Source organism: Sander vitreus, chromosome 2 (genome assembly GCF_031162955.1).
Source record: "Sander vitreus isolate 19-12246 chromosome 2, sanVit1, whole genome shotgun sequence".
In the NCBI taxonomy this organism is placed as follows: Eukaryota; Metazoa; Chordata; class Actinopteri; order Perciformes; family Percidae; genus Sander; species Sander vitreus.
In genome coordinates, this window is record NC_135856.1 from 31,456,264 (window position 1) to 31,517,211 (window position 60,948).

The window sequence follows — 60,948 nt, forward strand, 5'->3', positions numbered from 1 at the left end:
ACATGGAAGACGGCGCTGTTTATGTGTGTTTATTATGGCTTGGGTTCGCAATGGGAACCTTAAGGAAGACGCCCTGAGAGAATCAAAGTGCTGGTGTGTGTTTGATGCTGGACCCAAGTTGTCTCAAAGACTGGGATCAGCTGGTTACTCTGGGTTCATTAAATCTGCTGACATTTAGGTATGACGTAGCATGACCTCCACATCTCTTCGGTAGCATATGCTCCGTCTCCTCTTCTCAGCAGATTTGGAAACTAACAAAGGCTAAAGGCAAGGTGGCACACTGAGTTCTCTAAACCTGAAAGTGACAACACTTCTGCCATCGTTGCACAAAGTACCTCCTCACTCACTCTGAAAACTCAGCCATATCTCATGTGTAGTCCTGTGAGGAATGGCAAAGCCTCACGTCTGCAGCCGATTAGGGAGATAGATTAAGGCCTGCCAGTAGAGAACGTCCATGGTGGAGGTGTGGGCCCTGGTGGAGATGGAATGAATAAAAGACGAGTTCAAACCAAATCAGGCCTGCTGGGCTTATCCACCATCAACTGCAGAGTGGTTGGAGCTTCCTGATAAAGATGCAAGGAATCACATTGAGAAGTAGAAGGAGAAAAAAAACCCGTTGAACCAAGAAGTTTACATAGGTTTCAACCCCCACTGCCAACTGCTCGCATGCTATCCAAAATCTGCTCACCTTTTTCTTCTTTTACCTTCATCTCATCTCTCACCCCATGTGATGGTCGCTTTGATTCTAGAGTCATGCTGGTGCTTTAAGCTCTTAACCAGCCAAAAGAGATTTTTCTGTCCTCATTGTAATTTACAGTAAGATATGTCTCTGCATATATTCATTCCCTGATGAGAGAAAACGGTCTAATCCATTTATTCATTAGACACACTACTGACAGTTTCTTTTGGTTTCAATAACATCTTCATCTGGAACCCTTTTCATCTTGGTTTATGAAGAATATTCTACTAATGTTGGATAGCACCACCAATGGGCACAATGAGCATGTAGGGTGGGGTACCTTTCTACTAACTTCACTCATTATCTTCTCCTTTCTGGTTGAAGCTGTGCCAATCAGTGAAACCTCCTGCTGTAAGTTCAGTTGGGATGGACACCTGCACATTCTTAGCATCTTCAAGCAACATGCTTACCTCGCCTAACATTATTAGTGTCCTGCAACGAACCAATAAAATCCATGACAACATTTTCAAATGTTCTGTGGCAGCCAGTTGAGATGTTCCAAATCAAACAACCATTCATCAGTGTTTAGCTGTGCCCGTTCAAGTCATTTCAGGTTTGTAACAGGGACCTATAGCAGGCCTGTTAAAGTAATGTTTACTGTACTGCTGAATTGGATGGTTCTGTCTTTGTCCTCTTTCTTTGTTTCACTCTGAAAAATACCTGAGCTTTTACCGAAGGGCACTGACAATAAGGTGACAGATCAATATGTAATATGTCGAAGTATTAAAAGATTTCAGAGGGTGTGCATAGCTTGGAAAATGTTTTTAATACTGGAATGAAACAGATCTGTTTTAAGCTGTGATTATGTGGTTGAAAATATCCCCAAATCTCTCATATCTTCCAGTAATTCTAACTCTCCTCTCTCAACTTCCAGTCAGTCTCGTTTTCAATCATGAGCAGCTCCACCATCTAGTGGTTACATCTGAAACATACTAGCTTTCTTCAAAACGCACCCACCTCAATGCAATGCAATAGTCTCCAACACAGAACATAACATAGTTCTCATGTTGCTTTTATGGTAACACAAATAACTCCAAGCCAATTATTTGAAGTTTATCCATAGGCTAATGACAAAGAGGATCCTCTGTTCTTCTTTCATGTCAGCCACGAAACAAGAACAACATCTCCCTTCCTTAGGACAGTATTGAATAGGTTTTGGCTTCAGAGGGTAGCTCAATTCGCTTTGAAAATCTATGGGTTTTTTTTTATCATGAGAGAGGAGGCGACTGGAGCAAGTGGGAGAAAGCGGGATAAGGATTGTTTGGAGTGAGAAACACATTTCAAAGGCTTTCCCAAAAACAGCCTGCGAAATCTGAGATGAAACCAGCTAATAAAGCGCCACACGGCAATAAATAATGCAACAAGAGGAAACAACATGAAAGATCTTTTTTATCTCCATATAGAGAGGAAAAGGGAAAGGAAGCAATGAGAACGTGTATACGCTCAGTTCTGTACAGTAGTCAATACAATAGACTTTGCTTTGAAACTTTGGAACATTCGGTCAAGAGGAAAGAAGTATTTCTGGTTTACGATGGTGTGGTCTTGATGGTGTGTTCAATTAATGTTGCAAGAAATGAGAAAGGAAAACAACATGCTTTCATAAAGCCGGGGACAAGAGGAACATCAACCTTTGACACTTGCCTTCTGTGTTTTCTTCTGTATGTATTGCAGCGCAAACTAGTCTTCACACAACATCTCTTGTGGTCTAAGTTTCACTTAACATCTGTTGAATTTGTTTAGTTTTTATTTCCCCTTTCTTTCTTCTATACATGTGGATAGAATACTATCGTTTCCCTCATTAAGTACTAGAATATGCTTCTACCCCCGCTGCCCCTCCTTTAGTTGAAAAGTAGAACCAATTCTTATGACTCAGTACAATCAACAGGCCCAAAAATCCCCCTTGCGCCCACCCTGAAATAGTTCTGTTCACCAGCAGACGGCCAAGGACAGGGATCAAACCGACCACAAGTAGGAGCGTCAAAACAAGAGCAACAAAAGGGTTTCCTCTCCTAATCCTGATAAATTGGAGTAGGCGTGCGTGGTGGCGTGGGCTTCCTGGACAGGATAAAAGGGCTTGAGTAGTGACTGGAAGTGTACTGTGTGGTTATGATATTATTAATAAAGGCAGCATTAAGGGCGGAGATGTGCTAAAGCTGCATGTGACACTGGTGTGTGTGTGTGTGTGTGTGTGTGTGTGTGTGTGTGTGTGTGTGTGTGTGTGTGTGTGTGTGTGTGTGTGCGTGCGTGTGTGTGCGTGTGTGTGCATGTGTGTGTGAATGAAGGTGAGACAGAGAAGAAGCAACCATAGAGTTGGGTGACACTGACATCTTGTGGCCAGATGTGTAAACTGAGCTATTAATCTCAAATTGGACCATAAATAGAAGGCAATTGACTCCTTCTACATTTTCATTTTCCTGAGAGGACTGCTGAGACAACTAATGAACACCACAATCAACACAAGTCACCGCACAACCATAAATACTAACTAAAATATTATGTTATTATAGTCTGTTCTGTAAATTATAATTATTATGCACAATCTTGACAATCTTGACACAATCTTTTTACTGCCGCTGCAGATTGTCATCTAATTATCACAGGCATGTGCATAAAGTCCTCTATTATGGTATTTATATTTTTACACTGTATTATGATAACAAAATAGTAGCTAAATTGTGAAAATCTGAAAAATCAATCATGTGTGTGAGACAGTAATGTGTTATTGGCTAATCCGGCAAATTATATACTTAACAAATTACAACACTTTATAACAGTGATGCCAAAATTATACATATGCACAGGTACAGGCGATTGTTGCCCGGGCAACAGCCTGTTTTTCCTAATTGGCTGAGCTGTCCCTCTGGAGGAAAAAAACTAAATAATCTTTTCTTTCTTGCTGTTGTGGCTGCATCAATATCATAAGCCCATCATTAGTAAAGTCAAATCAAATTAAATTGCCATAGTCAAATATGTCAAATATGGGAATAAGCTAGATTTAGATTTAGAAGCTTAGATTTTTAAAATCTGATAACACCAATGTGTTCACCATCCCAAAAAAAAACCCAGGCGGTAAAAAGTCTACACTGCCAATTTCTAGTTATAAGAAATATACCAATGTATTTTAAAACTACAACTCCCACTAGAGACGCACCACAGAAGATGTTACAAAGCCGGTATACTTGTAGTTCTTCCGGGTGGGTGGACCAGGGTGGACTCGTTCGACTCTGCGGTGTCTGCCGTGGATTGGCTTCATATATTATATATTATATATTATTATATATATTCATATATTCAGTATATTTTTTATTATTGCTATTTTCAATCTATAAATCCTCACATAAAACATCTGACAAATACATCCATATTACGTATGTATTTTTTCTTTCGGACTTGCTGAGCTGTGATTGTACTACGTCACCTCCTGAGAGCCTCCCGGCCGGTTTGAGACATGTTACCACGGGAAATTGACAACTGCATCGGTCTTAAACTAGCAAGACACTTGCGTCGGGCACATCACTCTATTAGGGGTGGGAATCATCAGAGGCCTTACGATACGATATTATCACAATACTTATATCACGATACCATATTATTGCGATTTTAAACATATTACTAGCCTGGTTGACACCATAGACTGTTAATATTAACGGACAGAGCATGTGTGACGTCACCCATTGGTTTGTGGAGATCTGCTATGAGTCGTTGAGTTTGCCGTTACGGGCGCAGCCATCCTGGTTGCGGATGTGACGATTTTGGACGAGAGGGAGGAGCCATAGACTGTTCAAACTCATTATGAAAATGTTTACTGAGGTAAGATAAATCAAGTGAGAAGCGGGTCACTTTCTCATAGACTTCTACAGAAGCCGACCTCCTTTTGTGTCGCCCCCTGCTGGAATTCAGATAGAATGCAGGTTTAAAGCACTTCCGCATTTGCAGCACTTCGCCGAACCAGATGCGTTGTCCATTAATATTATACAGTCTATGGTTGACACCAGACCCTTCTCAGTTGTAACTGAGAAGGGTCTGGGGAGGGTTCATTTACAGTCCATTTCCAAAGGGGCGTCACCAACGGACGCCTCTCAAATGCCTCTGGGCGCAATTGGATAGTCCTTCAACCAATCAGACCAACGATCTGGGTGACGTAGCAGCGGCAGCGGCATCATCGGTGGCCGCCATGTTGAATGTAAACAAAAAGCTGCTTGCCGTCGTTGCACTATCGTCATCGTGTAAAGACCGCCTCAACGGTTGTGATTGGTGCCTCAATTTGGAAAAATTGGAAATGGGCTTGCAGAGCAAATCTCAAATTTGCCGTAAGTTCGTCAGGGTTTTCCCAGGCTAACATATTGCATTGCAACATATTTTCCCAATTTCAAATGATGTCCCCAAAAGGAAACTTTGTCAACATCTGTTTTATCTAAAACGATAAATTTCTCTGTCTGTTCATCTCACTTTAATTTTATTGCTGCAAAATGGGATTGTCAAGCAGACACACTGACCAACACATATATAATAATAGATCGATACTTGTTGTCTGTGTATCGATACAGTATTGCCACGGGAAATATTGTAATACTATGCTGTATCGATTTTATATAAATCCATCAATGAATAAATCTTTGTCATCAAAATAAAAGGTTCCTTTATCATTGCTTGGACCAGGATGATTGTCAAATGACAGTCTACTCTGAAAGGGTGATAGTTACCCTCTGTAATATTGTCACATTGTATATGTAGGCAGCTGAATAGTATTGATGTCAGCCATGGCAAACACTATTCTTTCAACAAAACATTCATTTCTCATTGTATGTACACACCAGCCAACCCGCAAAGACATAGAAACATGACAACACAACGTACAAGAAAGCTTGTACAGAAAAAAGATATACAACAGCAAAATGATCAGGAAATACTGTGCAATATGTGCAAGATACCATTGTTGATTACATGATCTATAATTGTTGCCCGTATCTCATTTGATATTTCTCTGTGCCTTTGCCTTTCTCCGGCTCTTCCTTGTCCTCTGTGCCCCCCCCTCTTCCTCTCCCTCTCCCCCTCACCATACCGCCCCCTATCTAATGCCCCTTCCTCTTGCACTGGCAGGACCTTGCCCCTGTCTGTCTCCTGCATGCTCTATATTCCACAGCTGTAAAATGTAGTCTTATACCCTTGCAGTATACAGTAAATAGTAAATAGTTAATGTGTCATCAACCTTTGGAAACATAAACCTACCATGTTAACTTTTAAGTAAAACTTTAACATTGCTGGTAATCATCAGTGTAAGTTTTCTGGCTCATCTTCATCATCTTCATCATCATCACATGTAGTCTGAGATGAATTTGCGAACCCCTATCCTGCAGTTGCTACATGCAACAGAGCCCTCAATATCATGCCTCTTGCATGTGCACCTTAGGCCAGAGATCTTCAACAGGGGGTCCGGGACCCCTAGGGGGGGGCCACCAAATTATTGTTCATTTTTGAAGGGTTGAACACATATCCAACATATTATTAGCAAATATAAATCTCCACTGATGATAGGCTTACTGGCCTATAGGTAAGGTAAGATAGCTATCCACAGATACAGTATATCCTAAGGATTCACTGTGCCACATGTACATATGTGCAACATTTAAAGATGATTTATAAAATCATGCCCACAATTATTCTTTTAATAGCTTAGTATTCTATGCACTAAAAAAGTATAAAGGCTGTATGCCGCCCTACACTTTATTGTAGGCCCAGTTTAATATGCAACTTCATTTTATACAATATATGTAGTAGGGGCTCCCTGATCTCTTTTTCTGTTAAGGGGTCCTTGGTTTAAAAAATGTTGAAGACCCCTGCCTTAGGCTGCTGCAGTCTGTCTTGCAGGTGCATCTAATGACATGTTCACATGTCAGTTTGTTAACCCTTAGATGCATGAGTGACTGGAACCTACACTCTTCCATAAGTGGAAAAAAACCCTATTATAACCAATGTGTTTTATAGAATAAAGGTATGCCATTTTCATAATTTTGGTTCAGAATAATGGTTTGTATTATTTTGACAAACAATGATTTCACATTTCAAATATGTTTATTTGTCACTTTTTTTTAAACAGATTTTGAACATCAATAGGATACTAGGCTACCTAACATGTTAGATGTCATTAGAGGCAAGCTAGAATCATAGTAAGAGTCTGTCTCTCCATGTTTATGCGCATCAAGCTACTCAATTATGTCAACAACAACCAATACACATATCCGCTTGTTAAGATGTGACGTTTCAACGTTCTGATAATGCTGTTTCTGGGTCCAAGGTCCGAAACTACTGCGTTGAGACTTGTCTTTGTCATTGCTGTGTCCCTTGTTGTTTAAATAGATCGGAGTCCAGCTAACGTTAAACTACAGAAACTAGGAATCCTGAAAATCTAATCATTTATTTATTTAATAATAAATACTGAATTAAATCCTGTTCAATTCAATTACAATTCCATAACTACATCCATTACATCAATGTAGTTCAATTCAATACTACATCTATAACATGAATTCAATAACTACATTTATTACATCAATTCAATTCAATAACTACCATCTATTACATCAATTCAATAACAACAGCACATCTGGTGCATCAGTGCAATTCATTCTGAGTTGACACTACACATTCTGGTCATCGCTGTCTTGGACTGACAGATATTCTGGTGGGGTGCACAGGATCTGGAGACCAATGTCCTCGCTCTGGGACGCATCACTGTGGAAAATGTCCTCATCAGAGGCCTGGCTGCTGACGTTGACCTGAATATTTTCAAGATTCGTAGCATCCCTCCTAGCCAAAAAAAAAAGCACAACACGGCCATCAATGGTGTGAGAAGATCAACATAATATAATTGATTTAGGGAGCAGATTTCTGATCCTCCACTCTGCTACTAGCCTCATATTAATCATTTGTATCAGATTAAAAAATTTACTGACATTTTTCTGCAAATGTACTGGGTTAAAAAACAACACCAAAAACACTAAGACCATGTAGACCTGTACCTTGTCATGTGTTCCAGTTCTTGTGTCGACACTCTGTAAATGAGTGCTGCGCCATAGCAGTTTCCCATGACATTGACAGCAGTGTTGCAGCGGTCTCTGAAAGGCAAAAACAGCATCAGACTATGAAAGCAGAGGATATATGCTGCTTTACATGGATTCTGTTTCTTTCTTTCTCTCTTTGGACTTCTAAAACGTTGCGTAGCTGACTGAACAAACAGAAAAATCATGTTAGCTTGCTAATATATGACCCATTTAGCATGAAGAATAAAGGAGGTGATAAGAACTGATCGACAAATCTGACACATGATCAAAATGCTGTTTAATAGTGATTTCAACTGTGAAGATTTAAAATTACATTTCAAAAACAATTATTGAAATGCTGACGGTATCCCGGTATCTTCCGTCCGGTAGATACCGGGCACCGGTGCCATATTAGCACCGGATTTTAACATGCAGCGTTAACGTGAACAGAAAATTGCGTTGCATGTATCTATTCACAGCAAATGCGCGTGGATGGAAAGCGGTCGCACAATAGCTGAGCAAATGTAGTAATGGATCTAGGAATAGTGTGGTGCAAACCAATCCAGGAGCAGAAAAGGCAGCTGTAGTAATCAATTCTTTACATTTTGTATCAATTTCTTAACTGCTGATTAAACTTACAGGAGCCATTCTACAACCACTAGAGTGGAGGCTTCCTTTGCAGGTAAACCAGCCGCTGCCAACACAAAAAGAGTGGTCACTGCTCCTGTAGCTGGAAGCCCTGCTGCTCCTATGCTGGCCACTGCTGCCGTCACACTGCAGATCAAACACAGATACTGTACTCATTAAACTGTACCATGCATTTTTAGTAAGTCATGCAAGTCACTCCCTTTCTTCAAGTCCTCTCGTATACTTTTAACCAATATTAATAATAACACTTGCTATGAAGATGATGCTATGATTTCCTTAAGAAAAGAAAGAGTGGCTTACGCAACGGTAAGTAAGTGGGCGAAGTCCAGTTGAATTTTGTTGAGTTGGGCAATGAAAACTGCTGCGACCACTTCATAAATGGCAGATCCGTTCAAGTTGAGGCTGGTCCCAATGGGCAGTATGAAGCGAGTAATTCTTTGGTCGATCTTCAGTCGGTCCTCACAACATTCGAAAGTGACTGGCAGTGCAGCAGAGCTTGGAGAAACACAATGCATCCTCTGTTAGTGCACTATTATTACGAATGTCAATCTCTCAAAAATGTTACTGATTAATTAACTAATAACAGAGAGGATGAAGTCACAGCTCTCTGTGATACTACCAGTGCTGTAGTCAAGACCCCCTTGGTCAAGTCCAAGACAAGTCCAAGACCAGGACTGGTCGAGACCGAGACCAAAGAAGTTTGAGTCAAGTCAAGTCCGAGTCCAAATGAGAGACAGTCAAGACAAGACAGAACAAGACAAGACCACTTACTTACCTGTTTATAATTCATGTGATGCAAGAGACAGTATATCTTCTATTTTAAGATGATCATTTTGCATTATTATTTGTAATGATCAAAAGTGGATCAAAGTAGGCCATATTATTTACTTTAAGTGGACCAATTTCACTTAAGTCACATAAAGCTGAAGTACAACTTCACATTTTAGATCATTTTAGATGAGTCTTTTTGTTATGGTGTCAAAATAACATTCTGGACTGCCAATGGAAAAAACAAATTGCAAGCACTAGCAACACAGGTGTCACTAAAAATTGACATGTTCCCATTCTTGAACGTATTACTTGTCCTGAAGAATCCCAGGGTTTCCCCCAGGGTATTGAAAGCCTGGTGGCCCACCGGACCTAAGTTGCCCCCCACCGGGCCTAAGCCATTGGGAATTATTGTTTAATGTATTTTTTAAGACGTTTTTTAAACCACAGTTACAGTGGGGTGGCTTGATTGGAAACTTAGACATTAAGTTAGCTTTTAGCACTGACTTAATGTAGGGCCCAATGTAATGTATTTAATGTTTATTTGTATAGGGACAAATATGTAGCATAGACCTATGCCACACACCACAGCATTTATAGCATAAGCTAATTTGCAATGCACGTCCCTAGATGGTCCCTTTTTTAAATACAATAACTCAACACTTACATATGAGACAGTAAAGAACACAAACTCATCATACCTTTAACATACCTTAAAATTCCTTAAATAATCAGTTTTATAGCTTTTATAAATTCTTAATTTCACGATTTCGTCCATGATTCTGTTATCACAGAAACTACGTATGTGGCTCTACATTAATGCTGCCATCAGTCTGTGACTGGCCCCACCCGGGCCCTCGTCCAAAGAAACGACACTTGCCACCGGGCTAAACAACCTTTCTGGGGGAAACACTGAATCCATAGTGTAGAAAGTGCTCGCCGTCTGTGGCCAAAATGAAAATGATTAATGCCTCCGCGTGTGCGCCCTGCGGCATATACCAGGCAAGTCCAAGACAGTCCGAGACAATAGAAAAACATTGAGTCTCGGACTCGAGTACTACAGCACTGGATACTATTGTGTTACATCATCTTACCTGGACGAGATGACCAGTGCAGTCATTAAGGCAGGAAAAAAAAACCTGATAACAGCAAAGGGGCTACGTCTCGTAAAGACGAAATAGATCAGTGGTAAAACTATTGCTCCTTGGATTACAAGCCTGAAACACAAAATGAGTGCACAATCAGTACTGATCCGTTAAATACAATTACTACAACAGCAAGAGTTTGCATTCACAATGCGGCTGCTAGAAGGAGACATAAAACAAGAAAGAAAGAAATGACACAAAACAGAAAGTTGAATTCATAAGCAGCGAAATGCGCCCTCCCTTCATTACACCCAGGGGTTTCACTGTTACAGTCTTATTTGGTCATATGACCAGTAGCTCTTTGTTGCTAATGTTATCAAACTTTAGCTAGATATTGCTTTGTAACTGACTGACTGACTTTCAGTCACTTTGCTGACTTATAGGCTCTTTTACGCTTTAAGTGAGTTAAAGTAACATACCTGTTTCATTTATTATTTATTGCAAGACTATTACAACTTTTATTGAACAGCTGCTGATGTGGCCCCAAGTAACAATTTTGGGGTAATGCTAATGCTATGACACAGTGTAAAAGTAGCACAAGTAGGGGAAACTGATAAAGTCAAAGTAAACTTTGACTCAGCAAAAACAGTCAGGCAGAATGCATTTACTAGAAAGTCAGTAAAACAAGTGGCAAAAGAGATCAGCAGTTGATTCCCCAGCTCTGAAAAGATTCAGGATGAAGCGTAACTGTCCTGTCTGCATCATGTGTCTCATGTATGTAGATACACACAATCAAAGAAATTAATGTTGCAATAATAAACCATTTACCGTGGGTTATTATTGTGGCCACTCTAAACTAAAACTGTAATGATTTAAATTGTCCACTAGATGAAGCTGTTTAACCTGCTGAGACCAGAGTAGTCTGTAGCTTATAACGTTAACCGGCTGCCTATGTCCAAACATTCTGAGAGCTTCTCTGTATCTACCAGGAATTTAATTTCTTAATACTTTGCAGGCACAATTTTTGGCAACAGTTGCTATTAAACTCAAGTATGCCAATGTAGTTATCACTTACCCAGGATAACAGCCGCTTGATTTGAAAACAGAAACGTAAGGCCAGCAGATATTGATGAAATCCCTCCAGCTTCTGGTGCCAGAAGTGATTTCCTCCTCAGTAACGTCGTTCTCCATGGTCATGCATCCGAGTTAGCAAAAAATAGGCAAAAACTCACATCAGCTAGCTAATATTGAGGACTAAACGGTCAAGGACCATGCTGGAAATAAGTATTTTACTTTAGCATGTCATCCTTTAGATTACTGTTTTATCGTCTTGATCCAGAAATAAATCAAATCATATCAAAGTTAAACATATTATTCTAGCTCAGTACTCTGTCTGTTTTGCTCTTTTGTTTTGATTCAAAACCGATTTTGAAGATAGAACTGACAAATGTCATGACAATCACAAACTACAAAAGAAAACAGGTCAGACTCCCTGATTACTCTGACCATGACACCTACCTATCTACCTACCTACCTACCTAGGCCTACCTACCTTCCTACCTAGGCCTACCTACCTAACCTACTACCTAGGCCTACCTACCTACCTACCTACCTAGGCCTACCTACCTAACCTACTACCTAGGCCTACCTACCTAGGCCTACCTACCTACCTACCTACTACCCTGGGCCTCCCTACCCTACCTACCCTAGGGCCTACCTGCCTGCCTACCCTGCCTGCCTGGGCCTGCCTGCCCAACCTACTACCTGGGCCTGCCTGCCTGCCTGCCTGGGCCTGCCTGCCTAACCCGCCTGCCTGGGCCCTGCCTGCCTGCCTGGGGCCCTGCCTGCCTGACCTGCTACCCGGGCCTGCCTGCCTGCCTACCCGGGCCTGCCTGCCTAACCCTGCTACCCGGGCCTGCCTGCCTGCCTACCCCGGGGCCCTGCCTGCCTAACCTACCTGCCTGGGCCTACCTGCCTAGGGCCTAGCCTGCCTGGCCTACCTGCCTAACCCTACCTACCCTAGGGCCTACCTACCTACCCTAGGCCCTGCCTACCCTACCTACCTACCTACCTACCTACCTATCCTACCTACTTATCTACCTATTATAATAATAATAATAATAATAATAATAATAATAATAATAGTAGTAGTAGTTCCGTGTCTGTGCTAGCCTACTTCATTTAAGATGTTTGTGGGCTGACCATATATGGTATGGTATGGTATTACAGTTCCTAGTAAAATAAGATACTATAGTAAAGTTTTCTGTATTTGTGTTTCTCCCTTATGCAATTTCTGAAGCGAGGCAATATGCTACTGTATGTCAGCATTAGGTCTATATTCGTGCGGTAGCACTGACACGACTCTTGCGGTCGTCACACACAAGCAAGCACGCGCATTACAATTCCAGGGAGACACAGGCAGATCGCGAGAGATGCTTGCAGGTGTGTCAACAACAGTGAACTATCGGTGTGTCTGTGTCTCCACTGTTTGTTTTCTCACTTTATGAAGCGAGAGCCCCGTCACAGTAACACTGTGTGTGTGTGTGTGTGTGTGTGTGTGTGTGTGTGTGTGTGTGTGTGTGTGTGTGTGTGTGTGTGTGTGAGAGAGAGAGAGAGAGAGAGAGAGAGAGAGAGAGAGAGAGAGAGAGAGAGAGAGACAGAGACAGAGAGAGGATTACCCTCGCTTAAGCCGCGTCCGCATCTCGCGCGCTCACCTGCCCTGGTAGGCTACGTTATGAAACGCACCTTCCTAACAGGCATCTCGAGCTGTGCTCCTCGTGCGCCCTAAACGCCAGGTAATATGGATTAACTGACTTCTCACTGTCTGAGGAAGGTGCAGCTTTTTTTGCGGCGCTTTTCGAAGTTGTTCCACATCCAGGACTGTCGGGACGGCTCGCCCAGCGCTCAGGAGGGTATTAGAGAGGAGATACACGGTAAGGTTCATCACCTAATTAGTATAGCCTACAGCCAACTACACTGAATAACAACCAGACGTAAAGTGCCCAGAGTAGATTTCTGGCAATAGAAATTGTATGTTTACCTTCAGTGCCTCGCTGCAAGCTAGCAAAGCAAACGACGGTGCTTTGGCTCGACAAACGCCAGACATGTGTTGTCAAAAACAAGAAAAAGCCAAGTAAGAATGCTCAAAAGTCCGGTTTATAGTTTAACGAACTGAAAATGAAAACAAGCTTGGCAGGTTTAGCTTCCCAAATGTATGCCCTTAATGAGAAAAGTAATCTCAACATACATCATTAAAACCTTGGCAATAGGCTACACAACCTATACCGTTGGTGGACAAATCTATAGTCTAATACTCACTCTGAAAGTTACCACCCATTCATAACTTTACCTGTTTAAATCCACCTAAGTCATAATTATGATGAAGGAGGGGTGCACATGAGGGGAGAAGGCAGGTTGATAAAATAAGGGATTAAGCTGGAAACTGGATTGTGTAGGAAGGACTTGAAGGTAATAGGGATGTGGTCCTAATGCTCTAGATGTGTCACTTCAGTCAGTTTAGATCCAAACAGACTGAGGCATTCCCTGGCTCCTTTCAAAGCAAACGACTCGGTCATTTTCTATATTCAACTACTGCTAAAGAATTGATGAATACAATAACAGTACATAGTCTGTGTCAAATCGAAATGTGTTTTACTAATTCATCACTGCATCCAGGAGCATGTACAAACACACACACGTACACACACACACACACACACACACACACACACACACACACACACACACACACACACACACACAAACACTCAATATGTGCAAACAGACACACCCAAATACATGACTACTACATACATTTTACAGTGTGATGTTGCTCCAGATATTTTGCTGCATCATGCTTCAGCCTCCTGAAACACAGCACACTGTGTTGATGCTATCGTGACATGCTAATGAGTGGCACAGTCTGCTTCTGTGTGTGTGGCCTGACTCCATCTGCATGTCAAGTGTATGTGGCCATATCCGTCGGGGTGTACAGTGTATACAGCTGTTTTTCAGGTAGAGACATGAATACAAAGCGAGCCCTGACACTTAGTGCAGAATTGAAACAGAAAAAGAAGAATATGAGGCCGGCTGCGTTCTGAAGGCCCTCCCAGGCTTTACTAATTTATGATGTTATTTTTAGGCTCGGCTACATTTTTGATGCTTCGTATTTGTCAAGTTTAATACTGAGCGAAAACTCTGGGTGTGTCTGTCAACCTCTTTGTACGGAACCACACACGCGCACACACACGCGCGCGCGCACACACACACACACACACACACACACACACACACACACACACACACACACACAACACACACACACAAATGATTTGTGGAGATACTTCTTGTAAGACCCTTTGCATTATTAATAATGACAGTAAAGTTAATTGGAATAGCGCTTTTTGAAACCAACGTTTGAAAAGTGCTCGACATGAAACTGCGCACTGTTGAACTTTAGCTTACTGATGTAACCATGGACCTCTCATCACCGTGCCCCGAAGCTAAAACACACAATGGTGAAATAAGAAGCATAGTCAAGTTTTGTTAGCTCCCCAAACTGTAACCAAAATTACAGATTGAACTTTCAACCCCACAACTCTACGTCACACTTCAAATTGTGCTATACTCATGCTACTTTTGAAAAACTGAACATTGTTAAGTGTGGTCAATTCCTTTCAAAAGGCTTCTCAAAACATGTGAAAATGTTAGAGACAAAAGAGTCTTTAAAAAAAACTGGTACTGCCACAAAGAAAATCAGCTTTCCATGACTTATTACGGCATAATGGTGAATTAGAAACTAAAGCGGTTAGGAGGAACTGCTCTAATGAGGTCTAAAAAGGTTTTAGGTCATCCCTAATCTTCTCTGCCATATAGACAGCACTTTCAGCCAGTTTGGCTTCAAACTCCTGATTAAAGGGTTTTCCGACAACAGCAGAAATAGTTCTTTAAGCGCTTTTAGTGCAGTAGGCCCATCAGAGCCTATCCATCAATTCTTATTGGACAGAGACAGACGATAAACTGATACCTGGCTGCTGATTCAGTAACCCTTCTTTTACTTCACATTTTACCTCCATAAATTCCGATACATGTTCCGGGGTGTTCCGGGCTACCTACAACATGAAGAACTGAAGAAAACCAGGTTTTCATTCTAGTGAGTTGCTGGCTTACAGTCAGACATCAATACACAGAAGGGGAAAGTCGAACCCTCATAACTCAGATGCTATGGTTTTTTTTTTTTAAATTAATCACTAAAGATCAGTGTTTTGGCTTGCTCAGGTTCTTGAAGAACTTGAAATAAAAGTTTAAAGCGTCCACCTTTCCTCCCCTCCTTTTCTTAATTGTGGGTACCCCCACACTGAACCACATCATTTTGTCTGTCTGTGGGATCCCTTCTTGTCCAGGGCCATGTTAAAACTGGTTCCCTTTCCCCCTAATGGCTCTGCCCCTGGATATGTGTAAAGACAGGTGGGACCAGTTACATGCAGACCTTTCCCTGGCTCAGAATGGGCCTTTGGAGGTGATTACGCACGACAGTAAGCATGATCGGTCCACGTACATTAAAAGGAAATGAGCCTGTGTTGCCTAATTGAACAGAAAGCTATTCATTTTCCTGTTATTTCTGACAATTTGATAAACAAACTGTTAATTATGCTTGTGCAAATGAAACCCCAATTAACAAAACTGGTTACAAAAATAATATTAATATTTAAATACCGCTAAAATCACCGAGAGAGTCCGGTACAGCCTGACTGTGGACGATAAAAAATTCCTCTATGCAGGAAAAATCCTGACGTACTGTAAAGTGTATTTGTTTGCATCCAGTTGTCTTTCTGTACGCCTCATATGCTCAGAGCATCAAAAGTATACACATCCACCGGATGTCTAAATCAATTGGCTCACTTGCAGCTCACACATTTCTCTGCTCCACTTCCTTTTATATGCTGGGTCTGTTTTTGCTGAACCAGATCACTTCTCTGAAGGGTGAAATTCACACAATGCAATTTTTATAAACACTCATATTAGTAGGCAATTGGCATCAAATTATTGTTTGTTTATGTCACTTCTCTGATCTAGTGTGAGGCAAGAGAAGGAATGCTACTATTTCCCTTTCTGCGAATACGCCCTAGGAAATACAGATACAAAATGGCAAGGTGACATGATGTAGTTCAGTTATTCAAATAAATGAAGTACAGCCTCCAAGTATCTGTTACCACATCAAACGTGACTGAACTTTAATCGTTAATTCAATATGCACTGAAACCCTTTCAGTGGACATTTGAACAGTGGAATCTGAATGCCACTCAGCTACATCCAGTGGACATGAGCGCTAACCAGTGCTAGCAAACTCATCTCTGTTCTTCACTTGGCAAAGCACCCAAATGACTCATGGGAACTATATTTCAAATTGCCAGCTAGGGCTCTGTATTTGGCAGACGACAAATGGCTGTAACTAAGCCAATGTAAAATAACATTGCCCTCATTAATGGTCTTGAGTTAGCAGACCCAATCGTGCCAATGTGAGTGGATTAATTACTCAACTAAACAGTAAAGCCAGTGGCTGTGTATCTGTGTCTCATTGAGACAAACACTTGATGATGATCTCTCTTCCGTCTCGCTCAGTATTAGTCGGCGGATATCTCACTAACAAGATGGAACTAACTGGAGATTCATGATCTAAAACTGCTGTCTGTAATCAGTTCACAAAAGCATTTGTGAATTAATTAAATAGCAACTGGAATTGCAGCATTGGCAAAACATTGATAAATATAATAGCACCAGTTAGCTTGTATACTTTTTTCATATTTGCCCCAAAAAACACCCATTTGCTTTATTGACTGAGTGGAGATGGAAGATAAATGTGTTCTCTGAATCAAAGCCAAACATCTGCTCCCCGAGATTAAAAGCCACACATTATAAACTGCAAAGAACGACTCAACTAATGAGAGAAGTGAAACATGTCCTCTAAACCTTCACTCTGTCTGGCAATGCAAATAGAACCACAATTCTTGAGAAATCAAATCTCTTCAAACTTTTTTTGTGAAATAACTTGTAACTAGATATCATGTACTAGTAATTGACCTGTTGGCATTTATGACTTAAGAGACACACAAACAGTGTCGGCCAAACACTGTCTGTGTCAATTAGTTATATGACAGGCATTTACCTGATAAGGTCATTAGGTCACAAAGTGTGTGTGTGTGTGTGTGTGTGTGTGTGTGTGTGTGTGTGTGTGTGTGTGCGTGTGCGTGCGTGCGTGCGTGTGTGTGATTGCGACGTGAGCCTCTAAGTGGATTGTGTCGTCTTTCTGCTGTCCTTGGTGAACATATAATTCTTTTGGGTCAAGAGGAGAACCGACGTGAGCAAAAACTATTTATGCGAGATCATAACAGATTTGTGAACCAAAGATAAAACATTGACAGAGAGCATAAACAGCTGCAAAAGACGGTAATTTGTTTTACCCATTGATGGACTTGTACTGGATTTTTGTTTTCGTAGAGTGAATTGTCATTTATTTTAAATCAATATTCTGTGACAGTTTCAATGCAACTTTACCTTTGCTGTCAAATGTAAACACTTTAAAATCAAAGGTGTTTCCCAGGAAAAATTGTATTTTGCATTTCTGGCAGCAGCAAAGGTTTGTTAGACTCTTATGTGTTAAGAAATGTAAATAAAGTGAAACAGAAATCGGAGAAAACAATAAGTTGCATGTAAAGGGCTTCTGTGCAATGGCTATTATTCAGCCAGACACAAAAGTCCCCAGGTTAAAAGAATAATAACTAAGACTACTGCTAGCTTTGTTTTACTTCTAGTTCTATTTTCAAGTGAGCATCTACATCATAGATAATACGTAATAGTAGATAAGGAAGCCCAAATTCCCTTACACTGAGCAGACATGGCCTGATCAACCCAATCAGTGGAATGTGTCTCCTGACTGGTGCGTTTCATCCCAACAGATGCTATACTCTAGCCTGGTCCTAACAGACTCTTGTACATTTCATTTGTACAGAGAGTCTTGCCACTCTCCATTGACAAGTGTTAACGTCCTTGAAGGCGGGTACTCTGTTGAAGTTTAAAACTATTGGATCTGCCCCAGAGCCACTCTGGTAGCCTGGCTCCGCCCTCCTACGTACTGTCTGGTAGGACCAGGCTAACAAGAGGGGAGACGACAACAACTATCGGCTTAGCATCACTAGTGTTAGCCTTAGCCAACTCCTTCACCACTAACAGAGCGAGCTGGAAAATCTAACTTTTTCCGAACCCTGTGGGGAGGAGAGCCACAACATCATGGCCACCAACACAACTCAGCAAAGATTGTTCTTTCTCGGGCTTTAACTTCTGGATATTCGGCTGCATTGCCACAACGGACCGCATCTTTCACATCAGAATACACCGCAAACCCAGACGGAGTACAGGCTAGCTATACTGTGTTTTATACCTGATTACAAGACTTGTGACTTAGTGGCTTGACTGGCCTCTTCTTCTTGCCGATACGGCTTGTGGGTACTGTATTATTCCATGCATACCAACCATGATTTCTGAAAAAGCAGCTTAAAACATCAACCATTACCTAATCTTTTGATATTATTCAATTATCTAGCAGACTTCTGTGTTTATGTGTTGAGTTTTATTGAGAGTGCTGACGTTCAACTGGGAATTATGAGTGGAAAGTCCTCGCTGGACCTTGGTGTTGACCAGGGGAAGATTATATCACGAAGCACTTCCAAAAAGCTTAGTTGGTAAACATAACAGTGGTGTGGTCAGATCACAGATGATTAGCTCTGGGCAATGTAGATATCATTTTAAAGTTTCTTCTTGTTTTTATCTGGAGCTTCTTAGTACAGCCTTAAAGCCTCTTCACAGCTCCACACAACTTCCAATTGACTAATCAGCCAGGTTAATGGAAAATACCTGTGTGTAGAGATGGGCGATATGGAGAAAATATAATATCACAATATTCTTGACCAAATACATTGATATCGATATTGCGACAATATTGTAGGGTTGACAATTGGTGCTTTCAGAAAATATTTTTACAATTAGATTTCAATTAGTAAGTCTGGTAAGAAAGTTACATCACTTTATTGTAATGTAGCCTTTAAAACCAGTAAAAGACAACACTTTTGCCATATCACGATATTATGGTTTCTAGTCTCAAATATCAATATCAATATAATATCAATCTAATGCCCAGCCCTACCTGTGTGGAGGTGCAGTGCCTTATTCTGCTCATTGTTTTTCATTTTAAGCAGAGCAGATCACTTTTAGTTGATTCTCATCCCATTTTAATAACAATAACTTATAAAAGTAACTTTTTCAGTAGTCAATTGCAGTTAAACGACAAAAGAAGAAACACTAGATGGCAGAAGGGTATTTTACAATTTTGTAAAAACTTTGAATGCACCATAACTTTACGAGTTGCAATTGAACGCACCATTAAGTCCCGTCTGTGTTGTTTCTCCGACAGTGGCAGTGGCCACGGTGTCTCGAAGGGCAGCTAGTCTATTCTGTGTCTTTAGCTGCAGACTGTTGTACGTCCCGGTGTTGGAATCTTTTCCAGTGAAATACAGCTGACACGTTAGAACTGTTAAGCTGTCAGTATTTTAACCTTGTTTGAGACGGCTAATAGCTAATGGTAGGTTAACGTTAGCTGCTGCCAAGTGTAGTGTTAACTAGTATCATGCGCGGCAATGCTTTTGTTTTCTCTAACGTCCGTTTCAGAGCACCAGAAAGGCAGAGCTGGCGTTTAAGAAGCACCGAAGTGAGGCACCAAAATCCACTATGCAATTCGGGCCAGTAGACCCTACCTAAATAGACAGAGATAATTAATCCTGTAAATTATACCAGGTTGCTGTTGAAGTCTTTGCAAATTGCTATTTTCCAATAAGACGCACAGATTCCCCCGAAATATATTGGGTAATTCAGGCTACTGTAATATGAGTGTTACACCCCAAATTATATTTTTTAAATAATGTATTCTAGCTCTAAATTGGATTTGTACATAATCTAACATAGTACAAACAATACAATGACAATGTCTGCCAGAATGTTACTGACAATACCTAAATTCGCTTCATGCATAAACCCCACCCACCCGCTCTAAGTGGGTTGAAACACTGAGGGTTGATCCCGAATAGTATTTGACACACAGCTCTACCACATATGTTCTTCAATGTCCGTTCCCCTACCCATCATACCCTCACCTTCTGGCTCCATGTTTGTATCACTCATATTTCCTTTTCTCATCTTTCCTCCTTGCTACTTCATGTGTTTTCTCTCTCTCTCTCTCTCTTTCTGCTTCTATGTCTCTCTCTCTTTCTCGCTGTCTTGCCCCCTCATTCTCTGTCTTTCCCTGTGCGTCGGTATGCCTGTTAGTTGTTCCTGGTAGAGTGAAGCGGCTGCATTATCTAGATACATTATTGATGCACGCAGCACTCTGACTAAAGCACACACACACACACACACACACACACACACATGCACACATACACAAACTCCAACCACTCACTCACATAATCAAAACATACATACACTCATAAAATCAAACACATTGGTGCACATAGACACACACACATACAGTACACAATCACAAAGATGTGCCTCAATTTGTTTTTGAATGTGAGTGGGTACAAGAGAGAAAACTTTATGTTACTTCATGGCTGAAAGAACACAGCTGTTTCTGCCAAGCTCTGTTTTTAAGAGGAGACATTCTGTTTGAAATGCACAGGACTAAAATTAACCCTCCATTGGCATTGGCAACATGCTGAGCTGATAGGCGTTGTGTGCCTGCTTAACTCCCTGCAGTACTTTGGAAGGAGTTGAAGACACAGAGGAGCTGCAGGAAACAATCAATCTTAAAAAGTAATCAACAACAATATAAAATCAGGGAAAGACAACAGAAACGAGTGAGAGAAGGGAGAATTATGAAAGAGAAAATTACTGAGGGGTGAGATTTTGAGTGGCAGAGAAGGCAGAGGGAGGGAGGAGGGACAGAAGCGTTCCCATCATTTTTTTTTCAGGGCTTTGTAAGGGCCTTATTAAATATGGATGGTGTTTGGAGCAGAGCAGGGGCAAGTGGGACTCCACAAACAGCACAAGCAACCCAGGCAGGCCCATCCCGCTGTGATGGAGACCTGCTTTCTTTTTCGTCTCGTCTGTCTCTCCATCTTCCTCCCTTGGTTCACTTAACTGCTGTGAACTGCCCTTTTCCTCCATTCATTTATTTCCTCTTTTCAGACCTTTCTCTCTGTCGTCATCCATATGTGTCTATCAACCACTCTGATGACAAAGTGCGTCTTTTTTCTCCGCTTGGCCTGTCTGGTCTTGTTTTTTCCCTCTACTAATTTTCTCTCTTCTCCATCTGTTCATCCTCTGTGCTTTCTCCTCTCGTCACTTCTCCTTTCCCTCTCTTTGTTTCCTCACACCCTCCTTTCCTCCTCTCCCTTCCTGTGATGATAACCGAGTTGTTCATTTAGCACATGTGAATGAAGAGGGAAGCTCCCCTCCATTGATTCTATGTCTCCTCTTTTAGCCTTCCGTTCCTTTCAGTTGAAAATCATGTGTGGTGCCTGAAGCAGTCATTGATAGTACTATAGTACATTAATACATTGATATTCCTGCGTCTGTCTGTCTGTCTGTCTGTCAACAATCTCATCAATCTGAAGTACCCCACAGCGTACCCTAACTCTTAATTCTGACGCTGTGTTTGCCCTCAGGAGATGAAGACACTGGGTCCTCCTCAGCAGAACGATGGACGGAGAGAAAGCAGAGCAGGACTGTAACTGGCGCCTTCATGGAGCCCTGATACACAGGGCAGAGAGCAGGTGTGTGCGGGTCAGTCTTTCAGAGTCTGTAAATACAAATTTGACAGATTTTGTTTGTGTACACAAAAAGAAAGATTACAAGATTAAAGGATTAAGAGAGTGTGAGACAGACAGACAGAGAGGGAAGTGAGTAGTGAGCCACAGACAGACAGTGTCTGTGTTACAGTTTTAGCCAGTCACTTGCAGTTTACCCTCAACAGACCTGTGAGGTTGAGGTGAAGCTCAGTCTAATCTGGCTCAGCGGGAGTGACGCACAAACTCCCTGTCACAGCCTGCAGACATACTCTGTAATCCCATTTGCCGTGTGTGTGTATGTGTGTGTGTGTGTGTGTGTGTGTATGTGTGTGTGTGTGTGTGTGTGTGTGTGTGTGTGTGTGTGTGTTTGTTCAGAGCATTATGCAAAAGTTTGGTTTCAAGTTGTGAGCAATGCATGTTCCAGCATACAGTATGCTACACTCAAACGTACCTCCTACAGAATATGTTTATGTACTACTAGTTTGTTTTGTCAAAAGCAATTTTGAGGAAATGTACTTACCGCTTGGAGTATGTTCACTGGCAATGTTTATTCAAATTAATAACACAGCTACAGAGAAGTCATAGGGAGCATGTCTGCGTGGATGTATGGTTGTATAAAGTGCAAGGCAAGACTTTGACACCGGGATTGGTGACATTAGGTTTAGGCTAGTCTGGCTCCACAGATGTACATTGCTGCGATAAAGCCTGACATCCATTCATGTCCCTCCCCTCTCGCTATGTCCGCTATCGGGGCTTAGAGCTGCCCAGGATGGTTGTGATTGGTTTACAGAAATACAAACAAGCCAGAGCATTTTTTCCCTATCCCAGAATAGATAGGTGGTGGAGCCAGACTATGTTGCAGTGCTGACACAGCGCTGTGGAGAGGTCTGGCAATACAAGGCTAGATTTAGGTTAATAAAATACTTAGTTAGGGTTAACATGCAAATCAGTTAAGGCATTCATATTTTAAGTCAATGTTGCCAAATTATTGGCCATGTTGCCATAATTATTATTATTATTTGGATAAGATCATGGATTTGGTGAAATACTGAAAAGGCTTCAGTATTTCACCAAATCCATGATCTTATCCAAATCCTAAAAAAAGTGTCAAAAGATTACCATACAAATGGTCATCATGTGTCAGTTGTTGCAAGTGTATCTTGCAGAAAAACAATATGCATTTGTTGACAGTGAACAGAAACAGTACTTTTAACAGAAACTTTTTGTCGCTGGGTTGCTGCTGTTGTTTGTTAAATAAGCCACCTACTGTAAGAAAGGATAGGATACAAAGAGTGTTTCTCCCTCCGATTTCTGTTTGGCTGAAACTTTAGATAACTCAAATAAAGTTCTGTTAGTATGTGATGAGCTTGATAGTATCAGTAGCTGATATGGCTCCAGGGACCACCTATACAGCTCATTATTTTTTGTATTATTTAGCGTGAACACACTGAAAGGGAGTTAACTGTAAGGTAAGGGTAAGGGTATATACCACACAAAATGAATGAGCGAGAGAGAGAGAGAGTTACAACATTTAGAGACCCGACAACCCCGTTAACATTCCCTGATGGGTATCTTTATGAAAGATATAGATTTTCAGCGGAGGGAATTTCGTATCTTTGTTAGCTTCTACACACATCTTCTAACATCGGTTTGAATTATGTTTTTATATTTTTTATTTGCTCTCACAATCGCTTACCACTGCCAGGGTTGCAACTGATAATATAATAGGCTAAAGCAACGACAGTTTATGGAAAGCAAAAGTGTAATTATGGTCAGATCTTGTGCCTGACTGATAGGGAAGTGATATTGATAAGCGTTGTGATTTACGCATTTACAGCGTCGGCTATTTTAGTTGAAGCTGGGTAACTGAAATAAATCCAGGGCATGTTGATCTTGATTCGTAGTACAGGCCTCTGGTCTGCCAGTCAAAGTTATTTAAGTAGATAATCCTCAGATGGACACACGTTTTATCCAATCCGGTCTGAATCAAGTTAGTTTACTCATAGTACGCTCATGCTTTTTCAATATGTCTGTGTTAATTGCATGAATGTTCAAAGAAGGTAAAGTCCGCACAACAGTTAAATGCTCCGAAAAAATACTTTAATAGTGCAAATAAGGCACACAATGTTTCGGATCACAATTTGGCCTTCCTCAATTGCAGGACTGACCAGAGAGTTGTTATAAATCAGATCACAGAGCCTCAGTTTGACCTCTCTTGTCTGGATGGGAGAGCTTACCACCTCCGCTAAGTATTTCCTGGGAAAAGCCTAGACATGACATCATGTTGATTGATGTCCAGAGTAGCTACAATGGAATTTTACGTCACAATTAAGCAATATGAAAGGTTTTCTTCACCTGCACATTTGGTTTGGTATTTCGGTAACTCCTTGTAGGTGTTATTGACATTCCAGCAGCACACGACAGTTAAACTGTTTAGCAATATTAAAATATTACATTCAATGCAGCTACATTTAATTGTAACCTTGTCATCACTACAGAAGAAATAATGAAAATAAATCCTTCAAAGCACTAAACGTAAACACTAAAATTGTGGTTATAGTGTGAATCTTTGTGATTGCAAAATAAGTTTGTTTTTAGTTTGTCAGAAATAGTGAATTCAACTTCAAATTGACTTGATCTTCGCTTGGCAGCACTGTCGATCTGTCCCAACTGTATGGGTGTGGAAACAATTACACACCCGTTAACATAGAATAGAATCCATACAAATGTCAGCCTTTCATTACGAAATGAATTATGTATAATGTTGAAAATCAAAGACAGTGTACACAAATAATATTAGATGTGATGTGTAATTCTCTGAGAGTGGAGTTTTTCTTAAGCTCCATGTTTGCCGAGAAACAAAACGGAACAGAAATCTGATTCCTCCTACCGTTAAACAATAATCTAATAACCTCAAAGAGAGGGAGGGGGACACACAAGCGAGGGAGGGCATGGTGATTGCAGCAAAACATTCATGCGAAAAGAAGAGACAACAGATGTTAATCTAGATGAAATCCAAGGAAGGATTTTCTTTTCTTTTACCAGGGAAATTGTATGAGCATTGAGCAACATGCCACAGTGACAGATCTACAGGAGACATTTCATTGCCCAGTTACATGAATAGGCCACTATTTAGTTGTTTGCTGTCTTTCTATAAGATGAAGACAATACTATAAACTCCATCTCTAACAAGCCAAATACTGGAAGTAGAGAGCTAGCTTATCTCTTAAAGACACAGTGTGTATGAATGAAAATGCCAAACTGAAATAGATAAATGTAGATTGAATTTGTAGAGCTGATTCAGTAGACCTGAAGTTGTCTCTTACACCTGTCCCCACAGCGGGGTTGCCAGATTGGTGCTGTGCTGTAACACTGCCAGCAACAACAACAACATCACTAGGGAGTGCAAGTACCTGGCAGCACATGCTGTAGCTGTACAGGCTTTAAGTGTTTGGGCCGATGATTAAATGCCTCTTTGTCAAGACCAGGCCTGGAATTTCACCATTTTAGGGACAAGGCCACTTGGCCTTTGGTGTTGTCAATTATGTTGAGGGCACAAAGGCCAAATGCCAAGACAGCAAGGCCATAATATAAATAATAATAATAAAACAATGATTCACGGAAAAAAAATACATTTTAACTTAAGGGTTGGGGTTGATTTTATTTTTATTTTCATTTTATGTTTTCAGAAACACATTTCGGAAACTATTTTCGTAAAATACGAGATCGTATTCCGAACAAGCCGCCATTATGGTCGCAGCCAGACCCACGTGACGCGTTCGTCCAATCAGCTACCGGTCAAGGGTCCTGGTCCCTCCCCTTCCGATTTGTAGAGTAGGGTCCATCGTTCCACACTGAACTTTTTGACCGTTTTTAGGGGGTCATCTGGGTACTTTCAGTGCACTGACTTTTTGCGTTATCTACACTATATACTTAAAACTAAGTGTTTGAAGTGTGCAAGTAGGCGGTTTGATACACAGCCTTTTTACTCCTGAGCTAAACGTGTACCTATCTCTATACTGGACACACACAGATTGATATTGATTTTCTCGTCCAACTCTTGGCAAAAGGACAAACAAGTGTATTCCCCCAAATATCGGATTCTTCCTTCAAGATCCACTGGAGCGGTTTGTCAATTTTAACATTTTCAGAGTCGGAACAACACACAGTATAACGTAATGTGTAGTAGTTGAACGATGGTAGTGTTGCACAGCGGCATTAGTTTGGAGCTAAGGGTGCTTTCACACCTAAACTGTTATGTGTTGACCTCTGGTACGTTTTCCTATTTTGTCTGGTTCGTTTAGGTTGGTTCAAACGTGAGGGTCTCAATCTGTGAATTCTGTTGTGGTTTATTTCTGGTTGCAATGCAACCCGGACCAATCACAAGATTGTGCGATAGTTCGTAGTTTGTGAATGAATTCAAAAGCTAAATGCTAGTCAATTTACATGATTCATGTGTTGATTGTGGGAACTGTCTGGGAAATAATCTTGTAAGCAATAAGCAAACTATAGATTTCCCCTGATACATCAGAAAATGAAAAGGTGTTAAATGTGTTGTGTTACTGTGTGTTCTGGCAGTTTCTTATTAAAAACTGTGAAACACAACAATCACAAAGCAACTGCCCCCCCTCCCTCTATTACGGAACACTTGTTTTCGTCTTCTTTCTAGCTGTCCTTAATAATTCATCACATAGGAGTTCCGGTTGTAGTTGCAGACTAATTATGCTCAAAACTGCCTATTTCTTTGTTGGCTCTTTGTGACCACCAGAGAAGATAAACCGATGCATAAGTGCAGTTCAGTACAGCATCACCTGTCAGTCTGTTGTTTGTAACTTGGTTTGTTTGTTATAGGTCAGTGTAGATACTAAACAAATTGGAACTAATTTGTTATTTGGTCTGGTGACTGAACTGAACTTTAGGTGTGGAAGTAACTTATTGTCAGTCCCAGTTTTCAACCTAGAAACCTTCCAGTCACAAGTCGACCTTTCCAAAAATATATCTCATGGCTCATCAATCTGTTATCCAAAATGAATAAACCATGATGACTACAAGAGTAGAAAATGCTTAAAATTCATTATTTCCTTATGAGAAACCAATAGTAACTGCAACAGTCAGCAATGGATGCAACACGAGTATTTGTGAAAAGTGTAAGACCGAGAAATGCGATGTGTCTTGTGGTTGATAGGAGAGGGAAGTACAGTATAACATTCCCAGCAGCCTCTAATGTTACACCTTTTTAAACTGCAGACATTTCCTGTCTTGATCTTTTATCTTAAACGCTGTGGTTGCAAAACAGGAATTGCTGTGCCATCTCAACACAATTTTACCACAGTGGATTGGATCACTGGCAGCCCTAGACTTTTGGGGGCCCTAAGCAAGATTTGGTATGGGGGCCTTCACATTGTAATGCATTGCCTCTTCACTTGGCACTGAATCAACTTGTGTATTTAAAAATAAAGATAGACTGATATTGGTTGGCCGATATTATGGGTCGATATTGGCCCATCACAGACATATCTGTATATGTATCTGTATCGGTGTATATGTTGTCCGATATGCGTCGATATGAAAACCTTTTTTACAGAATATAATGCAGTTATCATTTATAAAATTGTTCAACAATATTATACATTGTATGTACAGTATAATGTATAATATTGTTAAATATTCTCTAATAAAGGTATTTATTTAAGAAAGCAGCCTTTTGGGTGCCGTAGTGGTAGAGCAAGCGCTGATATATAGAGGCTCAGTCATCGACGCAGAGGTTGCGGGTTTGATTCCGACTTTCCTGCATGTCTTTCTGCCTCTCTCTCCTCTTTCATGTCTAAGCTGTCACTAATAAAAGCCTAAAATGGCACAAAAAAAAATCTTTAAAGAAAAAGTAAGCAGCCTCTTCTACATCAGAGGGGCCACTGGGGCAAGTGTGGGAATTGAACACCGACTGCTACTTCCCTGCTGGGCATCCTGCTGGCTAGTGTGCAGGCGTTGGACGGTGAGCTGGGTGGCCTCCGTGCTGCGTCGGTTTCTAGCAGGTTGTCGGGAGCTGTGCCGATGTCATTTAACCGGGTGACTCGTTTTCTATGCTTTTGGGGTCCCTCTGGTAGTCACGGGGCCCTAAGCAGCTGCTTAGTTTGCTTATACAGTATGTCTGGTCGGCTCTGACAACAGGGCTTGTACTTCATCAGTATAGTCAATTAAAGTCACTTGAGAAGGGAAACATGTTTATGGGATTAAAGGGGATTAGAGGTGTATGAAGGCTTTGTCCCAGTGTTTGACAGTTTAAATGCTCAGACATTTGGCTGCAATTGTAACGATGGTCAAGCATCAGGGGAACAGAGGCGAAATGTTGAATTTTTCTTCTTTCTTTATTTTTCCTTTGGAAAATAAATCAGAAAATTGTCTTCAGGCTTTAATGTACACATTTACAGCATCCGATCAAAAGTATACAGCTTCTCTGCCAATCACTCTTTCAGCAATAGCAAATGCATACAAAACCATCATCTGAATTATAACTTTTACATCGAAGTTATCAACCTAAATATCAATTTACTTTTAGAAAACTGATATACTGGTTGAAGTACTTTGTACACTGAACCTACCCGATCAAAAGTATACAGCTTCTCTGATCGGGTAGGGAAGTAACGCGAGACTACACGCAGCAGATCTGTAGTACACTAAGTGGCCAAAGGTGGCTCCATTCACAATTATTAAACAAGGCTGTTCATTTTTGTTCACTACATTTTTAACTCTGTTACACAATCCATCCCTGATGATCATCCGCTTTTAGAATGATGTAACTCCTCTGGAAATCCACGATTCAGAAGGTCTTTACGTTTCTTTTTATTTGCGTATGTATCCATTTCACTGGTGAGATCACCACGCTGGTGATCTAGTTGGGTTATTCTGACCCCAACGAACCTAAGTACACTTCTGCATTGTGTCTCTGTAACCTGAGAAGTGAGATACTGTGAGAGTGAAGCAAACAGGAAGAGTGAACTATGGAATAAACAGGGGGAGAGAGAGAAGCAGGAGAGGGGTGTTCGCAGACAGATGGATGGATAATGTGCTTATGACTCGGGATCCCCAGGAGACATTGCTGTCTGGGTGTGTCACTCACCACTTTCATCACTAAGCCCTCCTCCTCTCTCACCTTCTATCACCGTCTATGTTTTCTATCCTCCCTTCATTCAGTTTTCTTCATTCAGTTAGGTCATCATACTGTACCTGATGATGCATCAGGTACAATATGATGATCTAACTCCTCCTCTCCTCTCCTCCTCTCCTCTCCTCTCCTCTCCTCTCCCTCCCTGCCCTCTTGTTTTCTCTAATGGATCGTGCTAATGCCCATCATCAGCAGCGTCCGTCTGGGGGAGATTCCTTCCTCACTGAGGGACGCAACCGACCCGCTGAGATCATTCATTCCATCCATCTATTAATCCTTTCAATTATCTGCCTCCATCTATCATCCACCCATCCACTCACTCATTCATTGTTTTTGGACTCATCTATCCACCTTTTTTTTATCATTGATTGCTTTATTACTGTAAATGTCTACAAATGCTCACAAGTACATAAGTATCTATTCCCCAGTCACAGTTGAGTAGGTTCAGCCTTTGATGATGTGAAGGGGGTATTAGGTAACGGCTAATGACCAAGGCACGTGCGTGTGCATGTGCATGCGATGTTGTGTGTGTGTGTGTGTGTGTGTGTGTGTGTGTGTGTGTGTGTGTGTGTGTGTGTGTGTGTCTAAGAGCAAATACTTGTATTCCTGGCTAATGTTTGGACCCTTTAACAAGCCTGTGTGAGTATTCTCAGCAAAACAATAAAAGCAGATCAACAGTAAACCACTTACTGAAGAGCAAACAACACTGTTTTGTGTGAGTGATCTTTATCACTAAAGACAAATTTCAAGTACAAGTATAGTTGGGCTAAACGAATCGCAATGTATTAGAACACAGTTTTTAAATGTTTTTTTTGCTACACAATCTAACAAAATAGAGCAAGGCCGCCCAATTTGGGGCCCGGACTGGCCAAGTTTGTTTTGGCCCACCATGGCATTTGACATGCTCATGCTTATTCTTCTCTTATTTTGTGTACATTTTGTCCAGCTAATAATGACTTAATCTGAGTTTTACAGCAATATAAAGCACCGTGCTGGTAACCTTCCCCTCGTAAATACAAAGGTGGACAATGCAGCTGTTTCAACCTAATTTTTCAGTCAGAAAGATGTCTTTCCTTTTTAAATATGTTTTTGCTCCCAAAAAGAAGCATATGGATCATCTCTGCAAATTAATAAAATTACTCTACGGCAGATTAAAGAGCTGTTATTATTTCAAAATGTTATTTTAGATTCAGAATGTTAATGTTCTATGAAATATAATCCAATTGAATGTAATTTCATATAACATCAACATTTATTTTTGGCCTGTGGGCTTCCATCCAGAATTTTTTTTTGGCCCTTCACATAAAAACTTACACTGCACTCACACTGCCCTCATTCCATGTGACATATGCGAATGAGAGTAGATGAAGAAAACAACCTATAAAATGCAATGCGCAAGCTTTGAGGCTCGCAGTACTACTGTACTGTGTGAAATAGGACGGGTTTAAATACAATCCACATTTACGTTTACATATTCCATTGGTACTGTATAAGAGTAGCGTAATGTGTGCATAGCGGGTAGGGTTGCACGATATTGACAAAATATGATATTGCGATATTGATTATCAATATTGCGATATCAATATTAATTTCGATATTTTTAAACGTATGTAAAATTACAAAAGTTACAGCAAAACACATCAAAATAGATTCATAACAAATACAACACAAGGTTTATTTCAACTGACAGTCATATTGGACTGGTACAACATGAATAAATAAATAAATAAATAAGGACCATGTCTACAGAACAGGACCTGTTGTACTGGTTGGACAGTATAAAATAAATAAATAAATAAAGGGAACAGGACACAACTTTTCTTTACCTTCTCTGATTCGTTCCGTTTTGTTGTCTCTATCCATTTCTTCACTTACACTGTCACTCTGTTGAAATATGCACACACGTGGTACACTCCATAGGGTTTGTCACGTAGTGGACCCGTGTGCTGACGTGCACTAACATGGCACGGTAACCACGGTAACTGGCCAATGAAATGATGATCATTACAGCGTTTCAAACGTCTCTAAATCAAACACAACTAAGCCACACAGCCAACGGACGGGACGCAGCGCTCCACAAAATAAACTAAATATTGCATACTTATCGCGACAATTTTGATATATTGCGATAACGATATTGAGTCGATATTATCTTGCACCCCTAGATATGATATTGCGCAACGTGATATTGCGATAACGATATTGAGTCGATATATCTTGCACCCCTAATAGCGGGTGTGTGATTGAGCGTGCAAAAGAGAGACAGTGGAACAGAGCAGATAGTTGTCGGCGTTTAGAGCAGAGACAAATTAGCGATAAAGTTGTCAAGTGGTAGTAAATGTAACAATAACAACATTCAATAACAAGAATAATAATACAGATAATGAAGAAGATAGAGAAAGAGAGGGACTTAAAAAATAAATTGCATACTACTGTAAATCGTAATCGCAATATTAGTCTACAAAATTGCAATTAGATTATTTTTCCATATCGTTCATCCCTAATTTTGGTTGTTAAAAGCTGTTCACGGAATTTGTATTTCATTTATGGACATCTAATCAAACCTGAATAGTTATGAAGTCATTTTTTATGCAAAAAGGCTAAATCTGTTGGTTTCAGCTTCTCAAATATGAGAGTGTGAGTTTTTCTTTGCCATAATATGATTTTTCTTTGAATAGGTCACCCATGGCTCTGTATTGTATATCTTTTTATAATGAGCTTTTATTGCTGTTCACCAACATTTTATAGATCAATATATGATCCATCAATTAATCAAGAAAAAAATGTCCAATTATTTTTTTTTTTTTATTTGTTAGGGACAATACATATAGGCTTTGTTAAAATCTATATGGGACTTGGACCTGTAGGCTCATTTGCAGTTCTTGTCCCTGGTTAGGCTCTTGTAAATGACACATGGGGGGCGCCCTCTAGCTCACCCAGTAAGAGCATTCGCCCCATGTTGGCTGAGATCCTGCAGCGGCACAGGGTTCAAATCCTCATCTCTCTCCCCCTTTCCTTTCAATAAAGGGAAAAGCCCCAAACAAACAGCCACAGATGCACAACAAGAAGCAAAGACATTTACTAAAATAACAAATAAGAATAAACAAAAGGGGAGCCCTTATATACTGAATTATACTCTGCTGTACCAAACACCTGACTTAGTGTTTGCAATATTGCTTCTGTTTTAGCAATCGTTTTACCTTTTTTTTTTTTTTTTATTTAAAACTTTGTGATAATGAAAATAATCTTGTAGTTGCAGCCCTGTGTGTGTGTGTGTGTGTGTGTGTGTGTAAGCTGATATAGCATTACCTAGAATATTGCAAGGTTCCGCAAAGACCCATTAACTCCTAAGTCCAGCCCCATGTATTAGCCTGACTAAACCCCACAGACTCCAGAGGCGACCCATGTCCATTACCAGCAGCTCACCAACCACCACGGCCTGTCGACAATCATTTATGCCAACCACCTGCCTCACAGCAAACACAACAGGGACCCATCTAAAGGATACACCATCCTTATTGATAATTAGGAATTATTGATATTGATGTTTACTGAGGCTTGAATGCAACAGGCAATTGGCCCATAACACAGGCTAAAAGCCTATTAGGCTGCATGAAGTCACACATGACATCATTGTTGGCCTCAGAGGTCCCAGTGCCAAGCCAAACGTGTGTCTGCTGTGTCTCTGAAGCACTGCATTTTGCAAGATATTTTCACTCCTGGGTAGGGCTGCTCGATTATGGAAAACATCATAATCACGACTATGTAACACGATTATGCGTTGACTTTTGGAAAGCTGTTGCAGTTGTTGAACTTAAAAAACAGTGAAAAAATTCACAAATCAACAGTGAAAAACACCTTAAACTGCTAAATTTCCATCAATACTTTTCCCGTTTGAACATTGTTTTTGAACAAGACAAAGTAAGAGTTTACTTGCAAAATGTAATGTGCAAAAAAAACCTTTTCTTGATTATTCTGTTTTTGTGATCATTAGGAGCTGGAATTGTAAAAGCCCTACTCCTGGGATTAATTTGCCTCTTTCTTCTATTCTGATTGCAATGATCTTATGGAGTTGGATTTGAAAAGACTGATTAATAAACATTTTACTTTCTCTTATAATATTTCTGTTTTTTAAATGGACAGAAAACACTTGAGCTTGCTTTTCACCATTCAGGAAATCTGGCTTTGATAAGGGTTTTACCACCTGAGCCAAGTGTTTCATCACACTGCACTGGCACTAATGTTAAGCCATTTATCCAATTATGCTGTATGAATGTATAACTCCTTTGACCTTTTCCCACCTGTAGGTAAATGGAGGCGCAGGACAGGAGCCGCTCCCCTTCCCGTAGAACTAGCCGGGTAGAGCAGGTGGTGGGACGATGGCTGAGACGCTCCCGAGACCTCGGCAGCAGGTCTCACTCTCTGAGCAGGTAAACCCTCTTTGTCTTACTTCAGTTCATTAGTTAATGTAGTAGGAGATCATGGGAAATTCACATTAGTGACCCATCAAGTCATTTGCATTAGCTTTGTCCATCCAATAAACAAAGAGTTGATGCTGTATTTTGCTACTGTTTGTTGTATGTATTGGTTCTCTCCATTTTCTTCTAATAAACCGATCAAAGTGCCTGAGCAGAAATGCATTTACATAAGACGCAAAGTAAGATTCTGAATTGTGGGTGCCTGGGTAGGTAACTGATGCCCACCTGTTCCTCTCCAGAGAACGGATTGCAGTGGATGGGAAGTCAGCAGAGAGCAGTGGCTCTGATCAGAGGAATTACCCATTCCGCTTCACCGTTCAGATCCAACGAGACCCCAACCTCAACTCTCATGGCCTCACTCTGTCCACCCAGACCCCCATCCTGGTGCAGGAGGTCACCCCAGGTACCACAAGACTTACATATGAAACTTATGGAAAGATATAAGAGGGGAAAAGCAAAGCAACATTACAAGAAGGTCTTAAACTACTACTACTAGACAAAATATGAATTAGTTATTGACAGCTAAGCTAACCCCTCTCTTCACCTGTCTCTTCACCCCAGCGCCCCCAGTGAACAAACCTTGTTTTGTTTATACATACACATCACAGACATGTAACCCTTGTCCCTAAAAGCAACGTGGCACTAGGGCTTCTCGATTATGGAAAAAAACAGTTAAACAAATCAACAGTGAAAACACCTCGAACTGTGAAATTTCCCTTAATACTTTTCACACTTTTTAAGAGTTTACTTGCAAGACCTAATGTGCAAAATAATAGTTTTTCTCAATTAGTGTTCTGGGGATCGTCACACTTCTCACCCTGGACAAATATTGAGTAGAAGAAATCCAGTACTACTCTGTATGAGGGAGTTTGATTTCATAGCTGACACTGCATGTTTAGGTGAGCCCAGCTATGTCTGGTTGGTTCCTCTCATCCTCCCCAACACCAGCTCATGAAGTGTTTCATCACACTGCACTGGCAGTGTCTGTCTTTTACGGTATCTTGCAGTTGACTGATTTTCTCGTATTTGTATTTTTGTATTTGTATTGTATTTATTTTTTTAGCCTAATAAACCTATTTTAACCTAAATTAATACTGATTTAGCAGATTATACACATGGGAATAGTTGTGTGAGATCAAAAAGAGAGCTTTTTAGTGCACTTGACTTTTTATTTTGATAAAATTGGAAAGTTCACAGCAAGAACAATTGCATATTAAACGATTCTGTACAAAAACCTGAGAAACCTGAGTTCCAAAATACATTGCAGCTTCTCATATAAAAAAAATTACCACGCCCCTTATCTCCTCTTATCACAATGTGGAGCATAAAAATACAAAAAAATAAATATCCCAAGCCCTGAACTAAGCCCTCAGCCATCCAAATTAGCCTGGAACATCCAAACACTTGTACAGTTTCCGAAACAGAAGACAAATAACACTTCCCCAGACTGTAAACATTTTACACTGTCAAGACTATCATTATGCTTCATGAATTCACTGGCAAAATACATGTGTCCACACATTAAGTTAGAAATTTAGAAAATAAAATGGCCTCCTCGTGTTGACCTATTAGGCCATCATCTCCGAATCTCCGAAATTCTAGCTAGCTGCTGAATCCTTCTGTCATGACAAGCACATATGTATTCAGAAATGCAAATAAACTGGAAAGATCCCTGATAGACTTTGCACTGATTTATGAATTAAATGAAATTGCTACTTACCAAAGAATTAGTAAGTTGGGGATGGATGAAGAAAATGACAGATCCTGCTTCACATGTGCTCTTATCAAAATGCAAAAAATACTGCATGATAATGTTAACTCAAATACTTTGGATAGTTGATTAGCAGAACAGCTGTATTTTATGAATACATTATAGTTCTGTTACAAAACGGTCAATAGAGCGTTATTTAACAGATTCTCTTTTGTATCAACAGTAAAGTGCTGTATTTAACAATAACAGGCTAATACTGTTGGAATCCTGCTGTACATTAACAGCAATTATTTCCAGTGTATGTATATACTTTAGCTGAGCTGCAGCGCCACAAGGATCTTAATGCCCCTGAGGTCTGGGGGCACATTACCTCGCTCTCGCCTGTCTGGCTCAAGCCTGCTCTGTCACCATCTGCTTCTGCCTGTCCCCGCCACGCGCACACACACACACACACACACACACACACACACACACACACACTGTTGCTCATGTCTCCAATGGCCCCACTAAGCCTTGGCTTTCTGTCTCTCTGGTACATGCTGCAGCATTTTGACAGGAAATATGAATTCTTTATTTGAAAGCATTTTCAGAGCTATCGGTGTCACCTGGCCCTGTCTATGTTCATTTTAGATTGGCATTAACATCAAGTAATAACTTGTATCACAATTAAATAACTCAGTATTGGAGGGTTACCTGATGTTTCACAGACAAAAACATGCTGTTGATGATAGTAATAGGGAGATGAGTGGTACATCTGTACTTAAGTGCACATGCCTACATAAATTCATGTATGCTGTCTATAGTCTCAACCACGGTTTTGCTGTGCTGCCTCCTTCAGATTCAGCAATTGTATGGTGGAAACTCAGGCCAATGACACTGTTCATGTCTTTGTGATGGTACACCAAAATAGAATTACACGCTTTCTCCTAGAAAGTATTTTGTTACGTTTTGCATAAATAAAATAAACAACCTACATTTAGAGCTATTGGAAGGCTCTAGGATAAAATAATAAAATATTCGCAATATTCAGCATGTTGCACTTGTTTGCCATGCCTCCATCTAAACTCAGCTTTACTAATGCACTAATGAAACAGCATTTGTAATAATAATTGTAATAGTTTGACCAGAGAGCAGTTCAAAGAGCAATAGGTTTTGCTTGCTGCAATTATTCCTCCTGTTCATACTGACCATTAATCAATCTCTTCTAATAATATCTTTATTTGCCAAGTACATATTACCCATACGAGTAATATATCCTTTGCATTTAACCCATAATAACTAATTAGGAGTCGTGGGCAGCTATTGTCCAGCGCCCAGGAAGCAGCTCCAGTTGTAATGCTAGTGCCTACATCAAGGGCAATGGCAGGAGTTACCTAGTGTGGCACTCCCAATGTAAGTAATGGGGAACGTAATTAACGTTAAGAAGGGATCTTTTAATTAGGGATCGACCTTTATTTGGCAATTTGCAGATGATCTGTGTCCGTGTTTTATTTGACCAATAACCAATAAAGTTAATTCATTAAAAAAGTGCGCCACTTTGGCGCTGCTAAAGCTCTGTAAGCAGTCTGCAACACTTGCAATAAACTGTTAGCATGTTTAGACTTCAGGAAGCTTTTTTTGTTTTTATTTATTCATTTTTTTGATTGTGTATTAAGTTTAAATTTATATAGAAATAAAGTTGTATTAAATGATTGCTTAAAGCATTTAAACTTTTGTGTTGGACTTTGTAACATTCCAAATCGTTAATTTTGACTAAAAGATTTTCACTTTTACTGTACAGTAAATGCATGTCGGTTAACTACGGCCAGTATGAACAGGAGGAATGATTACAGCAAGAAAAAATTGTTTCAATCCTTATATGGGCACCTGACTATTGTTTTAAAGTGCTCATATTATGCTTTTTGGCTTTTCCCCTTTCCTTTATTGTGTTATATATCTTTTTTGTGCACGTTATAGGTTTACAAAGTGAAAAAGCCCAAAGTCCACCCCAAAGAGACTTACCATCTCCAACAGAAAGCACTGTTCACAAACTGCTCCAAACAGCTCTATTGTAGTCCAGCCTTTTTCCATGACGAACGTGTGTCACTTTAACTCGTTATAATGCTCGCCTAGCTGCTAGCATGGCACGCCCTCATACTCTGCTTCTGACTGGCTAGTAGTCCTTACCTTGGTACTGCGCATGTGCGACTCCCCACAAAGATGGAGCAGAAGTGAGATGTCTCACTCTGTAGCTAAAACAGAGAGCTCAACACACCGGGTGAAAAGAGGAGCTGCAGCAATGTGTAGTACGACAAGAATATGGTGTTTTTTGAAAATTAAACTTTTTCTGGTACAACCTCTAAATACAATTATGAACCTGAAAATGAGCATAATATGAGCACTTTAAGACAAAAATATGAATCTATCTGCAGTTGTTGAGCATAGGACGTGCAAGAAATCATCTCCAATTGCAAACAATGTAAAGTAGAGACCATCTTGCGATGAGGTCGCAGCAACGTGAAGTGGGGGGGGGCCCTTCCCTACTTCCTTACCCTCTTACTTTCAGCACCCATGCTCAGACCACACCGCACCCTTTATTTTGATCATATCCACACACCTGAAAAGTTTTGGGACTGCATCTTGCACACTATACCTTTAGCTGAAAAAATGTGAATCTAATCCTCCTTGTATTTGGAGCAGTTGTTGAGCATAGGATGTGCAAGAAATCATCTCCAACTGCAAACATCCGTTACTTTATACCGTTTTTGTCCTGCTTTGGTTGCACCGGATTGTTGTGGTCTGCAGAAGCGCAGAGAACTTTCTCTTTCTTATCCACTGTAACTTCTGGTCACAGCCCTGTTGTTCATATGCTCTTGTTCAATTCCTTCCATTCCTCTACTAATACAGTGATATAAAACACATTTACTTGTATATTGACTACTTGAGCGAATTCAGAGAGGATTTGCCCCTAATGCTATCAGTAGTGGTGACAACAATATTTAGTGCTGGATGCTGACCCCGGGACAATAAATGTAAGGTAACATTATGTTAAACGCTAACGGATATAGTTGAGGAAGGTGGTTACAGTGCTTAGATTGCTGGTCTCCTAGCGCTGGGATGGTTAGGTTTGGAGAGGAAAATTATGCATCAGTGTGAGATGAAAGGAGAGCACTAGAATACGAGCTGCTGCCTGTCATCAACCCCAGTTGCAGTATTAAAGCAGGCCACATTGAAAACCCTCAATCATGACAACACAAGGACATTTTGTGTGTCCAGGTGGTCCTGCAGATGGTCGGCTCGTCCCTGGCGACCAGCTTGTGAAGATCAATAACATCGCTGTCGATGACCTGACCCCGGAGCAAGCTGCTGAGATAATCAGGTCCACACTGATAGCTCACACACACACACACACACACACACACACACACACACACACACACACACACATCAACACATACAACACAAAATGCTGTTTAAAATTAAACTATGCAGATCATGTCTAACCTTTCCAGCCACCCTCTGTTTTTTCAGGGAGTGTCAAGATACGTTGACAATGACTGTCCTCAGAACGATGCTGGTAAGTCTACTGTATCTAACTAACCACACACCAACATGCACACTCATTCTTAGGCGTCGATTTCAGTGGGGACGGTGGGTACACGTACCTATCAGATTTCGTCATGAGTCATTTTGTACCCACCACTTTTTTTGAAAACCTCGAGCTCAATTTAGTTAAAAAAAAAAAAAAACTAAAGTTCATAACACGTATAATTCTTGAGCGACAGATGCCAACAAATCCACAAAAATCTCTATCCCCACAGGGCAGGCACAGACACAGCCGTTCTGTGGTGCAGAACTACAAATATTGTGTTGCACAATATGACTGAAGCGCCTGTACCGTTATTCCACGGGACGGTGCGTAGGCTCAGCCGCCTGCTCGCACTTCAACACCGCTCACTTGCGCTCTAAATTCGGATAAACTTTTTTTCCCTACACATCACAAAAAGGAGCCAGGGACGTTTGCTTTGTCTTTCTCAAGGGATTGTCAGATTCCGTTTTGAAATGCTTTTTTTTTCGGAGTTGAATTGAAACTTCCCCTGATCTGTAGGAATCATTCTCTCCATTCAAGAGGATTGTGTTTGCAGAAACCCCAGAAGCAACTCTTTCCACAGTTATTCAGTGTTCCAAAAGTACTCCAGAAGTGTTTTTTTTCAATCCTGCACAGCTCCTCTCTCTGAATCTGATGTCACGTCATGTCACACTGTCAACATGGTTGGATACATGAAGCAGAACATCATTCATATGTCTAATCCTTTTTGAAAACTAAAACTTCATAAAATGTGTCGGAAATCATCACATTTTTGTACACATTGTACCCAGCACATCTGAAAATGCGTCTCTGTCCCCAGCACATTTCAAACCAAAATGACGCCCATGCACACACTCCACATTTACACATAAAGAAAAACATCTCAGGTGCAATAATATCAATACTGTAGTTTTTATACAGTGTATGTTTCCGCTGCATTTCCGCAATTGTAACTTTATTGATTTTACAACTTTTTTCTCTTTTATATTGTTCTTCTACTTTATATATATATATATATATATATTATATTTATATAGTTATATAAATTTTTATTGTATTTTTTATTGTATTTCTTCTTATATTTTTTGTAGAGCTGACTCTAAGAACAATGCACAAAAATGTCAATGTACCGTACAAATGGCAATACACACCTATTCTATTCTCAAGACATTCATTTAATTAGATGCAGACTCTTCCAATTACAGCAGCATTTTAGATGAACATTTCCTCTTGTAAAGAACAAACGTACACAGTCATGTATGTGTACACATGCTTACATACTAGACATGTACAGTATCTCTAGACACATGGGATTTTAAATCGCTGTTGTAAACACACTCATTAATCAGCACGCCAGTGCGGCTTGAGGTCAAGCGTCATCGCTAACAGGCGCCTTGTCACCAAGTTCCCACCACAGTACATCAGTGTTAACAGTGACAGCCTGGTACGCCCTCGGACCCTCCCCCCACAGCCTCAGATAGACACACACTCTATTATGATCACTCAGTGTGTGTGTGTGTGTGTGTGTGTGTGTGTGTGTGTGTGTGTGTGTGTGTGTGTGTGTGTGTGTAGGTCATGGATCTCAATCTGTGAAGCTGATGTATATGTTTGCTTGAAGGTGAAGTAGATCGGTAAATATTCTTCAGATTCTCACCAGCGGCTCTGCTGATGGAAGCAACTTTACCATCTGATTCATAGCTCACAGCTCCTCCAAGAAATCGAACTTGAACTTTGAGGAATTATTATCATTTCCCAGAAAATATTCATCTCTGCCGTGCTTGTTGGTGGTCACAAAACACGAACCAAGGCATGCCTAAGTGATTAAGGTTTTTTGTTATAATCGGACAGGGGTATAATAGCAGGAGGAGAGCAGCTTCTTCTGGTGCTTTCAATCCACCACTAACTGGTTTTGCAGTAATGGAGGCAACAATGCGTTTATCCTCTTATCTGCTTATTGCTGTTACTGAGCACCTGTACTTGCAGTAATAATCTATATATATATATAAAAAAATATTTTGATTTAAAATTTAAATGTCTGTTATTTATCTAGTTATCTGCCGCTGGAAGAGGTTACACAATGTTGATTGAGCCTATGGAACGCTGATGATAGCCGTTGCATTTGCAGTATTAGAACTGCATGTCTGTGCCGACATTACTGAGAAAAGTCACAAGCGGCGCACAGTTCCATCACCCAGCAGCGGTTGGTCTGCCAGAAAGGGTAGGCGGTGCTAACTCAACAGTCTCGCTTTTCAACTTACTTGTGTTTGAAGAGGCGCACAGTTTTTTCCGGCTTTTGCTAGCATTGCGGGTTACTATGGCCGAACAAACAAAGAAAAGAGCAATAATTACAGACGGAGATCTTGGGGATTGTAACATTAGGATTAATATAAAAGCAAAATTGATATCTCCTGAATGTAAATCCCTTGATAGAACTCCAAAGTTAAGTAGTATTATAATGACTAAATTAATGCATGTTTATGGATGCACCCATCTATATATCATAATTACTCTCATTGTCCAGTATCCAGTGTGCACATCCTCCCCGGACAGTGCTTGTGATTTTTCTTTAAACATTTTCCACTTGTTTTAATTAAATAATGAAAGCTTATCCTCAGCATTTTGCATAATCTCAACCGATTTGAAATCATGGACATTTTGGTTTGACATAATAGTTTTGAATAGTTGAATAGCTTTAATGTCATTCATGGCATTGAAGCTGGCAAAATGATTTTAGTCTGCAACCTACCGTAGAAGTCAACCAAAGAAAAACAGGGTATATATGATCAACCTATTAAATAATACATTCCTGTATGCATGCATGCAAAAAGAACGGGCTGTGTATCTTTTCATTTCGCTCATATGTACCACCTCACTGTGCTTCACTGAAAAGATACCTGTACCACATGCAGTCCTAGTTTAATTATTTAAAAATAAAATACTATGCCAACGTGATTTATTGATTTCTATTCTTCCTAGGGCCCAAAGTCATCATTCATCACACCAGAGAAGAGGGCGAAGCTCAGGTCCAACCCAGTGAAAGTTCACTTTGCTGAGGAGGTGGAAGTCAATGGACACTCACAGGTGAGTGGGAGAACAATGGGGTGCAGTTATTCTGCAGCCTTAATGCTTATAGCTTACAAATCAGCTTTAGTATATACTCACAAGCCCCCGGCTGAGCGCCGCTACGTTGGAGTTTAACCCGGTGGACGAGAGGGTCGCCTCCCTACGCCTGCGGGTTGTGGGGGGGAAAACTCTGACTGTTGTTTGTGCATATGCACCAAACAAGAGTTCAGAGTATTCGGCCTTCTTGGAGACCTTGAGTGGAGTCCTGCATGGGGCTCCAGTGGGGGACTCCATAATTCTGCTTGGGGACTTCAACGCGCATGTGGGCAATGATGGAGACACATGGAGAGGCGTGATTGGGAGGAACGGCCTCCCTGATCTAAACCAGAGTGGTTGTTTGTTGTTGGACTTCTGTGCTAGTCATGGATTGTCTATAACGAACACCATGTTCGAACATAGGGATGCTCATAAGTGTACTTGGTACCAGAGCACCCTAGGCCAAAGGTCAATGATCGATTTTATAATCGTTTCATCTGATCTGAGGCCGTATGTTTTGGACACTCGGGTGAAGAGAGGGGCGGAGCTGTCAACCGATCACCATCTGGTGGTGAGTTGGGTCAGGGGGTGGGGGAAGACTCTGGACAGACCTGGTAAGCCCAAACGGGTAGTGCGGGTAAATTGGGAACGTCTGGAGGAGGCCCCTGTCCGACAGACTTTCAACTCACACCTCCGGCGGAGCTTTTCGTGCATCCCTGTGGAGGCTGGGGGCATTGAACCCGAGTGGACAATGTTCAAAGTTTCCATTGCTGAAGCTGCGGCGAGGAGCTGTCTTAGGTGCCTCAAGGGGCGGTAACCCACGAACACCATGGTGGACACCGGTGGTCAGGGAAGCCGTCCGACTGAAGAAGGAGTCTTTCCAGGATATGTTATCCCAGAGGACTCCGGAGGCAGTTGCAAGGTACCGAAGGGCTGCAGCCTCTGCCGTGAAAGAGGCAAAGCAGCGGGTGTGGGAGAAGTTCGGAGAACACATGGAGAAGGACTTTCGGTCGGCACCAAGGTGCTTCTGGAAAACTGTTCGCCACCTCAGGAGGTGGAGGAAGCGGTGAACCATCCAAGCTGTGTACAGTAAGGATGGGACGCTGTTGACCTCAACTGAGGAGGTAATAGGGCGGTGGAAGGAGCACTTTGAGGAACTCCTAAATCCAACTAATACGCCTCTATGGTAGAGGCAGAGCTGGAGGATGATGAGGGATTGTCGTCAATTTCCCTGGTGGAAGTTAAACAACTCCACAGTGGCAAAGCCCCAGGGATTGATGAGATCCGTCCAGAAATGCTTAAAGCTCTGGGTGTGGAGGGGTTGTCTTGGTTGACACGCCTCTTCAACATTGCGTGGAAGTCTGGGACGGTGCCTAAGGAGTGGCAGACCGGAGTGGTGGTTCCCCTTTTTAAAAAAGGGGACCAGAGGGTGTGTGCCAATTACAGGGGTATCACACTTCTCAGCCTCCCCGGTAAAGTCTACTCCAAGGTGTTGGAAAGGAGGGTTCGGTCGATAGTTGAACCTCAGGTTGAAGAGGTCCTGGTCGTGGAACAACGGACCAGATCTTCACTCTCGCAAGGATCCTGGAGGGAGGTGGGAGTATGCCCAACCGGTCTACATGTGTTTTGTGGATCTGGAGAAGGCGTATGACCGGGTGCCCTGGGAGATACTGTGGGAGGTGCTGCGGGAGTACGAGGTGAGGGGGTCCCTTCTCAGGGCCATCCAATCTCTGTACGACCAAAGCGAGAGCTGTGTCCGGGTTCTCGGCAGTAAGTCGGACTCGTTTCAGGTGAGAGTTGGCCTCCGCCAGGGCTGCGCTTTGTCACCAATCCTGTTTGTAGTATTTATGGACAGGATATCGAGGCATAGTCGGGGTGGAGAGGGGTTGCAGTTCGGTGGGCTGGGGATCTCATCGCTGCTTTTTTGCAGATGATGTGGTCCTGATGGCGTCATCGGCCTGTGACCTTCAGCACTCACAGGTTCAGTTCGCAGCCGAGTGTGAAGCGGCTGGGATGAGGATCAGCACCTCTAAATCGGAGGCCATGGTTCTCAGCAGGAAACCGATGGAGTGCCTTCTCCAGGTAGGGAATGAGTCCTTACCCCCAAGTGAAGGAGTTCAAGTACCTTGGGGTCTTGTTCGAGAGTGAGGGGACAATGGAGCGGGAGATTGGTCGGAGAATCGGCGCAGCGGGTGCAGTATTACATTCAATTTATCGCACCGTTATGACGACAAGAGAGCTGAGCCAGAAGGCAAAGCTCTCAATCTACCGGTCAGTTTTTGTTCCTACCCTCACCTATGGTCATGAAGGCTGGGTCATGACCGAAAGAACAAGATCCAGGGTACAAGCGGCCGAAATGGGTTTCCTCAGGAGGGTAGCTGGCGTCTCCCTTAGAGATAGGGTGAAAAGCTCAGTTATCCGTGAGGAGCTCGGAGTAGAGCCGCTGCTCCTTCGCGTCGAAAGGAGCCAGTTGAGGTGGTTCGGGCATCTGGTAAGGATGCCCCCTGGGCGCCTCCCTAGGGAGGTGTTCCAGGCACGTCCCAGCTGGGAGGAGGCCTCGGGAAGACCCAGGACTAGGTGGAGGGATTATATCTCCAACCTGGCCTGGGAACGCTCGGGATCCCCCAGTCGGAGCTGGTTAATGTGGCTCGGGAAAGGGAAGTTTGGGGTCCCCTGCTGGAGCTGCTACCCCCGCGACCCGATACCGGATAAGCGGACGAAGATGGATGGATGGAATTTATCTGGTATCTTTGAAAGGAACAAAGGAAGGGTGAAATTCGAGCACAGACCTGTTCAACCAGCTGTTACTACAACATACACACAAATAATCACAAACAACTGCTCTTTAAAGTATAATAGAATTTATTTAACCTTCAAATTATTATTTGTCAATCAATAGTTCTTCAATCAATAAACCTATTTACTTTTGGGTGTGTGTGTGTGTGTGTGTGTGTGTGTGTGTGTGTGTGTGTGTGTGTGTGTGTGCGTGCGTGTGTGCGTGCATGCGTGTGTGTGTGTGTGTGTGATGGCGGATGAAACACCGCGGGATGTGAGGCTCTGTAGTTTTTTACGCAAGGCACAAAATGGCTACTCGAGGAAATACACAAAACTTGAAACTTGGTTGCAATACCACGTGACTATGGCTGTCAGCTGATCCGCATATGTGTATGCACGTGTGTTAGGTTAGTGTGTAAAGAGGAAAAGCAAAGCACACTTTAGAGAAAGAAAGACACTTGGAATCTTTCTTTTCTTTAAGTGAGAATAACTAATCTTTTCATTCACTCAGAACTCTAACCTAACTTGACGTTATGGCAGGGGTCTGAGAAGTTGTCTAACGAGGGGAATGTTTATTTCCCAGCCTCTTGTGGGCCAACAGCTGACTTCTTGCCGTAATAATAACCGATCCTTTTGTCTACACAGGGCCACGAGGTAACGGTCTGGTTACGTCGCGGTGCTGTGGTTCGAGTGACAAACGGAAGGTTTATTATCTCACTTGTACAGTAACTAACTTCTCTGCAGCGGGAGATAGCAGTGTAGCATTACAGTTCAATATAAGCTACAGTATCAAACACAACATTCAACAAGTACCATGATCCAGTACTTTCACAGCAATAAATTGGACTCGGTGGTCACAATCATATTAGTAAGACATTTGCAACAGTAGCACTTACTAATTAATCACATTCAATGTAGTAACAAGTTGCAGCAATAACGGTTACTGACATTAACACAGACCTATATTTCTCTGCCCAGAAACGTAAGCCTCCTTACTGTGTGTGTTCCTATTTGTTTGGCCCCATGGATGATCCACAGTAAACAAAACGGATCCGTCTCACTCGTCAGTGATTCACCGAAAAAGCTGGTTTCTCTCCAAAAGCAGTGAAGAACCAGTTAAGTCGACTTGATAAGAGAGTCCCTGTTGTCCAATTTCTTGTGTTTTCTCTTCTGCAGAGGTCAAAACACTGAACGCATGTTTCCACAGGATTCAATGTGTTGCCAGAACACCAAAAATAGTCCACTCGTCCGGAAAATGAAACTATTTAGAGTACAAACGTTTGACTGCGTGCCTTCATTCAGCAACGGGATTGCAATCGAAAAGCACAGAGAAGAGCACCCTTTAGCAGCTTTCGCATGCAGTGGATGACAATGAGAAGTGGGTGACCAGAGTAATTATATCCCCGGTCACCTGGGCACAGACCCGTGCTGCGTTCAGGGACCCCGGCCAATAGGGAATCAGAGTTCTTGAAGGTGACATGTAGGTGTGAACTACAACTATGTCGTTTTTTAGACCTCCGGCCATCTTTTCTCATGGAGGTGTGACTTTTAGGCTTTTACAGTTGCATGGAGGCCGCATTCTCTTTGTTTGAAAAGGCCGCTCAGGCCGCATGTGGGACATGTGGTTTCCTTTGTCTCAGAGATCTGAGAGATCATGCTCTGAGATCTTTGTTTAAAAGATAGTGTTTAACCACACTGCTCGGTTCCCAACAGAAGGCAGGGAAGAAGGAGACTGCAGGCTAGTAAACATGGATGTAAACAATGTTTTTATGAAGAAGGAAATACTCTCAACACATTTGTCAGGCCTCAAGGATATACAGTGCATTTTAACACTGAATGTCAACATAATTTTTGTTGGTTTACAAGAGTTGTATTTGTAGTTGTAGCTTTGCATAATGATAAAGAGCAGTGTTTTATAATTGGTCATAGTATATGATGCAGTTTTTCTCTTATAAGCCTGGCTCTGGTTGGTCAGAGTTCCCACCCTACCAGCGGATGTGAAATTAGCTGGATGAGGAAAACCACAGAGGCTGGAGTGCCCATTACTAATCCCGGAGAAAACACGGATCGATATCTGCCTCATCCTCCAGTCCTAATGTTTGTGATTACAGGACAATAAGCATCAGATTAGGGAGGGAGGTAGAGGGAGATAAGGAAGAGACAGCCATCATTAAAATGGAGAGGAAACAAGAAATATGGAAGATGGGAGATTGACATGGGAGTGGTTGTTGAAAATGTGAAAGCTCTCCATTTGAACTTTGAAACATACAGACATTAATGTTGCATTACATCAGAGTGTCATTACAGAAAAACACTTTCTAAAATGATAAGAGAGCAGGGATGGTGACTCACCACAGTGAACAAGCTAGGCAGACAGAAACAGGCCACATTATGGGGAGAAAAGCTCTGTGAGAAGAGCTGAAAATGAGACTAGGCTAATCCCTCTCTTTCCTTTCGTAAATATGTTGTCATATGTAAACTATTTAATTTTTTTTTAAAGTGGAAATGCAGAAAATTTGCAAAACAACTCAAGAAAATGCAAAAAAATGCAAAGGAAATGTCTTTCACATAATTCCCAGGGCTTTTTTGCCTTTACTTAGTAGTACAGCTGAAGATTTGACAGGAAAGAGGGGAGAGAGTGAGGACGACATATGGCAAAGGGCCGCAGGTCGGAGGTTGGCTCACGATTACATGGGTTATTTACTAATTACATAGTTAATTACTTTTCATAGGTATATACTGTTTATGAACAGTGAATGAGAACAGCCTGAAAATGTGTTCAGTGGAAACAGGCTTAGCAAATAAAGCACGATGTAGGCATCTGACTTAACGCCCACTGAATCTTCACTGAAGAGACTAAAAATAGCAGCAGACGAAAGGATCAGATCTCTGAGGAGCGTTGAGCAGACTGTAAAGTTCCTTAAATTAATACATGAAACAAACCGAAATGTCATATTTCCATCATGTTTTCCACATGGTTTTCCACCATTTGGGCTTTGACTGGTGCTCTTTAATGATATCATCTCATTGCGCCTTCTTCTTAAGCAAGGGTATAATAGCACATGACTGGAGAATTAGCCCCACCAGCTCTAATAATTCTTTTGCCAATATTCTGGAAATCTGGTTAAAATTGTCATACAGAATAATAGTCTTCAGTTGGTCCCTTTTCCAACAACACTAAGCCCTTAACCTTAAATGTGATTAATGTATTTAAATTGGCTAGCAGTTTTTTACAGAATCAAATAAAAGCTTTTGGCCATTACTTTTAAAGCACTTCATGGCCTGGCCCCAGACTGTATCTCTGAATTACTGCCTGATGTCGTCAGGCACGAACCTGTTGGCTGTTTCCATGTCAAGATAAAAGACTAAAGAGGATCAAGCTTTTGCTGTAACTCTTAACAACCTACCTGAACCCAGTCTTGCTAAATCAGTATCTTTTTGCAATTGCAATAGCTAAAAACGTATTCACATCGAAAGGCTTTTGTAATCTTATTCAATTTAGGTAAATGTGCCTGCATGTCTGTATGCAGGTTGGTTTATGTATGCATGGAATACATATGTAACATGTATGTGTATGTTTCTCTATTTTGTCTTTTCTTCCCTTGCAATTCCCTTCTAATCTGAGGTTTTGATAAGTACTACATTCATAAACTTTATGTTTATATTATTACCCAGGACAAACAGACCGACGGGCAAATAAAAACCATCTAATTAAATCTATGTCTCAAGCACAGAGACACAAAGTGCTTTAATTTTCTAACTATCTCATATCTCCCTGTCAGGCTGTTACTTCTAATCGTCTGGAACCAGCAGGTTTTAAGACGTCCACAGTTTCATCTGACACATCCCCTGACCCTATGTCTGCTTTGCAGGGCAACTCGCTGCTCTTCCTGCCTAATGTTCTGAAGGTGTATCTGGAGAACGGGCAGACCAAGGCCTTTAAATTTGACTCCAGCACCACAGTCAAGGTGCAGTACTATGCAATGCTACAGTCTACCATATTGATATCCATTCCTATTCATTATTGTTCATACTGGATACTGGACAGACGTTCATGATGTGCTTATGCAATGGAAGTGTTCTCTGTGATTCTTAATGAAGTCCAAAACTGAAGCCAATGTTGATGCTCATGCTGTGATGTAGGGTCAGGTCTGCAGTAGGCTTCATATTTAAATCTAACTTTATAACTGAGACAATATTGGATTGAATTTATAGTCTGATTTAAAAGCTCAAACTGATGTGACATACTCACTCCCTCAGTTTTTATTAGCATCAGATATACTGTACATCCGTTTCCTAGATTTGCCAACTACTCAGACTTTCCCTTGCTTCAATGAGACCTGCATACCTCCGCCTCAGCAATTATGTTTCCCGATGTCATCAAATATTGTCTCTCAAGATGTAATGCTCTTTGTGCATCAGGACATTGTGATGACACTGAAGGAAAAGCTTTCTCTGAGCCGTATTGAACACTTCTCCCTGGTGCTGGAGAAGCAGCACAGCATTACCATACTACTGCTGCTACATGAGGAGGAGCGGATACAGCAGGTAAACACACACACACACTAATAACAATTGTTTCACATGTCTCCTCAAGTGTACATCTACCTCTACATCTACACTACAGCTCCATTTGGAGTTGGGTTTGATCTGCGACAGTATGAAAGCTTTAACCTGCATTCGAAGAATTAAATTTGTTGCTGTGTATGTTTGTGTGTGTGTGTGTGTGTGTGTGTGTGTGTGTGTGTGTGTGTGTGTGTGTGTGTGTGTGTGTCTTCAGGTGGTCCAGAAGAGAGAGGCCCATGCCTACAGATGTCTGTTCCGTGTTTGTTTCATGCCCAAACCCCTCCAGACGCTGCTGCAGCAGGATCCCAATGCCTTTGAGTACCTCTACCTGCAGGTAGATTGATGAAGTTCTGAGCCACAGATACAGTAACCCCCAGGCTGCAGCAGTTTACTCTTCATATCGCTAATCTGTTTGGATACTTGTTATAATTTGTAGGTTTAAGGTATACCCTTAACTTACCCTAAAACGCCTCCAAAAAGTCCAATTATTGCTCCTGTTGACACATTTCACCGTGATGTATATCGGCAGACTGAAAGGTCAGCTTGTTTTTAAATATGCAGTTTTTCATTCATTCAAATCCCACCACAGTTGTATTCCCGCCCTGTTTCCACAGGAAGTTCTTGTTACTTTTTTTAAACTCAGTTACCTCCTGTTGTTAAAGTAAATGCTGCAAATGAGACATACCACTAGTTTACAAACCATTGTTGACCTCACCTGAAATGTGTACAAAACATAAGGTTGTTTCAGAATTGGTTCTATTTTTTTGTCATTGTTTTACCATCTGTACTGTGTTGTATGGTTTGTGTGTGTTAGGGGGTGAATGATGTGCTGCAGGAGCGCTTTGCAATTGAAATGAGGTGTAACACCGCCCTGCAACTCGCTGCACTGCACATCCAGGAGAGATTGGCGAGCTGTGGACAGTCACCAAAGACCAACTTGAAGATGATCACGTGAGACACACACACACATTTTATATCTAATACATTTAACTATAATTAACACTGGATTTTACGCAGAGCAAAGTGGGGTTCCATGCTGGTCCTACCTTTTTGGAGGGACAATAATAATTATTTATTGAACTTGTTCTTTTGAGTAGCACCCTGCCCCACCCTAACATTCACACAGTTACACAAGTGGCATAGTTCAACTGCAGTCTTTTAGCTCTCAGCCCTTTAGGTGAGCATCAAGAATGCATTTCATGATTTGAAATTCAAAGGAGATGCTAATCCAGTCATATTTACTCTAAATTCACACATCCTAAATGCAGTTTCAGCTCTCTAACAGTCTTGTACACACAGACAGACCCCCTCAGCCTGTGTTTCTGTGTTTGCTCTAGGAAGACGTGGGGCATAGAGAACTTTGTGTCATCCACCTTGTTGAGGAACATGCGAGAGAAGGATCTGAGGAAGGCCATCAGCTACCACATGAAGAAGAGCCAATCCCAGAACGATCCCAAGCAGAAGGGTCTGTCAGTCGATCAGACACGGTTAAACTACCTGGAGGAGCTGAGTGAACTCAAGTCATTTGGAGGGAAATCCTTCAGTGCCACCATGATGGTAGGTGTAGGGTTTCCACCTGTTTACTATAGCTGTGTCCCAATTCAGAGATGGGGACTCGAGTTTGAGACTCCGACTCGAGTCGCACTTAAGTCACACACAGTGACTTTAAACTTGACTTGAGACTCGTCCTCACAAGAATTCAGACTCCACTTGGACTCGAGATGCGAGATTCTTGAACAATGAAAACGCACCCTGATAAGTTAGCAAACATGTTTAGCTCAGCATTGGCCATCTAATATTAGCTTGCTTCTTGCTTCAGATACAAAATTGGAGAGTTAACTCTGACTGTTGTTCGCTAGATATTATGAAAAGATGAGCGTTTGTCTGTTTGCCAAACGTAGATTTACGTAATCATTTACGTCCCGCTGGCTGCAATGCTTTGAATTATTATATAGTTATGCAGTATTCTGAGCTGCCTGGATGAAACACAGCAGTTGATACAACACTCAATATAACCACGAGACTTGAGACTTGACTTGGACTCTACCTCGGCACCGTCCTTCAACAACCACTAAGGCCCAATCAAGCGGTCTCCGAAATGAGACAGTCTGGTCTAGAGAGGATTTCCTGTTTGCGACATTCTTCTATTTCTCTCCTAATTTTTCTAGTAGAGAGAAGAGCCTGTCCATTCTCTCCTCTGCCTCCTTCTGCTACCTCATGTCTGCCTTTATGAGCTGCTTTTAGCAGCTTATTGTCTCTCTCGTTCTCTCTGTGGCCCCGGCCGGCTTTTCTCCTCTTCCTCCTCCTGGTCACCCTCTGCTGTACTTGGCCCTAGTCTGTCCACCGGGATGAAGGGAATTAGGACACGGAGTCAGGTGGAATGCAGCAGTGCCTCCCACGCCATCTTTGACCCGGACACATACAGTCCTAAGACAAACATGGCAGTTAACAACGTCAACAGAACAAATTGCAGCTAAAGTCTTTATTAACATGATTAAAACATTATTGCATGAATAAAACAAACTTAAAATCACTTGTACATGTATTTTTTGAATTGTCCCATATGTGATTTTTTTGCAGGGGGAGTCAGTTTGTCCTGCAGGTCCATTATCTCCAGAATGTTCCTTATCACAGAGAGAAGGGAAGAGAACAGAAAAGGAAAACACGTTATCCTCTCTGTTTCTCTGCTGCATTACTCTTCTCCTCGAATACCGAAATAGTGCTGGGAATCCTGGGCCAGGATACATCAGTTGTGTCCTCCACATTTAGTAAAAAGAGGCTGCATTTGTTGGCTGCCTTTTGAAGGAGCCTCCGAAATGAAATGAAACTAGAGCAGTGCCCGTTCAAAACGTGCCTGTTGGTAACGGGCCAATTGCTTGGCCTCCTGTATTGCTGCTTGCAGCTTTTGCCAAAACCATTATACCCCAACATAACTTACAGAAGGCCCTTAAAGTACTTAATATGCACCCCAACTGTATACTACTGACTTACTGTGTACTTCCACTTCAGAGGAAAACATTGTACTACTACAGTTACCTGACAGAGTTACTGGTTACGTTGCAGATTTAGATTTTACTCCCAAAATATCACATTCAAAATATGATGCATTATTATTCATTAACCTATCCAGCATTACACTTGATCAGACAGTAAATGTAAATTTCTGATTTGAGACACAGCTTCTATGTATATTTACTTTTTTGTTGGGATGCAGTTCATTGAAGTTTCAGTCTTCTCATTCCCCCCCCCCTTCAGCTTCAGGACAGGGAGTCGATGGTGACCCTGTTGGTGGGGGCGCGCTACGGGGTGAGTCAGGTGGTCAACCACAAACTGGGCATCCTGTCCCCCCTCACAGAGTTCACCAGCATCACGCGCATCGAGCTGCTGCCTGAATCCGACAAGGTCAGCCTGGTGAAAATATACCTGCAGGACATCAAGGTAAGAGCAGGAATATACCCGCACACCCAACACACAGGGGGGAGACAAAGCACTGCTAGGGCTGGGTACTGAATTCAATACTTTTTAGGCACCAACCGAATGGCCTCCTTAGTTTGGAGTATCAAAAAGTGCCTTGTCATTCAATACTGAATTTCAATACCTAACCAGCGAATCTCATCATCGTCAGTGAGCCAAAAGGCATGCAGCATGATTCTACCAAGATCTAATAATGCGTGTGATTGGCTGTTATGAGAGGCACGCAGGAAAAACTCTAAAAGACGCCTCACGTGGTAGGAGCTGAAAAAAAAAAAAAAAGATTTGTTTCGTAATGTGTAATGTTGTAATTTATTTTTGTTAAAGTGCTCATTTTCAGGTTCATAATTGAAAAACACCATATATTTGTTGTACTGCACATCGCTGCAGCTCCTCTTTTCACCCTGTGTGTTGAGCTCTCTGTTTTAGCTACAGAGTGAGGCATCTCACTTCTGTTCCATCTTTGTTGGGAGTCGCACATGCGCAGTAAGTATTGCTAGCTTGTCAGAAGCAGAGTATGAGGGCAGCTAGCAGCTAGGTGAGCATTATAACGTGTGTTACAAAGTGACGCACGTTTGTCTCTGAAGTAAAGGCTGGACTACAATAGAGCTGTTTGGAGCAGTTTGTGAACAGTGTTTTCTGTTGGAGATGGTAAGTCTCTTTGGGGTGGACTTTGGGCTTTTTCACTTTGTAAACCTTTAACGTGCACAAAAAAGATATATAATACAATAAAGGAAAGGGAAAAAGCCAAAAAGCATAATATCAGCACTTTAAAATAGACTTTATATAACTGGTATCAGTACCGGTCTCTAAAATGTTTAAACGATACCCAGCCCTAACCACTGTAAACCTCGTCAAAAAATAACTTTTACTTTGCAGTCAGTATATCAGCATTATAAGCACTGCTATTTAAAGGTGGGTTATATTAGGGTTGCGTACCAATTACCATTATTTGTTCACCCTCTGTTGGTGCTGTTTGATACACCCGCAGTTAGCTCACAGGAGATTTAGCCTCTTTGGAGGTCTGAAGCTTAACGAATCAAACTCCCTCTTTTATAGCTTAAGAATACTAGGAATTAGTATTCAACTTAACATGTAGCTGTGTTTTTAATTGTGATTTATTATGTTACTATAGTTTTTTACTGAGCTGTTTGCATTATTTTGTCTACCCTTTCCTGTAAACAATGTGCAGACTTCAGCATGAAAAGAGGTAGAACTGCTTTTTCATCAATAGTATGAGCCTTTTAGATGTGACAGGATTACTGTATGCTTAGTGTTTTTTTCCACTGCTGATATTGGCTTTCCCTTCCCTCTCTTTCCTTGTTTTCCTTTCTCATACAAAGCCCATCACGTTGCTATTGGAGTCAGCCGCCGCCAAAGATATGTCCTGCCTAATAGCAGGGTACTGTCGAGTGTTTGTTGACCCCAGCCTCAACGTCTTTCCCTGGATACACGACTCCAAGAAGCACAGAGTGTCGGCTGAGGAGGGTACACATTTCCCGTAATGTACAGCCATAAAAACGATGCATACGTCCATAAAGTCACACACCAGGATGTTCCAAATAATAAATAACTTGTTTCCATGTTGGTGTCTGTTCACAGGTTACGTGTCACGGTGTGGCAGCGACTCAGACACCTCCTCCGACTTCGACATGGAAGCGCTGGTCACCCAGGTGTCTCATGACGAGAGGCCGTGCCCTCGCGTCAGGTCCTCGTCGGACCCAGACGGAAGAAAAAGAAAAGACAGGAGCAGAAGGAGAAGCAAAGATGGCAGAGAAAAGGGAGATAAACCGTGGGAGGATAAAAAGCAGAAGGAAGAAAAGGATGCTGACAACGAAAAGGAGAAGTCTCCCCTAGATAAAAACCGAGAGAATAAGAATGAAGATCCAGAGCACGAGGAGGAGACGGAGAGAGCCCAGGATGGTCGGAAAACACAGACCCAGGTAACGGACAACGATCCTGGGGAACAGCGGGAAAACGTGGAACAAGAAGGTGGAGGTGGAGGTGGAGAAGAGGTGCGAGCAGCAGAGGAGCAGCCATCTGTGTCACTGTCAGAAGCATCAGATTCTTGTAATACTGACTCTCATGTCATCACCAGCCCCTCCAGCGACTCCCTCGATGCTTTGGAGGAAGATGACTTAATTTCATGTTCTTCTTCCTCCTTCCACCCCAACGCTGCCTCACACGCTTATGCCCATGGCCACCCTCCCCTACAGCTTCATCCACACTACTCTCACAGGCACGTTCAGCCCCAGTTCCTCGCCCCTCCACCAGCCCACACCCATCCCCTCATCCACCTCACAACTCGCGACAGAGGAGGCGGCGGCTGCAGGAGGTCAGGCGACGGCGCCGACCCCCAACTTTTCGCACCCGTCCCCTCCTCTCCGAGCCTTCGCCACGTCCAAAAAGGTTCAGCTAACCCCTGCTCCGACGACAGCTCCCTGTGTTTCGCTGAGCTCTCCCGCCTTGTGGACTTCCTGCCGAGCCCTCCGGAGGCCAGCGAGGATGATGAAGATGAAGAAGAGGAGTTGAGGAGGCGGAGGTGGAGGAGGAGGAAGATGTTGAAAGAGACGGGCGAGCCGCTGAGCAGAGCAGATGAAAGAGGAAGCGTAAGCGCGGAGGGAAGTCTTGGAGAACATCTGCTATCCCCTTCCCCGTCCTCCTCCTCCCACTTGGAGTTTGTGTTTAACTTTGACCAAAGCGACGCTCGCTGCTACTACAAACTCTGCTCCAACATCACCCCCGACAGCGCTCGCAGCCTTCCCCACACCCTGCATCGTAATGAGAGAGAAGCTGGGGAGGAGGTGGAGGAGGATCAGGGTAAGGCGGTTGACCTGGAGCCTATCCCCATCCTTCAGCCACCGCCTGGCTTCGGAGACAGCAGCTCTGATGAAGAGTTCTTTGACGCCAGAGATCGTTTCACCTCACCTGAAGACCCAAGCTCGGGGGCCATGCCAAGAGGTGATGTGGTTTTTATTGGGAGGCTAATCGCAATTATCTTCTATCATTTTTAAGCCCTGTGGAGTGATGAAAACACATTTGCTGCCATCTAGTGGTTGAAGGTTTTACTCCACAAAAGGGACATAACATTGCATTATCCAGCAACATAATATAATTGCCAGGCAAGTAGTAGATCACACTACTGACCACACCTACTGTACCAGAGACCTGGATGTGGTCCACTAATTATATAGATTCAGACTATAGAGCCTTTAGAGCTCAGTGCAACCATGCTTTACCATCAGAAAAGACATCATTTCATCCGTTACACTTAACTCTCCAAAGATAATTATTAGTCCAGTGGACGTGGTTGAAAGTAATTAAGTACACTTACTCAAGCACTGTGCCCAAGTACAGTTTTAAAGTACTTGTACTTAACTTTTGTATTTCTAATTTGTGCTACTTTATACTTCTACTCCACTAAGGTATACTATATATTGTGCTATATTTATTTGCCTCCACAGTGATCAAACAATCCATAACCGGGATAGCAGACATGTGGACGCAGCCCCCTATTACTTCAATTCATCCAGAATTAAAATTCCAACACAAAGAAAGCGGAAGGAAACGGAAAATACATGCATCCGGCGGATTTTCCTGCAGCACCAGAGCAATCCCGGAAGTGGAATGCGAAGGATATAGACTAATCAAACTGAAGCTGTAAAAGTGAGGGAGACAAAAATAAGACTAGAATGTCTCCCACATCCCCAGTGAAAAACCACACCCGTACCCAAAGATAGTGACGTACATTCCCTATTATAGAAATAAATTAGTTCAGGGAAACCACAATCAGATATAAATCGTCAAGGAAAAATAAAGTGTTACAGGAGGTTAATGTGTTGAGTTAATTGAGGTTGTTCTGTCTTGCAGATATTCGCACAGAGATGAAACTGGACTTCCTCAGCACACTCAGCCTCAGTGACATCAGAGTCTCTGTGACAGACACAGACCGAGATGGAAAAGTGGAAGAAGACAGAAAAGGAGGAGACGAGGAAGGAGGAGGCAGAGAAACATTGTTCCAGCTCAGGAAAAGATCCCGTAAGCGCCGTTCCTTCATGGAAACGGATTACACCTCTAGGGTGTCATACCCAGAGCCAGATCCAGACAAGCAGGACGTGGTCTCAAGCAGGCGTCATAAGAACTTTTTAGCAGAAGCCAATGATGCACAGATGCTGAGTTCAGATCCTGAACCTTCAGCGCAAACCCAGAATCCCAGTCCTACTGTCTCCTCTTTGACTCACTCTGAAGGGGAGCCAGCTCAGCTCGAGTCAAAGCCAATCCTGTCCAAACCCCGCTCGCATGGATCTGGCTCTCCCCGTGGTTTGGGGTCTCAAGAGCAGACTAGAGACCCACAGGCCCCCTTCAGGACCAGGAAACAAGAAATGGAGATGGAACCCGATGCAATGGAATCCAAATCGGTCACAGATGTGGTGAAGGCAGCGTCTCCTACCATCACCGTTGTCCGCTGCCGGGTGGATCCAGATGGGAAGGAGAGTGCTGACCGGAGGGGTGACGGAAAGGAGGAAGGGGAGGAACAGAGGGAGATGGGTGAGGCAAAAGAGGAGGGAGAGGAGGAGGAGGCAGCCAGTGTGTCGGGGAATGGGCCGTTCACTAATCATATGTTTTTGCCAGAAACCAGCGTGGAGGAAGGTAAGGGGGGAAGAGAGAAGAAAGAGGTTGTGAGAGCGTACTCACCCAGTTCAAGCAGACCCCTCATAGGTGCCGAGAGGCAGCCGGAGGCCAACACACTGCCTACATGTTCTATAGATGTGAATAAAAAGAGTAGTAATGGCCTTTTGGGAGCGCATCTGATTGCCCTAGAGCAAAACTCATACGTAGAGGAACTTAAGCTTGAAGGTGTGTGTGAAAAGTCAAACCCTCCATCATACTCACCACCCCCACCTCCACCCTCATCCCCTCTACCTCCAATACCAGCTCTTCCCAAATCCCAAAGTGACTGTTTTTTGATGGAAGAAGGGGGCAGCAAAAACACGGGAACCTCCACCAAAATGTCTTTATCTCATTCTGAGGAAAGGCCCATAGGAAAGCAAAGTCACACTAAAAAAGCACAATTACATTTAGACATCACCACCTGTGTTAATGAGGACGCCATTCATGTCTTTAGCTCTGCTATGACTACTAGTGATGAAGTTACTCACAGCAGCAATTCAGACAGTGTTTTTGAAGACGATGAGGTGAGTAATTCCTTAAATTCTAGTTCAAATGACAAGAAAGACAGCAGTACTATAGCTACGAAGCATAGCATCAGTGCAAATTCGGCTACATCAAGTAAAGGCGAGTCTCAAATGACTGTTAAGTCTCTTACCGACACTGAGGCTCATACAAGGACTAATTTGGTAAATTCCGATTACACTCGAGCTATAAACTCTATCACTGCAAAGCTTGGAGCTGCAACTAAAGCCACATCTCCTACATTTAATTCAGGTACCAGATTGCAAAGTAAGGTTACACGTGATATTGCTTCATGTTTGAATCAAAATGTCGACAAGCCCCGAAGCGATGAAGCCAAAGCTAGTTTAGCTAGTTCTAGCTTAGTGAAAGCTAAAACACCCACAGTCCACAATCTCTCCAAAGCGCCTCCTTCTCCAACTCACTTCCTCTTCCAGACATGTTCCCCTAGCTTTATGGGTAGCTTATCTGCCTCCACACTCAGGGGGAAGATTCAAAATTTGCCACTTTATTTATCGCGCTCCCAGGAAACCATCAACAAAGCTGTTGAGGGGAATGTACCTCAGAGGCCTGCTGAGGACAACAGTAGGGACAACAGGGAGATCATCATTAAAGTTACAGGCGTTGATAACGTCACACAAACAATAGACTTTGAAATGGACACAACTGCAGAATCAGTGGAGTCAGACGATTCGGATACAACAGTCATAGGGTCCGAGAGGGATGGGGAGTTTTTTGTTGAAAAAAACTCAGCAACGAGTTTTCGTTCTGGGTTAGAGGTGAAGGAAGCAAGCTCTCCATTGCCTGTCCAAACTGAGCCCAAACCCCAACACCAAAATCAGCTTCTGTACACTGGGCCTGTCAAGAACACACCAGGACCAATAACGGAGCCTCCGGCCTCCATAGTGAACAGCCTCCAAAGAGACACGTCAGGCCTAAAGATGGACACTCCTGGGCCTATAAAAGATGCTCCAGAATCAAAGATGAGGGTCAGAAGTCCAGGTGAAGACATCCCAGGTTATAAAATGAACAATCAGTCACGTTCTATCCCCCCTCCAATAGTGGTGACCACGCAGAATCTAAATGGGCCAGGACTCCCTTTTCATAGTCAGTCACAGAAAGTAAGTAGGACCAGTAGCGACAGACCTTTGATGGGTCTTTGTAGCCTTACAGGGCAGACTTCAGACTCAACAAAAACACTTTCCTCAGACTGCAGGGTGTTTACCATCTGTGAGGATCCATCCCAGACAAAGGGCCCAGCCGAGGTGGGGACGACCCCACCCTTAAAGTCAGAGTTTGGCTGCACTTCTGTGCTAGCGTCTGGATGTGAGTCAGTTGTGGAAGGGGTGCAGGTGCCGCTGGATGCTTGTGGTTGCCCACCGGTCTACACCAACTGCTTCAGCAGCGGGGACAGCTTTGACGAGGAGCTGACGGTCTACGAGTTCTCCTGCCGCACAGAGAGCAGCGGTGTGACTCCGACTTCTGGAGCAAGTCTTCCTCTCGTGACCTCTCCACCCGGTCCCTCCTTTCTCTCCACCGACTCCCCCTCCTTCCCACGCTCCATCCTTTTCTCCTCTTCTACCTCTGAGCTCAGCCCTCTCCTCTCACCATTGTCTGACGCCTCGGACCATTTCCTGTCTCAAACGCACAAGGACACCATCAGTCGGCTGGGCCAGCAGCACTTCCCAGAACCCCCAACCGGTTTCCAAGTACTCCGCGTAGACGTGGACCAGCTCCTTTCCATTCTGGAAAGTAGCGGCGCTGACCGATCCTTGACAGGCCATGGAGGTCGCCACCCCAGGGACACCTGCCCTGCCCACTTTACTGAGAACAAGAGGGTGCTCCAGATAGAGGCACGGCGGCTGATGTCAGGCTGCCAGAAGGTGGTGGGGATTGAACAGAGCCCAGAGGCAATGCTTCACTCCCTGGCTGACAGTTTCCGGACCCTGGTGGAGTTGGCAGGTATATGCCTCTGGTTCTCTGGTTGCGAACGGTGTGACCGGAGGAACGCAGAGGCCGTCGCGGGCCTGGCAGACGTGGCTCGCTCATTCAGGGACTTCTGTCTGGCAGCAGAGCGAGCCAACAGCAAGCGCAGCTGCCAGGACCTGAGCACCAAGCTGCTAGCCAAACAGTGCACCGCGCTCACCGCCTCCGTCTTCTGCCTGACTCAGCTGTTCCGCACCCTCACTGCACTATGAGTGCACCACCATTTACAAAGTGTTTTGAAATAACCTTCAAGCAACCTGTGGTGTGTAACCTCAAACACATGAGGTCTCCAGTGAGCCCACAGCTGCTGCTGCTGCTGCTGCTGCTGCAGGGGGGTGGGCAGAGTGTGACCCGGGACAGTCATGTTTTAGGATGGGCAGTGTGAGGTGAAGTTACCTCAGAAACACATTGGTGTCACTGAGCTCTATAATAGCTCAAATGATCTCAACATCCGAGAGCCAGTTTGAGATGGTCGAGGTGCATGTACTGTACGTACTGTAGCTCATAAACCAAACCATCAGCCCACAGCCAGACTGTAGAGTGGTGCAAGCAGCAAAAACCGAACCTGCTTGCGTTCCAGTATTGAGGAACTGATGTACTTGAATGTATGTTATGTTATCTATTGTGTTTCTTTATTTATTCATTTATTTAATTAATGGATGACTACAGTGAGCAAACAAGGAATGTAAAGACAAGGAAGTAAGATATTTGGAAATGTTTACAGGCATATCTTTAGATAGAGGAGTAGTGGGCCTTTTACACACATACACAAGCACACAAACTCAAATACACAGTGAATCAGTATTTGATTCCATTCATACACAG

General features: G+C 42.3%; 2 protein-coding genes across 2 annotated transcripts; one reads left to right on the forward strand and one right to left on the reverse strand.

Annotated features, from left to right (window-relative positions):
- Positions 1 to 7,372: 7,372 nt before the first annotated feature.
- On the reverse strand, positions 7,373 to 10,315 carry LOC144528939 (excitatory amino acid transporter 3-like). Its single transcript, XM_078267828.1, has 5 exons — positions 10,290 to 10,315; positions 8,728 to 8,922; positions 8,419 to 8,553; positions 7,759 to 7,854; positions 7,373 to 7,546 (listed from the first exon to the last, which is right to left on the reverse strand). Exons 1-5 carry the CDS (start codon positions 10,313 to 10,315, stop codon positions 7,378 to 7,380), a joined length of 621 nt encoding a protein of 206 aa, XP_078123954.1. The 3' UTR covers positions 7,373 to 7,377.
- A 23,275-nt stretch (positions 10,316 to 33,590) lies between these two features.
- Positions 33,591 to 60,436, forward strand: frmpd1a (FERM and PDZ domain containing 1a). Its single transcript, XM_078266030.1, has 14 exons — positions 33,591 to 33,691; positions 33,997 to 34,160; positions 38,724 to 38,826; positions 38,979 to 39,024; positions 42,013 to 42,117; positions 48,783 to 48,878; positions 49,333 to 49,458; positions 49,691 to 49,810; positions 50,291 to 50,427; positions 50,814 to 51,033; positions 52,732 to 52,914; positions 54,291 to 54,435; positions 54,550 to 55,908; positions 56,818 to 60,436. Exons 1-14 carry the CDS (start codon positions 33,591 to 33,593, stop codon positions 60,333 to 60,335), a joined length of 6,423 nt encoding a protein of 2,140 aa, XP_078122156.1. The 3' UTR covers positions 60,336 to 60,436.
- The last annotated feature ends 512 nt before the right edge of the window (positions 60,437 to 60,948 follow it).

Excerpts from the sequence above, each read along its gene's own strand:
- LOC144528939 (XM_078267828.1), bottom strand. The coding sequence starts at position 10,315 with ATGACTGCACTGGTCATCTCGTCCAG. Across the intron at positions 8,923-10,289 it reads GCACTGGTCATCTCGTCCAG|CTCTGCTGCACTGCCAGTCA; the intron begins GTAAGATGATGT and ends TGTTTCTCCAAG. Across the intron at positions 7,547-7,758 it reads GAACTGGAACACATGACAAG|GAGGGATGCTACGAATCTTG; the intron begins GTACAGGTCTAC and ends TTTTTTGGCTAG.
- frmpd1a (XM_078266030.1), top strand. The coding sequence starts at position 33,591 with ATGGAGGCGCAGGACAGGAGCCGCTCCCCTTCCCGTAGAACTAGCCGG. Across the intron at positions 49,459-49,690 it reads AGGAGGAGCGGATACAGCAG|GTGGTCCAGAAGAGAGAGGC; the intron begins GTAAACACACAC and ends GTGTGTCTTCAG. Across the intron at positions 55,909-56,817 it reads CTCGGGGGCCATGCCAAGAG|ATATTCGCACAGAGATGAAA; the intron begins GTGATGTGGTTT and ends TCTGTCTTGCAG.